At 40.6% G+C, this 60948-nt stretch overlaps 1 protein-coding gene and 1 long non-coding RNA gene across 2 annotated transcripts; both read right to left on the bottom strand.

The window, feature by feature from the left end:
* Nucleotides 1–50194: 50194 nt before the first annotated feature.
* LOC144458322 (G2/M phase-specific E3 ubiquitin-protein ligase-like) lies at nucleotides 50195–52573 on the bottom strand. The gene is made up of 5 exons (XM_078169675.1): nucleotides 52424–52573; nucleotides 52085–52092; nucleotides 51874–52005; nucleotides 51353–51567; nucleotides 50195–51248 (listed from the first exon to the last, which is right to left on the bottom strand). Exons 1-5 carry the CDS (start codon nucleotides 52571–52573, stop codon nucleotides 51013–51015), a joined length of 741 nt encoding a protein of 246 aa, XP_078025801.1. The 3' UTR covers nucleotides 50195–51012.
* A 603-nt stretch (nucleotides 52574–53176) lies between these two features.
* LOC117260809 (uncharacterized) lies at nucleotides 53177–54811 on the bottom strand. The gene is made up of 5 exons (XR_013491871.1): nucleotides 54726–54811; nucleotides 54077–54132; nucleotides 53945–53978; nucleotides 53682–53746; nucleotides 53177–53253 (listed from the first exon to the last, which is right to left on the bottom strand). It is a non-coding gene; the product is annotated as an uncharacterized LOC117260809 (long non-coding RNA).
* Nucleotides 54812–60948: the final 6137 nt, after the last annotated feature.

The raw sequence follows: 60948 nt of genomic DNA on the forward strand, positions 1-60948 counted from the left end.
ATGCCAACATCATGCCAAAACAATTAAAGATAGTTTTTCCTGATCTTTGCTGAGCAACAGTTTTGTGTGAAAGGAATTTAAAGGCCTGTCCTGGATAGATGCCTATACCAGAGTTCAGTGATTTAAGCAAATAATAGCTGGGGCTACTAATTGAAGTTTTACAGAATTTAACTTCACAGCGGTCATAGCCATTTTATTTTTCAAATTTTCTAAGGGTTCTCTCAATGCTATTCAAAATGTTCATTTTTAATCCGGAGTTGATATGTTATGGTTGAGACACACCCAATAACAACATTATTTAATGAATTTATCAAGAAATAGAAAGCTTACCAGTAGAGATGTACCGATCCGATACCAGCGTGTAAAATAAAAATGGATGGGATATGAATTGTTGTATGTCTCAGCTCCTAAAACTCTATGTAAAATATTAAGAAATAAATACATAAGAGAAGAATGAATGCCATAAAACTTTTTTTTATTATTATTATCCAGTGTTGACACAGATCAAGACACATTTTGTTTGCGTGTGTATGCATAATGACGTGAGGCATTACATGGTATCGGATTGGTCATAGGCTGTACTCGCTGATGCCTGATACCGCATTTTAGGCAGTATCAGAGGCATTTCCGATACTGGTATTGGTACAACTCTACTTACCAGTAGAGCTCCATTAGAGCAGCACCCCTGCATTTCTGGAGAACAGAAAGTGAGACATGAGTCCTTGGGATATAGCTAACTCATTTTATACCTGATTAAATGATGTTTTTGTTGAAATCTGAGGGAGTTAACAAAAGTCTGGGGCACATCTTTGAAGGGCCAACATTTTTACAAAAAAATATATTTTAAAACAAAGATGAGTGTAACAATACATCTCCTATCAGTACATACTGTTAGTTTTAGATTTTAAAGGCTTTTAACACATTTTTTTAATTGCTGTGAATAGGGATGTCCCGATCCGATATTTGGATCGGTATCAGCTGCCGATATTAGCAAAAAACGTGCATCGGATTGGACTGAATGGAAAAATGCTGATCCAAGAACTCCGATCCAGTTTTTCACGGCATCCGATTCAGGTTTTCTGACCAGCCCAGCGCGCCGCGATTCAAGCAGTTCATTCCAGTGATCCGCTCCAGCTCTTACTATCAATCCACCAGGCCAGCATGCAGACGGCAGACACACACAGGAAGGGTAGGAAGAGTAGCGGCCAACTTAGTTAACTGACTATTTGTTTTCTGCTCTGGTTTTTTGAGAGTGATATTTTTATTTGGTTTACACTCTTACTGTTTAAGTAAAGAGCACTGATGGCATTGTTTTGGGCACAAGTGACACTGGAGCCATGGATGGACTATTGCTTGTTTAAACAGTTGTACAATATTGTGTGTGTTTTTTTGTCCCCTCTGTTGGTCCCAGGAAACAGCAGCACCAGGCTGGCACTGACACTACAAAAATAACTGAAAAGGAAAGGCTGCATTGTTTGTTAATGTCAACAATGTCTTGTGGTGTTAATCTATTTTTTATTTATTAGGGGGCCAAAGCACAAATGTGTGGAGTCTTGCTGCTGTTTTAATTTCAATATTAGACATTTTAAAGATTTCTTGTGTTGATTTATTTTCTATTTATTAAGGGGCCAAAGCAGCCAGAGCAAACCAGCTATATCTTTCATTTAATGTTAATGTTCAAGTTTAAAGTTTGTGTATTTAACCCTGTTAACAATAAACGCGTCAGTTTCTCATACCAACTGTTGTGGATCATTCTAACTAACCTGATTAAGTAGTTCTTGTTAGAGTAATATCGCTTGATCAAACCTTTTCTGATATGACTGACAACAAAATAAGTGAATATGTATAATACGCGCTTGGATCGGATCGGTATCGGTATCGGCCAAAACTCAAGGCTGTAATATCGGTATTGGATCGGAAGTGGAAAAAGCTGGATCGGGACATCCCTAGCTGTGAATTCTTGTCTGGGACAGGACTGTTTTAAAGGATTTATATGTATAGAATAATTATTAATGTTTAATTTTTTTTTCTTTTTTTGGAAGGGCATATTGACCAATGCTTTTTGCCAGTATTCACTACCAGTACAAAGAGTAATACACCTTTTATGTAGCAGCACGAGAAGTAAGGGTGTGGAGGTTGGGGTGGCACACCTAACTGACATGTGGGAGACTGAATTTTAAATGTAGCCTGGGTAGCTAGCAATTGACAACATAGCAAGAGGAAAGTGACCAAACACTGTGAACCACAGTCCATGCATGACACAAATTTTAATGTAAAGTCTGCACAAATGCCACAGATTGTCCAAATGACATAAAAAACTTTGTGGTCATTTGACACAAGAACTCATCCCTTGTGAGTTTGATACAATGTCTTTATGTTAAGTCAACAATTTTTGAGTTTTGAGTTGATTTGACTAAAATTTATGAAGTCAATTTCGCCTAATTATTTTAAGGCCAATAAACAACACTATCATTGTGCATTGAACATATTGTGGTTTGTTGGGGCTAAGCAGGTTGAGTTTCCCAGCATGCCTTGAGACAATGTGTTTAAGGCCATAAGATGAAGAAAATTGTGTTTAAATGTGTTTTAAATCACTCACGTTGCTCATTACACAGTCATCAGAAGTTATGTATTTCACAATGGTCCTAATGGGTTACAGTTAATGTTGTGGTAAAGACATTTTGCACCATGAATTAAGTCATATATTAGACTGTCTAAGATAAAGTTGTGCTGAGGTGAAATAAAGACAACTTCCTGGTTCAGAATTCATCTATTTGCCATTTTCTAGCGATTGAGAAATAGTAGACATAAAGGGGAACTGTATTTTTATAGTTCATTGGCATTTTAAAAAATTGTTGGGAAATGTGTACTCAGTGTTTTTATGTTCATATGACAGAATTGAATGCTCAAATAACAACAAAAACAAATTATGTTAAAATTCCTGTCAGACACACTTTTATGTTACTATATTGTACTAAACTTAAAGTTTTGACTGCAAGCTGTCTCCAAAAAAGTTTTAAGTCCAGTGAGCGAACTGGGATTCACAGTGTAATAGGCTACAAATAAAAATGTGTAACATACCACAGATGGTTGGGGTAGTTTGTCTGCTTTGGGTTGAGATAAAAAGCTGGTGTGGAGCAGTAACAACAGGTATTTCTCTTACAAAGCGTGGGACACAGTGAGTTCCCTGGCTGCTCAAACATAAATCCCCGTAGGCTCTCTTTGTTTCTGTCACAGTATCTTAATGCTTTTTTGGGGGCATTCATTGAATTTTCACACAGTGGAAATAGTGTTTTTATTTGTTTTCTTCATATTTTTATGTTTGCTGTGTGTTATTTTATTTTGCATGATTTGATCAGTGGCTCCCAACTGGTGGGTCACGGTCCAAAAGTGGGTCGAGGGTCCATTCTGAATGGACTGGAAGTGACTCACAAATGTGTAGAGTTTGTAAAAACACACTTTATTTCTAAGTACTGTGAATTTCCGACACAGAGCATTTATGTAGGTGCGGTCTCCTGCTGTAGAGTGAGTGAGTAACAGACACCTACTTGACAGAGACAGCAAACTAGCTGGATGACACTGACAAAGGCAAGTATGACACTGAATGTATTAAACTGTGTGGACCTCGAACTAACGACCAAGGTGAAATCTGGACCCTGTGGCTGGACCAGTTAGGAGCCACTGTTTTAAATGGTTTTATTTATGTGCTTGGTTTTGTTTGCATGCTTTTAGTTTTTAAATGTATGTTGCTTGTTTGACCTCCTGCTGCTGGACACTGGGACCTGATTGCCACTAAACACCTGCACCTGCTTGAGCTCTACCTTTTTGACAGACCTTGTTTTTAACCAATTGGACACCAGGGCCCTATTTCAGGAAGCAGGATTAGTGAAAACTCTGAGTATGTTCAGCCTGAGATGAGGGAAACTTTGAGTTTTCCCTTTCACAAAGCCAGTCCAGCTGAATCAGTTACTATGGCAACAGGGGCGGAAATCCCGGGGGGGCCAGGGGGGACATGACTCCCCCTTCAGTAAAGCTGTACCCCCACCCCCCTAGAATCATTTGAGACACAAGTAATAATTTTTCAACAATGCAGTAGTATTTATTGAAAGCACAATGTAAGCGGTGCTCATTATAATTGCGCAATAATGTACTATTTAAATCTTAAAAGATTTAGTCCCCCCCTCCCATTCCTAGTAGTGGTATATCCCACACTCTTCCCAACGGGCGGGGCTGCTTGGCAGCAGTAGCAGTGTGTCGCTGGAACCACTGTCCACATCGCGCATCGCAGGGTAAGATGTTCACTCACACAGACACAGTTTAACTTACACAAGTTACAACACATCCCATTTACTGTTACAACAAGCCCCAGGCCCAGGCTGATAATATAAACTGTCTGCAACGTTTCTCCTGCATTGTTCAAAAGCCTACTCAATTATGAGTGCTGCTAAGCTAAAAGCTAATGATTAAGCTCAGAGTTTAGTGATAGAGAGGACAGGAGAGAAAGAACAGGGAGAGGACAGGACAAGAGCAGTCAGTGGCAGAGCATTGGATACCTGTCTGTAGGCTCTCCACCTGTCAGTGAGACAAACATGAATGACATGCAGTCTAACTGACAAGGAGCGGTCATTACGAGCGACTATTACGCACGGTTGTGACGGAGCGGCTCGTATCTAATGGGTACCTGTCTGTAGGCTCTCCATGTGTCAGTGAGACAAACATGAAAGACATGCAGACGAGGAGCGGTCATTATGCGCGACTATTACGCACGGTTGTGACGGAGCGTAGCTAATGGGTACCTGTCTGTAGGCTCTCCTCCTGTCAGTGAGACAAACATGAAAGACGTGCAGACGAGGAGCGGTCATTACGCGTGGTTGTGAAGTGCGCAGCAGCAGATCTCACAGCACACTGTTTATAAACCAGTTTACCAGTTTAATTGCAGGAAATGTTTAGTTTTTTTAGTTTAGTTAGTATAGACATTCACTCAGCCTGTTGGAGAGATAGAGAGAAGATTAAAGCGTCAAATTGCGGTAAAAGATGCTGTATAAAAGACAGGCTACAATTTTTTTTTTCCTTGTCCCCCCCTGGAATTATTCTCTAAAATTTTACTGTTTATTGTCCTCCCCAACCATTAAATGGGATTTTCGCCCCTGTATGGCAACATACTCTGTGAGCGGATTCTGTTCAGTGAAAACCACATAAACGGGTCTTTTCAGAGCCAGAGTCACTTTTCTTATGGCCCAACAAACCGTTGCCTTGCCGATGTGGTCAGTGTCTCTGATGTAATAAAGAAAACTGCCGCTGCCAAAGAATCAAAGAACGATACATAAAATTTTATCAGATGATTATGCAAATCCATGATGTGTAATATTTGATATATGTGGGTGGAACAGATTGTTAGATAAATAATATAGTGTGTTGTAGTAGAGTGTGAGGTGAAATGGTGTCTTTCATATAGACACTCCATAAGGAACACATCCAAACGGGGTCTAATCACCATTACCTTACAAAACAGCCCCTGAATAAATTGTGTCTCAACGTCCACAACTTTATTCACAAAAGGACATGCAATGTTTCTTCTTCCTGCTACATGCTCAACGGGCGATCAGCCTCAGGCTTAGATGAAGCAAACCTGATATTGTTAGTTTTAAAGCAGCTGTGCGGAACTTTTTACCATTAACCCTATGGGCCCTAGGTGTTTTTGGTGTATTTTTACTGCCTTTACTTTTAAGCTCATATCACAGTCATTATAAAGGCTACATACACATGCTATAACTTGTTTTTTCAGGACAATCTGAGCAGCTAACCAGATTTGCCATCATTTCATGTCCTTCTATGTGCCTGTATTTTATAATAATTTTTATATCAATGAAAAAAGCAAATCTGTGTAACTAAATTCTTACATTTTTACATGTATCTCACCATCGCAAGTTGGAAGTTGACATATTCTGCCATATATGAAGAGGGGAGACTCTCTGGAATCTGGCAATATAAGAACCATGATGGTGGGACATTCTGTCACTTCACAGCTGTCCAAAACATGTGGTTTGTGCCAGGCGGACATGATTGCCAGTATTTTTTTCATTATTGTAAGAAATTCCATTGACTCATTCACGGTCAAAAATGTGTTTTATCTGAAAGAAACATGCAATATTTACATCTAAGATCATAGAAAAATAGTCAACCAAGTGCAATGATGTCCTCCAAGATAATATTTGCCACTTTGTTTGCAGTAAACAAAGTTTGTTGTTGTTTTTCAGTTTCAGTTATATATTGGGGGGGGGGGGGGGCATTTTGGGCACTGGGGGGAACACATGTCCCCCTCAATGTATATGGTGACTACGGCCCTGTCAGCATGCATAATGGAGTGTCAGTTTGATGGAGTGTCAACTGGACAACATGGAGATATTTGCATCTTGAAAGCCAGACTACAAATGTGGATAGACAGGGAGAAACACACGCAAGCCTAAGACGTGGTAAGATACGATATTCCTCACTATATGAAGTGACTGATAACAAGGTCTGTATAATGGATTGTAAAGAAATTCGTCAGGTTTTTATTTTGTAGACAATAAATCTGGATTTATAGCATGATGGGATGACAGCACAATGATGTGTGTGGTATCACTGGAAAGCTCTGCTCCTGCGCTTTCATGTGATATGCGTGGCATTTCAGTGCGAGCCTGCATTCGCGAGTAATCCATCCAAGAGTAATGTGTGTGCAAAGCTGTATGAAAGCTCTGTTATTCATGATTTTAGTGTAAATTTTTCATTTTTTTTTTTGCTATGAAAACATTGGACTACTGACAAGTGCTTGGTCTTGTCAGAAAGCTACAATTCCGCTGTTTCACGTGATATGCGTGGCATCTCGCTATGAGGCACAGTCGCGGAGAAAATCAATAGAGAATAACAGGTGTGAATTTGGACGCACTATGCGTCGTTCGGGCCCATAGGGTTAATAAAACTGTCCCTAGTTCATATCACCCCCCCTTGAAGATCCGCATATTTATTTGAACCCAACAGCGACAAAAAAAGCCTTTCTCTATATGGCTATTTAGCGTAGCCTCGGTCGGGTCGGACGGACAGCGGAAGTCAGCAAACCAGAATACGGCACCCGGAGGCAGAAGTAAGTCTGCACGCCCAGGACCTCCACAAAGTGGAGAGATCTCAGAGTGAGGGGACTGCCCTTTGGTCAGGCGCCCCGAGCGGTTGGGGGGTTCGGTGCCTTGCTCAAGGGCACCTCCGGTTCCCAACCCAAGTCCCTATGGACTGAGCTACTGCCGAGCTAATCAACGGAAACGTAAAATTCCGCACAGCTGCTTTAAGTTGTGTTGTTAACCAAAATTCAGCTTCTTCCAAACATCTCATACCAAAATAATCTTTAATGTAGAATAATATTTAGGCGTAAGGCATGGAGAACAAAATCCGATGTCTGCAAAATGTTGTAATGTTAATGTCTACACAACGTGAAATTCTCATGGTGTCAGAAATTTAAAATATTGTCAACCCAATTTTCATTCTAACTTTACTTTAACATCTGTCCAATGTAAGAGTCCAGTGTCTTTGCAACGTCAATTAGTGCAGTGATACTGTAATGATGTATTTTACAATGGCTTTGATTGTGTGCATTTTATAATTAGACTTTTTACCAAGCACCATCTAGTGCCCATTAGAGGAACTACAACTAGTGTCCAGGACAGAAGGTAACCAACCATGTTGTAGCTAGCCAAAGTAACCTTCATTTGCTTTCCTCAGATGCAGTTCTTGGACAAAAATCCAGCCAACACAAAATAGCTGATTGAAAGGAAACAAAAGCATCACAGTGTCAGTCAATGTGAATGTGCATTATGCATTTTGGGAACTTGGACAGGGACGTGAGTGGCTGAAGACAGTGGAGATGTGTGTCCTTCCAAACAGTGTCAGTGTGTACACCATGTGTGAAAATATGCCACTCAATACAAAACTTGTGCCCAAAGATTTTCCTTCCTGTGCTTGTTGAAGGTACTCCCAGTGAAATTGGGATGGAAATTTATGCAGCAGAGTGAGGTGTGAATACATCCATATACTGAGGCTCTCGCTCCCTCCCCAGGTGTTTCCACACAGCTCTCTGACAGCAACAGGCAATTATACACATGCCAAAAAGTTGCAAACAGCTTACAAAATGTTTCCCAGAGAAACTTGTAGTTTGTCAGTTTGTGTTAAAAAGTCTGTCAAAGCAGCAAATTCTGAGAACAATCCTTAAATTGCCAGAGCGGTTCGATCACTGGTTTCTAGACGTGGATTTATTTGGTCACATTAGGCCCTTTTCAAGCATTGATTTTAGCGATTTGATCTCATTTTCTCCTCCTTTTCTGTGGAGAAGGGATTTTTTTCTCGTGTTTTGATTACAGTATTTGATATTCATAGAACTGGCCATGTTTTTCACTGTATTTTGTGTGGCAGTGTGCTGGGTTTGTTGTGCAAGCCAGTGCTGCAAGGTGGGGGGAACAAATGAGAGCGATTCTCAGAGGAAGATGGAAAAGCAGATATCAAGAATTATAATCTAAAAATTGTATGAACATCACAAACTTTTGGGGGGGCTCGCAGGAAATGACATGAAATCAGTGAGAGTAAAAAAAAGAATACTGATTAAATTCTTGTCTGGTATTTTTGTGTTTTAATATCAAATTCAACATATGACTAAGTTTCTGAGTAAAATGAATCAAAAGGAAAATATCAAACACTACAAAAATTAAACTTTCTTTTTTCTTCTGGTGGGTGGGGCTGTTTGGGTCAGTCAGTAAATGCTGAAAGCCAGGGGCTGGTTGCACAAAATACCTTCAGTCAGTGGTTCCTAAACTTTTTCTGCTGTGCCCCCCCCATCATTTCTGCCCCCACATCGTTCAGCTCGGGGCTCAGCTGTTTAGACGCCAGTGCCTCTCGGTCAAGGCTGTAGCCATGGAGTCAATGTTGGGGGGGACCAAATCTGCACTCTACCCCTGTGCGCGAGCTGAAAAATGTTGGCACTTGTTTATGAAATAAAATAACGCATAAATACAGTTTTAAGCTGTATAGTCAGATCAGATTATCTTGATGACGGGTTCTTTGAGGCACATTTCCCTGGTCACGTGGCATGCATCAATGTGTTATTTTATCAGTCAGCAGTCTCAGAAGCAGTCCTGCCAGGTATTGGCACAAACAGAGCAGGAGAGGAAGAGTCACAGGTAAGTAACAAGTAAATGTAGATATTACTGTACTAGTATATAAACAAGTGGTGACTAGCATCATCAGTGTGTAGATCTATGTAAATCTATCTAAATACATCTATGTATGGAATCTGAGGTGAGGCCGGTGGGCGGATGGATGATATTTCATGGGGAATTGCACCTATTTCACGGACTTTGAGCAGTCTAAAATGCTGTGGTGGGCCGAATACGCAGAGGACTTTCTCACTGCCATACTGCCAGGAGCAGCATAATGTAGGGCCTCGTCTACCTAGGCTCAGCTGATCGAGCCATCCCACTGGCCGATAGCCCCGGCGGCTGTGTCTGGAGGTGCGCAAGCCATCAGCTGATAACCACTGTCTTATAAAAAATATATATTTATAAAATATACAGGATCGCCACACTTTATACATTGGAAAGCGGAGGCAACAATGAACAACATAGATGAAAAACCTGGCCATCTTACTATATAATGACGAAAAACTGTCTGTGTGTGTGTGTGTGTCTGTGTGTGTGTCTGTGTGTCTGTTCCACGTATTTCTCCTCACTGACTTAATCAGTCCATGTGAAATTTGGCACAGTGGTAGAGGGTCATGGGAGGATGCGAATGAAGCAATATTACATCAATTGGCCAAAGGGGGGCGCTATAGCAACCGATTGAAATTGCAAACTTTGAATGGGCATATCTCATGCCCCGTATGTCGTAGAGACATGAAACTTTGAACAGAGATGCCTCTCCTCATGAGGAACAAATTTGCCTCAAGAACCCATAACTTCCAGTTACATAGATTTTCCGCCATTTTGAATTTTTTGAAAAACACTTCAAATCGATCTCTTCCTAGGAAGTTTGATCGATCTGCATGAAACTCGGTGAACATAATCTAGAGACCAATATCTAAAGTTCCCTCTATGAGGCAATGAATATTGCGGAGGCCGTGGCTCACCACGCAACTTTGTAGGCATATGACCACACATAATCTGAGGGGACCCCTCCATTATTGACCCCATCAAACAAAATGGGGGTGCTAGAGAGCTAATTTCTTATCTAGGCCTAACCGCCATATTGATTTTTACTAAACTTGGTAGATATGGAGAACAGGACGCCTCAAGGTGACTGGAGAAATTTAACTCTTTTTGGCAACTGGGTGGCGCTATAACAACAGAAAAATGCTTAAAAATGGCTAAAATGCGACTGATTGCTGTGGCTCCCCTTGTGGCCAAATGTTGTTGTTTTTTTCTAATTTTTGGTAAGTCATGCTAAGTCATGGTATGGTATGCTGTACATAATCATGGAAACTGTCAGTGTGTCATTCTGTCAATCAGTCATTCTGTCTGTCCCACGTTTTTCTACTCACTGATGTGGTCAATCTATGTGAAACTGCACGTAGACATTGAGGATTGGCATAGGTAGAAGGTGACAAAGCTACCAATGGGTATGGACCAGTTTTTGTTGTTTTGATTCCTCCAATCTTTTATTACCGTTTCCGATTTTGTAAAAATAACTTGATTGGCGCCGATACCTGATCCGAGGAGCTAGTTAATAACAGCACAAAAGGTTCTGTCTGGCTGCGTTACAAACTGATGCCACCTGGTGGTGTATTATACCACCGAAACGTTGCTTTTGGCGTCAGGTGTCTGACACCGAAATCACTAATAAAATGGCAGCACACAGTGGCTGTTGAAAGAATACAACTAAATGAAAGCACTCAACAGCTCCAAATGATGTCCTAATACACTCCACGCCACAGGCCTTGGCAATTACTCAAACCAGCAGAGAAAGAATGAAACCAGAGGAAGAAAGTACAACAAAGAATGATAAGTGAGCATGGTTGCTCCAACACCAATGAGATGCACAGAAAATTACATTTACAGTTTCCCTCTGGATGCTGTTGCGGTAGAGTTGGTGCCATGGGCTTAGTAAATGACCTTGGTGTTAATGCATTTGTGACACTCTTCCACTCCCTCACATCCTCATAGTATTTACTATGTCTAGTATTGACTAGTATTTTTTCCTTCACTGTGTTTTCTTATTGAACTTGAGCTTCTGTGACTCCTGAAGTCATACTTAAAGTAAGAAGAAACTTTGTGTGAGGTGAAGAAATGCTGTCAGACACTCCATGACCACAGCAGCTTTGACAGTGAATTATAGTTTGTATTTAGCCTGGAAAAGCTTTTTCTGTAATTTTGCACAGTATGATATGAATTGAATCAATGAATCATTATATCATTGTGAGAAATGTCACTATCAGGTAGCAATGAGCAATGAACAGTTTTTATTATTATTTTATCTCTAGAGGACACACAGAGGTGTTTTCCAATCTGACTCCCCTATCAGTAGGATGATATCATTTGTCTGCCCCTTCCAGAAATGTTGGTTAAGATTTGGTTAGGTTTAGTTAATGATCATCAAATAAACACGTCTACACACGAGGTATAGTGTGAGCAGCACATTGGCAGAGCTCCACTGCTCTGTCTGTTTTTACACTGTAGTGTGTGTATCAACCTGCATTTCATCAGTGCTCAGAGCCTATTTCACAATCACTGTACTTAGGTATGTAAAACAGGAAAAAAAAACCTGAAGTGCATTAGCCCGCTTATACCATGGTCACTTACCAAAGAAATGAATATTAAATCAATTAATTATGCTTTAATGTGTTTTACAGTTAAAATCATGAGTTTTTCACAAGCCACAGCTGAGCGGACTATTTAATCTCTGTAGTTCACAGGCATTGCCATGGAAACCCGCTGTGGCCGCAGCGTAGAGAGCATAGCGACTCTGATCAGTGAAGGGAAGTGAGATGATGGCTAAACGTTACGTGATAATATTCAGAAGATGATCGTTTCAGAAAGCCAGTGCACTTCTTACCGCTTGTGTGTTACAGACTCTGGTGGTCAGAGGATGATGTGCAAAAAAAAAACCTTAGATATTAGGCCTACTTTTATGATTCACTGGCGTTCATTTATAGGCCAAAGAAAATTTGTGTCAAATAATCAACATCCAAATAGTAGGCTAGTCAAAATCATTTTTAATTGCAACAAATAATTCATAAGCATATAGTAGTCGATCATATAAACACATTAACAAATTAACGATTGTTTCCTATTTAAAATTATATGCTACATTACCATTAATAGTGAAATTTGAAAGTGATATGGGTATGTCCATCATAGTGGCATTTGAAGGATGGAGATTGACAGATTGAGCACTGCTTGTTGGGACATTTGGAGACGACAAGATGTTGCTCCAGTCTTGTCTCTCCTGCGCTGACGGAGCCCAATAAGCCTGCAGGCTGCTCTCACACCGATGTCCCGTGACGGTCATGATCTGACGAGTTAGTCAGAGAGCCAACCTACAGCTGTGCTTCGGAGGCTGTGATTGGTGTAGACCCGCGACTCCTTGTGCTGTTTCTCCCTTTTCTTTTCATTCTCTATCCTCTCTTCTTCTGCATCCCTGTCATCAAAATGATCAAATTCACCAAATAAATTAAATGAAACGATAAAATCACTCATGATGCCCGTTGTAATCCATTGCCTCTGCTCTGAGTCTCTGTTGCTATGGTTACAAACTAGCAGTTGAGCCAGCGCAATAATTTAGAACCTGTCATCAGGCAATTTGACCGGAATGTCTTTTTAGCTGTCCTGTAACACCTTTTATTGGACACCCTGCAGCCAGTCAGAATTGAGTATTCACCCAGACCATGGTATGAATAAAAATAATAATTTGCTATCAACACTAATTGGACACCCACATAGAGGCCAAAAGACATCGGCGTGCATCAAAAAACACGTCCCTATTATTTGCAGTGTACGACCCCAAACTTGTGGTGGTCTCCTGGATGCGCCACCCCACGGCACTTCATGCCACTGTCTTATTTCCAGCCTTGCCACCCCCAGAATTAAATGCACTTCCCCCACTTGCACTCTGCTTGTACATACCAGTTCCTGTTTCCTGCTCCTATGGCAGCTCGACTCCTCTCCTCACCATGGATGCATAAAGAGAACTGTTGCTGTTGCTGTGTCTTGCATGTGACAAAGACTGGATGAGGAGAGACTTGTTGCAGTCGAGAAATATTCAAAGCTAAACGACTCACAGTCCCAGACATTTTAAAGACCACTGCCTAAAAGATATGGCCTGGTGAGTCACGGCTCTGGAGACTGGCACACAGGTGAGAAATAAACTTTTATTAAGGGTGTCCACATATGACTTTAAACTAACGCAGAGAGAGAAGTGGTACAGATCTTTCAGTAAAAGCAGTAATAACATTTTATGATTGTGTGTTAACAAGGTGTGGTGCGTCATGTCCGCTGTATGCTCAGTGACATGGCACTGATGTGTTTTTGGCTTAAAAAATGGCAATATTTCCCTTTAAGGTACAAGCTTCAGTGCCTTGGAGTTACATTATGGAAAGGATCCACACGAAAATAGACCTTTTTTGTTAAAGGGCCAGTGTGTAAAATGGGTTGAAAACAGTGACATCAGTGGTCAAATTCTAGATTGCAGGACTCACTCGCTCACCCCTCCCGTCGGGTAAATGACGGTGGCCTCGTAGGGACAAAAAGCCTTGCGCACAAGTTTTTCAGGAGTAGGTCTATCTAGCGACGAGGTGAATATTTATTTAGAAATCTAAACCATGTTACGATATTGTAATGAATCCCTCACGAGCAGGAGACCAGAGGAGCGTTCGGGAAAAAGGCCAGTTTATTTGAGCACTCCAAAAACTCCGGTAACATTCCAGGGGGTAAAAGACTCCGTCCCAAACTCTGACTCTTCTAGCGTAACAGACACACTTCATACACACATACTCGTTTACAGTACCTAGTGGGCACCCCCTCCCCTCTCTGCTCCACCAATCTCCAGCCCGCACACTGACTGACAGCGTAGCCGGTAAACAGAGCTCAGCTGTTTATTTAGCCTAGCAATACAGTGCCCTCCAAAAGTATTGGAACAGTGAGGCCAATTCCTTTATTTTTGTTGTAGACTGAAAATATTTGGGTTTGACATCAAAAGATGAATATGGGACAAGAGATCAACATTTCAGCTTTCATTTCCAGGTATTTACATCTGGATCTGATACACAACTTAGAAGATAGCAACTTTTGTTTGAACCCACCCATTTTTCATGAGAGCAAAAGTATTGGAACATGTGACTGACAGGTGTGTTTTGTTGCCCAGGTGTTTCCCAATTACACTGATTATTCAAACAATAAATAGCACTGAATGTCTGAGCTCAGTTTCGAATGATAGGTTTTGCCTGTGCAGACTGCATTTAGAGGTGGAACCAACATGAAAACTGAGAGCTGTCTATGGGTGAAAAAGAAGCAATTGTGAATCTGAGAGAAGATGGACAATCAATCAGAGCCATTGCACAAACATTGGCCATAGCCAGTACAACCATTTGGAATGTCCTGAAGAAGAAAAAAACCACTGGTGTACTAAGCAACAGACATCGAACAGGTAGACCAAGGAAAACATCAGCAGTTGATGACAGAAACATTGTGAGAGCTGTCAAGAAAGACCCTAAAACAACTGTTAGTGACATCAGCAACAACCTCCAGAGGGCAGGAGTGAAGGTATCACAATCTACTGTTCGCACAAAACTTCATGAACAAAAGTACAGAGGCTACACCAGAAGATGCAAACCACTCATTAGCAAGAAGGATAGGAAGGCCAGGCTGGAATTTGCCAAAAGGTACAGAGATGAGCCTCAAAAATTCTGGGAAAAAGTTTTATGGACTGATGAGACAAAGATTAACTTTTTCCAAAGTGATGGAAAGGTGAAAGTTTGGAGAAAGAAAGGATCTGCTCATGATCCCAAACATACAAGCTCATCTGTGAAACGCGGTGGAGGTAATGTCATGGCTTGGGCTTGCATGGCTTCTTCTGGGACGGACTCTTTCAGTTTCATTGATGATGTAACACATGATGGCAGCAGCAAAATGAACTCAGAAGTCTACAGAAACATTTTGTCTGCTAATTTAAAGAAAGATCCAACCAAACTGATTGGGAGATCCTTCATCATGCAGCAAGATAACGACCCAAAACACACTGCCAAAACAACAAAGGAGTTCATCAGGGGCAAGAAGTGGAAGGTTTTAGACTGGCCAAGTCAGTCTCCAGACTTAAACCCAATAGAGCATGCATTTTACCTGCTGAAGAGGAGACTGAAGGGAGTAACCCCCCAAAACAAACAACAGCTGAAAGAGACTGTGGTGAAAGCCTGGAAAAGCATCACAAAAGAAGAATGCAAAAGTTTGGTGATGTCAATGGGTCACAGGCTTGATGCAGCTTGAAGCAAAGGATTTGCAACTAAATATTAAGTCTCATTCACTTTAATCTATTTTAAGTTTATATGTTCCAATACTTTTGCTCACCTAAAAATTTTGTGTTCCATTACAAATAATGTTATCTTCTAAGTTGTGTATCAGATCCAGATGTAAATACCTGGAAATAAAAGCTGAAATGTTGATCTCTTGTCTCATATTCATCTTTTGATGTCAAACCCAAATGTTTTCAGTCTACAACAAAAGTAAACGAATTGGACTCACTGTTCCAATACTTTTGGAGGGCACTGTATCTCTGGACTATAGTAGCTGCAATGGACGACTTTGAACGCGATTTTGAAGAGTTTCTTGTAGCGGACACAGACCCAGAGCCATACCTGTTTGAGCCAGAGCATACAGATGAGGAACTCCATGTGTTTGATGCTGAGCGGGCGAGAAGAGAGGCTGAATGCACAGAATGGGATTCGGTGCTACTGCTGCCATTGTTGGGGAGATATATCATCAGGAGGAAAAGCGCCGCAGAGAGTGCATCACAAGGAGTGAAGCTGCGTCTTCTTTTCCTTCCAGATGACGGTTCTTGTTCATTCTCTCTTGTTGCGTGGTAAGTGTGGTCCGTTCGCAAACTTTATAACTAAAAAAACCTTTCACTACTCTCTATCGATGAACTACTAACACTCTCTGCTGTTTCCTCCTCCTTCTTCCTTCCTTCCGCTGTCTTCGTTGGTTTATTTAAACACTCGAAACGCGTTCTCTGGCTGGCTGGACTGTCCACTCGGTCTGCCGTACATACATGGCGGCGCAAGATGGCGACCTCTCTAAAGCAAGGCCCTTGATATATATATATATATAAAAGCATAATTATAAGGCTATGAAAACCAAACGAATTTTATTTTATAGCGATTATACACTTGTATAAACATATTAATGGGTAGAATATTCAGATTCAGATTCAGATTGACAATAAACCATGCCAAATATTACACACTGGCCCTTTAAAGAGTATGATTGTTGTTGTTTAACTAGAAACAGCCCCAAAATCGTGATGCCAAAGCCCCTGTACTGCATTTGGACTTTATTTTGTTTCTTTCGCCTCTGAATGAAAATTACTGTTTACTTAAAGCAGCTGTGCGGAACTTTTCGTTTTCCTTGATTATAGCGCCCCTTTGGTCAAAGCGGTATGACACCCACAGCCTGGTGTCATACAATCTCGACTGCAACTGGCGATTACTGCATGCTTTTTTTTTGGAGAGCGAGAGGATTAACTAACGTCAGGTCAGTCCAAGTAATTAGTGGAAACAGCAAAATGACTCAGTAAATTCTCCTGTCGTGTTTCTGTTCTGATCTACTTCTAACACAGCAAAGCTGTTACCTGCAGCCTTCGCTTGCAAAGCTAATGCTACTAACGTCAGGTCAGTCCAAGTAATTAGTGGGCACATTCTAACGTTACACGAATTAGTAGTAAAGTAAGACCTGTTCATAAATGTTCTGGTGTAGCTCTGAATTTCTTATAAACTGAGGACAACTGCCTGCTGTATATTCGTGTTCATGGTCACAGTCACAGAATTTTGTGGCGTTTGTTGTATTAGACAAAAGCGGTTCACATCAGCTACATTTAGCTTGCTTATAACTTCCATATCATCATGTATTGAAGTGAAACAACGTCTAACTAGTTGCGGTATATTCTCTAAATAAAAACAAAAATTACATACCTGTCGATTAGGAAAAGGGCCAACTCGGGATCAGTTTTAAAACCTTTCAATTCTCTCAGCTCTCTCCACTTGTTGAATGCCCGACCGAGGTTTACACGAGCCCTATCACTGTCCCGTATAGCCTTCTTCTGTTCTTTTTCTTTTTTCTTTTAGGACTGAAAATCTAACTGTGAATAACACATCAGTCAGAGAGGTGGCAGGTATGCTACCAGACATTATGTCTACATGGCCACATATTAAGAAGATTGTTATTCATGCTGGCTCATTTGACATCCTCACGAATAAATCTGGGTCTGAGACCCTAAAGAAAGACTTGTTGTTTTTATTGGAAACACTTAAAAAACTTCACTCAGGAGTGTCTTTCATCTCTGGACCTATCCCAACACTCGGCAGAGGTTGCGAGTCCTTCAGCAGACTCCTTGGCTTAAGCACATGGCTGTCATCAGCCTGCCTCGAGCAACAGGTTGGATTTATTGACAATTTTAATATTTTTTGGAACATAAAAAGCCGCTTCATGTCAGACGGGATTCACCCAAACAACCTTGGCTCCAGATATCTTGGCTGCAACATACGTCACACCATCGAGTCATCTTATCAGAACATATGTGCACTGATAAGCAGGAAGGTCAGCACACAGGGAGCAGACAGACACAAAGTTACTGCTCCAAAAACAACAACCACCTCCCATGATGATGATGTCACGGTCTGTGACTCTGTCCTCCACATTACAAGAAACCTGCAGAGATTGTGTCTGTCCCAGAAAGAATGTCAAGAAAAGAAGAGATAGGACAGTCACCATGCTGCTTTCCCCTTATGCCGGCAATGTCACTCAGCCGGCAGCATGGCGAAAATAAAAACAACTGCAGAAAATCAAGGACAGTCAACCCATCAAATTTGATATGTATCTCATGTCAAACACAGTCTGTCTCTAAACTTTTGCCAGATAACGTTTCACAACTAGCACTTCTAAATATCACGTCTCTGGCTGGCAAATCCTTCTTAATCAATGATTTTATTAACAAGCACAAACTTGATTTTATGTTTTTAACTGAAACTTGGCTAGGTCAGGAAAATAGTGCAGCAGTTTTAATTGAGACAGCCCCTCCAAATTTTTGTTTCTTTAGTGAAGCAAGAATACATAAGAGAGGAGGCGGAGTTGCCACTCTGTTCAAGGTCAGCTTCCAGTGTAAGCAAATGTTTTATGGTCAATTTGACTCCTTTGAATATGTTGCCACTCAGTTAAAATCCCCCTGTCGAGCAATTTTAGTGACCATCTACAGACCCCCCAAATATGATGCAAGGTTTTTTGATGAATTTGCCAAATTGCTGTCTATTGTGTGCATGGAATTTGACTGTGTTGTTTTAGTGGGAGATTTTCACATTCATGTTGATAATCTTACAGATGGGTGTGCTAAGGAACTGTTAAATATTCTGGATAACTTTGGGCTTTCTCAGCATGTCACAGAACCAACACATAACAGAGGACACATATTAGATCTAATTATTTCCAAAGGTCTTAATATCTCTGAGGTTGTGGTGAACGATGTCGCTTTATCTGACCATTACTGTGTTTCATTCAAAATGACCACCCTTGCTAACCCTATGAAAAGTGAAGCAGAGGTGATCAATCATCAATCAATTTTATTTATAAAGCCCAATATCACAAATCACAATTTGCCTCACAGGACTTTACAGCATACGACATCCCTCTGTCCTTATGACCCTCGCAGCGGTTAAGGAAAAACTCCCCAAAAAACCCCTTTAACAGGGAAAAAAAAATGGTAGAAACCTCAGGAAGAGCAACTGAGGAGGGATCCCTCTTCCAGGACGGACAGACGTGCAATAGATGTCGTACAGAACAGATCAGCATAATAAATTAACAGTAATCCGTATGACACAATGAGACAGAGAGAGAGACAGAGAGAGAGATGCAGGTAATAACAGTAGCTTACAACAACATTATTGAAAGTAATAATATTATAGTTATAGTTCTGGCTACTGTGGTACAATATGTTGAAAGTATGTATTAATATCTGGCAGTATACATGTGTGACAATAGTCATATGTGTATAATAACAGTAGAAGTATGACTAATGACTAATGATGGCAGCAGCAGCAGGAGGCATCTGGCAGGACCACGGCAGCAGCACAACCACACACGTCACACTGTCCAGGCACCGCTGCGATATGAGTTAATCTGAGAGACAGTGGAGCACAAAGGCTCCGGAGAAGAAGCCGAGTTAGTGACATCCAGAATGGCTGAGTTAGCAAGATGCAGTAATAGAATACGAGAGAGAGAGAGAGAGAGAGAGAGAGAGAGAGAGAGAGAAGGAGAGAAGGTGCCCTGTGTATTATAGGGGGGTCCTCCGGCAGACTAGGCCTAAGTCAGCCTAACTAGGGGCTGGTACAGGGCAAGCCTGAGCCAGCCCTAACTATAAGCTTTATCAAAGAGGAAAGTCTTAAGTCTAGTCTTAAATGTGGAGATGGTGTCTGCCTCCCGGACCGTAACAGGAAGATGATTCCACAGGAGAGGAGCCTGATAGCTGAAAGCTCTAGCTCCTGATCTACTTTTGGAGACTTTAGGGACCACGAGTAACCCTGCGTTCTCAGAGTGCAGTGTTCTGGTGGGATAATATGGCACTATGAGCTCACTAAGATATGATGGAGCTTGACCATTTAGAGCTTTATAAGTTAAAGCCAGTGCAGAGAAGCTAAAACAGGAGAAATATGATCTCGTTTCTTAGTTCCTGTTAGTACACGTGCTGCTGCATTCTGAATTAGCTGGAGAGTTTTTAAGGACTTACTAGAGCTACCTGATAATAGAGAGTTACAGTAATCCAGCCTAGAGGTAACAAAAGCGTGGACCAATTTTTCTGCATCTTTTCGGGTCAGGATAGGCCTAATTTTCGCAATATTACGCAGATGAAAAAATGCAGTCCGTGAGGTATGTTTTAAATGAGAATTAAAAGACAAATCTTGATCAAATATTACTCCGAGGTTTCTTACGGTAGTGCTACAGGCCAGAGCAATGCCATCTAGAGAAACTACGTCATCAGATAAAGAGTCTCTGAGTTGTTTGGGGCCAGGAACAATAACTTCAGTTTTGTCTGAATTTAACATCAGGAAATTGGTGCTCATCCAAGTTTTTATGTCTTTAAGGCAGTTATGGAGTTTAGTTAATTGATTACTTTCTTCTGGCTTCATCGATAAATACAACTGAGTATCATCCGCATAACAATGGAAATTTATAGAGTGATTTCTAATGATGTTACCTAAAGGAAGCATATATAGAGTAAATAGGATTGGTCCGAGCACAGAACCTTGTGGAACTCCAAAACAAACTTTGGTACGTAAGGATGAACATCAACAAACTGAAAACGATCAGATAAATAAGATTTAAACCAGCTTAGTGCAGAACCTTTTAGGCCAATTAAGTGATCCAGTCTCTGCAGTAGAATTTGATGGTCAATTGTGTCAAACGCCGCACTAAGATCTAATAAAACAAGTACAGAGACAAGTCCTTTGTCTGAAGCAATCAGAAGGTCATTTGTAATTTTAACTAGTGCTGTCTCAGTGCTATGATGCACTCTAAATCCTGACTGAAATTCCTCAAATAAATTATTATCATGGAGAAAATCACACAGCTGGTCTGCGACTACTTTCTCAAGGATCTTTGACATAAAGGGAAGATTAGATATTGGTCTATAGTTGGCTAACACCTCTGGATCCAGGGTGAGCTTTTTTAGTAGAGGTTTAATCACAGCTACCTTAAAAGACTGTGGTACATAGCCTGTTAATAAGGATATATTGATCATATCTAATATATGAGTGTTGCCTAAGGGAAAGACCTCCTTAAGTAGTCTAGTTGGGATGGGGTCTAAGAGACACGTTGATGATTTAGATGAAGAAATCACTGCTGTCAATTCTTGAAGAGAAATTGGGGAGAAGCAATCTAAATATATATTAGGTCTTACAGCTGTGTTCGAGGTTAGATAGGTACTATCTGAGGACAGGAGGTCATGAATTTTGCCTCTAATAGTTAGAATTTTGTCATTAAAAAAGCTCATAAAATCATTACTGCTAAGGGCTAAAGGAATACAAGGCTCAATAGAGCTTTGACTCTCAGTCAGCCTGGCTACAGTGCTGAAAAGAAACCTGGGGTTGTTCTTGTTTTCTTCTATTAATGCTGAGTAATAGTTTGCTCTGGCATTGCGGAGGCCCCTCTTATAAGTTTTGAGACTGTCTGTCCAGATTAAACGAGATTCTTCCAGTTTGGTCAATCGCCAATTCCTTTCAAATTTTCGCGATATTTGTTTTAACTTACGGGTTTGAGAGTTATACCAAGGAGCGAACTTTCTTTGCTTTTTTAACTTCTTTTTAAGAGGAGCTACAGAGTCAAGTGTTGTTCGCAGCGAGCCTACGGCGCTATCGACAAAATGATCAAAGTTGGTACAGGAAACCTCTGTTACTGAGGGACTTGGTATTGAATTTAACGACGGAGTAATCTTTTCCTTAAATTTTGCGACAGCACTATCTGATAAACATCTAGTATAGTAACTGTTGCTGAGTGGCGTGTAATCGGGTAAAAAGAAATCAAAAGTAATCAGATAATGATCCGATAGCGAGGGATTCTGTGGAAAGACTTTTAGGTTATCAATTTCAATTCCATACATCAGAACTAGATCGAGGGTTCTGGGTTCACGTACACCCTGACTGAAGCCAATGGAGTCTAATAATGAGATAAACGCGGATGTGAACATGAATGTTAGAATCGCCTACAATAATAACTTTATCTGATTTAAGAACTAAACTGGATAAAAACTCTGAGAATTCAGATACAAATTCAGAATATGGGCCAGGAGCACGGTACACTATAACAAATAAAAGTGGCTGCAAGGTTTTCCAGGTCGGATGTAAAAGACTAAGAACGAGGCTTTCAAATTAATTATAATCTAGTTTAGGTTTAGGGCTGATTAACAGACTAGAGTTAAAAATGGCTGCAACTCCCCCTCCTCAGCCGCTGCCTCGAGGAATGTGGGTATTATAATGACTGGGAGGAGTGGATTCATTGAGACTGACATATTCATCTTGACACAGCCAGGTTTCTGTGAGACTGAGTAAATCAATATGATTATCTGATATTAATTTGTTTACTAACACTGCTTTAGACGATAGAGACCTGATATTTAACAGTCCGCATAATTCTCCTGTTTTGTCTTTCTGTCACAGAAGAGGTTTTAATTTTTATGAGGTTGTTATGCACAACTCCTCTTTGTTTAATTTTAGATTTAAATAATTTAGGTGGTCGGGGGACAGACACCGTTTGTATAAAACTGTGAAAACTATGGGTGGGTAACTGAACTAGAAGCTCAGAGAGGCGTATAGGACTGCGTCTCCGAGTCCTGGTCTCAACTCTGGGTTGTCAGGGATTTGATTTACTAATAAAGTTTGCCAGGTTCCTAGAAATGAGAGCAGCTCCATCCAAAGTGGGATGAATGCCGTCTCTCCTAATAAGACCAGGTTTTCCCCAGAAAGTTTGCCAATTATTAACGAAACCCACATCGTTTGCTGGACACCACCTGGACAGCCAGCGATTAAATGATGACATGCGGCTAAACATGTCATCAGTGGTCAGATTTGGGAGGGGTCCAGAGAAAACTACGGAGTCCGACATCGTTTTTGCATATTCACACACCGAGGCAATATTAATTTTAGTGACCTCCGATTGGCGTAACCGGGTGTCATTGCCGCCGACGTGAATAACAATCTTACTGAATCTACGTTTAGCTTTAGCCAGCAGTTTTAAATTTGACTCAATGTCGCCCGCTCTGGCCCCAGGGATACATTTGACTATGGCCGCTGGTGTTGCTAACTTCACGTTCCTCAGAATAGAGCTGCCAATAACCAGAGTTTCATCCTCAGCGGGTGTGTCGCTGAGTGGGGAAAAGCGGTTGGAAACGTGAACAGGCTGGTGGTGAGCCGTGGGCTTCGGCTTGGAGCTGCGCCTCTCACAAACAGTTACCCAGCCTCCCGGCTGCACGGGAGTTGCCAGAGGACAGTTAGCAGAGGCTAAGGCTATGCTATGTGGCTCCGCACCGGCTACAGGGGGCTGGCTAACTACCGCAGCTACTTGTGATGAGATCCCACCAGCCACAACACCTGTTAACAGTTTGACGTTCTGACCCATGAGTACTCAGCAGTCGTTATTACATGACTGCTGAGATAATACATCACATGAGTAGTGAGTTCAAAATGGTCAGAGTACACTCATCTTCAAACGTAATTTTGATCTCAACTACACACCTCAATGTATCTGACGTAGAGCATAAATAAGCCCTTGGAGGGATTACAGTGGATCTGTGGGAATCACACACAGCTTGTAAAGAACTGCGGCTAAAATTTGGCATTTAATAACTTAATTAGAACAAATGTTTTTTCACTATTTTTTGGCAGATTTGGAAACTTTATGACGTGACATTGTTAGCATCATTGGATAAATTAAATGCTAAAAATATGAAAGATTAGCAGCTGTCAATGTATCGTGATCACCAACTACCCACTGGTCCCGTCTGGATGACAGAGAAAGAACATGGAGTGAGAGGGAGAGATATATAAATAAAAGTAGCTGCTTCAATTAAAGTAGGATCAGGAAAGCCATGTCACTCAGCTTTCCACAGGATTAGTCCAATACTCCTCTGTGACCGAGGACTCGCTATGCTGTCTCACCGTGACTTCAGATTGCTCTGTCTTTCTGTCTATCCCTCACACATACTGGTATATTACCCATTCTGAGGGAGGTTTTGTGATGACACTTAAGTTGGCAACACTGGCTGGTTTCTAAATAATTTATAAACATACACCTGGGCGGGGTGAAAATACCAAATTATATTTGGAGTATTTTTAAAAATCTGTAATTGTACTTATTCTTAAGTACCTTTTAATCACAAGTATCATACATGTGTACCACATATTACACTTTGTACTACATTTAAAGTTGCACAAAACAAAAGTCACATTAATCAGTCCTGATAAAGAGTGTGAGAATGGAACAAAAGGAAGAAGATGAAGCAGCAGCTGCAGCAGAGAAGGAGCTGCAAGTGTGTCAGTGGCCACAAGAGGGCAGATCAACAGAGAGGTGACAGTCTGCACTCAGCTCACACTCCGGAAGAGATACATAAATGTTTACAGTCACCAGCCAAGTGTCAGGCAGTGAGACAGGTGCGGAACAGTGGTCATGGCTAGCAGTAAGTGAGCACCTAAAAAATGCAAATTACAATCACATTAAAGGTTCTTTTTGAGATATTCAGAACATTATAGCAGCAAACCACTATTTGCTATGTTAAAATATAGTAGAGTAATAGTGTCTTGAGCAGAGAATGACGTCACAGTACCTCTGTGTGTGCTGTAATCTGAGCTTCTCTGTGGCTTTTTGTGGTGAGCTGGTCTATCTGCTAACTTATTACTGCCGCTCTGCACTGTGCTCATACAGCTGTTACCACTGACATCAGGAATGCAAACTCGCAGAAGCATAACGCCTACCCTCCGGTTCCTCCTGGTTAACACCATTAGCTCTGTCAGCACTGTTGCTGCTGTTTAGTACTGTATTTGAATTAGAACTGTTAGTTGCTAGCTGCTGGCTAAGACACTTCCATGTCTGTGTCCAGACATACGTTCTCACTTTTGCATAAAGCCCCTTTAAGGATGCCATTCCAGTGGGTTGTGGTTCCAGGCACTCCCCAGGATATGCCCAACTGAGAGAATCTGAGAGCACTTTGGAGGCACCATGTCTTTTTCAGCCAAGACACTTTGGTTGCGTCTGGTTGCTATGATAGACTGACCAAACGTCCTCTTTTGCCTGGACATGTCCACTTTTCACGTCCTGTCCGGGGGAGTGTTTATAAATTGATGATAATGTCTGGTTTTCCTTGTGTGTGTGTGTGTGTGTGTGTGTGTGTGTGTGTGTGTGTGTTAGAGTGCGGCACGGGCTGCATATTTCTGTCCGAACCCGACAGTCACTCTGTTTTGTTATGTCCGAAACCGAACCGAGCCCGACATTATTTAATGACTAAAGCATTGAGTTTGTGTCACACAGTTGTTATGGTTACAGGCTATTTAACAGGCTGGGTGTGCACCGTGGGTGCTCCACGGAGAGGGAGACCTCCGTGTTTGAGATGGGAGCGGGCGGCGGGAGGTCCGAGGCTTCCAGCGAGGGGAGAGGGAGAAATATAACAAAATAAGATAAAATAGGAAAAACCTGTCTCCCTCTTTTATTTTATTTTCGGCGTTTAATCAAGGTGGAGGCGAGCGGCGGAAGGTCCAAGGCTTCCAGCGAGGGGAGAGGTAGAAACAAATAGCCAATGTGTGTGTGTGAGTGTTGTGTTCAGGTGTTGTCATGTAAATAACAGTGCCCAAGCAATAAACAGAACAGACAATAGGATTTTATTTATTTTTACACTACATTTTCACTGAAAGCTGATCGAATCCAACCCGAGCCCGAATACAATTTATACATTTTTGACCGAACCTGGCCCGACCCGTCGGGTAGGCCTACCGTCGGGGCCCGTCGGGCTCGGATCGGGTAGCCACACTCTAGTGTGTGTATGTGTCCCCTATCTACAGGGGCCTATCTGAATTTCTGTCTTTGAGAGATATTATTTTGTAATATGTAATATAAATTTTCTATCCATACATATAAACTTTAAATATATTAAAATTACAAGGCATCTTTAAGTAAACTGCGAGTATCTATTAAGTAGGCTATCTTATGGCCGGCCGAGTGTCCTCTTTTTTGGAAATCAAAATATGGTTACCTTATGCTATGATATGGTATGATATCTATATATATATATATATATATATATATATATATATATATATATATATATATATTTTTTTTTTTAACTTTGGGCGCCAAGAGAGAAATGTATAACTGGCAGAGTTCAGACCGGCCAGTTCAGACTGCTGCAACTTTACTCTGCAATGTTCTAAAACGGTTGCATCTTGTCGTGAATCTTTGGTCTGAACTGGGCTTTACAAAGCACACTTCTGACTAGTCTACTGCTGGGTGCAGTCAGAGGTAAAAGAGATTTGAAACGTACAAATGTAGAGGGCAGCAAAACATTAACTCTTTAAAAACAAAGTCTTTTAAAAAAAATGTCAGACATGCACACTCAATTGGAAATAACATTTCAGTTTGATTTAATTATGTAATTTCAGCATTGGCAGACACAGACATCCATTGTGAGAGACATGGCAGGGGGAGATGGGGTAAACAAAACACTGTTTTCTTGGCCAAAGATAACTGACTAACTAAGACAGTCATTTCATGAGAAAATATGTTAAAGTGTGTAAAAACTAATGTCACTTCTTTCATTTTGAAGGAACATACTGTTCAGTATTTGTCTCTGGAACATTTCATTTCAGAGTTTGTGCCTATTTCACTGTGTTGGCTGAACACTGTGTTGCTTCATTCCAAATCACAGCCATTGTCTTCTTCCCTGCTTGGCCATGCAGCCACAGGAGCCAAGCCTCTGTGTGAAGCCCACAGCAGACATCTATATTTCATAGGCCCTCTCCATGAATAGGTGAAAGTGTGGTGTTGCCAGCAGGCCTCACCTCAGGACTAACCACAGTCTTGGCAGAGAATTTTGGATTAATAGCTAATAATACAAAAAAGAGCCTGAAGCTTGAGGCCAACAAGCTGCAAACTCAACAACATTCTCACATTCTTTTGCTTGCTTCTTTTCTCTTCCCCTCACTTTGCTGAAGCAGCAGGTTCATAGATTATGAATTCCCACTGATTAGAACAAAAAAAATACAACCCACTGTAGCAGCATGGTACATCTTAGAGACTGCGGATGTGGAGTCAGATTAGACCAGTGCATGTGATTCTGTACTGGCCTTTGATTACAATCCTATATCAGTCAGTCAGATATAATAGAGAAACATCTTTATTATATTAGAGGACAGAAATACAGTGTTTATTTATGATTAACCAGCAGAGACATTGAACCACAAGATGTTTAGAACAGCTTATACTAAAAACGCTGCCTGCTTTAATCAATGATGTTGTAATGTTCTTTAATTGCTTGTTGCCCACTGTTTTGGCCATCACTTTCTCTTTTACTTCTCTCTTGTTAATTTCATTTAGCACTTGGGGATCATTCCTATAAAAGTATCAAATAGCTGAGGTTAGCAGAATAACAGCCACGAGAAATTAAACACAGCTGCATGCTGGGATAGACTCCAACTCTTGGACAGACGGATGAAAAGAAGGTGGGGTAATCCACCTTTTTGCCAACCGTGTTGGCCTGGGAAGTAGCACCAAATTCTACGCCCTATGCATAATCATTCTCCGTGGGCCCCCTGCCCTTCCTCTCTTGGTCCATACCCCTTTCACACACCTTTTTTTTCTTTTTTTTCTACAAAGTCAGTTTGCTTTCTCTCCCTTTCTGTTCTTTCTTTCTTCTATTTTTTTGGTAGTCCAATTTCTCTATCTTGGGAAAAGGAATGCCCGTGTACGTTGGTGCTCCAGCAGGGTCAGGGCTCATTTCTAAACAACATTTGATACGAAGACGGACGGAGCCCTCTGTCCTTACTCATTCATGCATTCATTTCATCCATATTTGTGCATGTTTTCTGAATGCTTAGAGATACAGCTGGAAAGGAGCAGTACCACTGAAGATCGTGTAAGCAGTGCAGCGCAGTTCAAGCCTGATATGACCACAGGATGCAACCAGGAAATGGCGGAACGGAGCAAATCAGTAATATATAATAATATATAGTAATATACAGTGCTGATTTCATTTTCATTGACGAGATGCAACGTGACAAAAATGTTAGTGGTAGACTTCCAGACACTGAAAGCCGAGAATGGTCGTGCTTCAAGTGTTGCATGAGCAACAAGCTGGCAAAGTCCAGTAAATAGTCAGCAATAGGATGTATCTCTAGCCAGCAAAAACACTCACACCAGAGCAGCGTCAGCCGATGTTGCAAGTTATGAGCTGTAATTCAGCAGTAAAATAATCAGCCGGGTGTCTGACTGTGGATGGTGGAGCTACTGAATGGATTTGTGGAGTTTGTTAGTTACAGCAGCAGCTGTTAGCAGTTAGCTCCACGTGTTAGCCCCTTAACAACAGTGGAGCAAGCAGCCACCAACAGCCAGACTTCACATCTCTTGATCCCCGCAGGACTGCACTCAGTCCGGACTCCAGAAGGTTTATGGTTTTATGCTGTTTGACAGGCAGGTAGGAGGCTCAGTTATCTGTGAGTGTAGCTGTGCCGTAAGTAAACAGTCTGAACTCAGATCAGTTTTTCTGACAGAGATGAAAGTTTAGTTTTAATCACAAACTCTGTTAGACAACACGAGTTTAAACCTCCAGACCAACATGTTGCAGATTAAGAAAGAATTCAGACATTAATGAAGTTATTTCTCTGCTTCTTAACAGTGAGATGGATATGTCAGAGTTTACAGTGAACCTGGGTACAGTCCTTGTTGACATCAGATTCCTGTTGCCATAAAGCACAATGAACTCTTTTGAAAGGCTTCTGGACTATTCGTCAATATCCAAAAATGTGAAATGATGTTTACAATGAACCTGGGTACAAATCCTAGTTGTCTCAGATTGGTTATTTGTGGTGTCAAAGTTTTTGAGAGCATTAATAGAGAGATGTTGAGGTTTGCAAATGATGATCAGTAAAGTGCATCCTCTCTAGCTGCCAGTTAGTGTTATAGCGTGACACCAGCAGCAGGAATGTGCATCATGTACTCTGGTACATGCATGTGTGTCCTTGTGTAAGATACAAACACAACAGGGACCAACTCATAAAAACACTGTAAGTTATTTACAGTGTTTACAACTGCAATTCTTGGCATATATATATATATATATATATATATATATATATATATATATATATATATATATATATATATATATATGTATACATATACATATATATGTGTTGTTTTTTTTTTCTTTGTAGCAAATGATAATTCTTGTAACACAGTACGTATACTGTCCCCTACTATATGTGATATTTGTCTCCAGTGTGTTACATCAAAACAGCATTACAGAGTGAGGGACAGAATGCAGGAGTAAAAAATGTGTGTGTGTGCACAGATGCATTGTTGCGTTAGCTAACTGGTTATGACATTATTTTCATTGCTGTTGCTTTACTCCACTTCTATGTAAATATCATCATAACCATCATAACATGTGCTGAGCTTTATATACACACTGAGCAGTTTTTTGAGGGTTGTATTTTTTGCAAATTTTCTCTATGACCTCTTTCCCCTTTTCTCTTGACTGGGCAGCAAAAAGGTTTTTCACCTTTAACATCTTACATGACCTGCTTCTTACCCATCACCCATGGGACATGGCAGGAGAACAGATTTTACTTTTTGCACCAGGTCCTGTACCCCACACCAAATGTCTTAAAGTCCTATTTGTTAGGGAATTAAAAGAGACACACAGTAGGAGACAATGTGTGTATATATATATATATATATATATATATATATATACAGTACAGGCCAAAAGTTTGGATACACCTTCTCATTCAATGCGTTTTCTTTATTTTCATGACTATTTACATTGTAGATTCTCACTGAAGGCATCAAAACTATGAATGAACACATGTGGAGTTATGTACTTAACAAAAAAAGGTGAAATAACTGAAAACATGTTTTATATTCTAGTTTCTTCAAAATAGCCACCCTTTGCTCTGATTACTGCTTTGCACACTCTTGGCATTCTCTCCATGAGCTTCAAGAGGTAGTCACCTGAAATGGTTTTCCAACAGTCTTGAAGGAGTTCCCAGAGGTGTTTAGCACTTGTTGGCCCCTTTGCCTTCACTCTGCGGTCCAGCTCACCCCAAACCATCTCGATTGGGTTCAGGTCCGGTGACTGTGGAGGCCAGGTCATCTGTCGCAGCACTCCATCACTCTCCTTCTTGGTCAAATAGCCCTTACACAGCCTGGAGGTGTGTTTGGGGTCATTGTCCTGTTGAAAAATAAATGATCGTCCAACTACACGCAAACCGGATGGGATGGCATGTCGCTGCAGGATGCTGTGGTAGCCATGCTGGTTCAGTGTGCCTTCAATTTTGAATAAATCCCCAACAGTGTCACCAGCAAAACACCCCCACACCATCACACCTCCTCCTCCATGCTTCACAGTGGGAACCAGGCATGTGGAATCCATCCGTTCACCTTTTCTGCGTCTCACAAAGACACGGCGGTTGGAACCAAAGATCTCAAATTTGGACTCATCAGACCAAAGCACAGATTTCCACTGGTCTAATGTCCATTCCTTGTGTTTCTTGGCCCAAACAAATCTCTTCTGCTTGTTGCCTCTCCTTAGCAGTGGTTTCCTAGCAGCTATTTGACCATGAAGGCCTGATTGGCGCAGTCTCCTCTTAACAGTTGTTCTAGAGATGGGTCTGCTGCTAGAACTCTGTGTGGCATTCATCTGGTCTCTGATCTGAGCTGCTGTTAACTTGCGATTTCTGAGGCTGGTGACTTGGATGAACTTATCCTCAGAAGCAGAGGTGACTCTTGGTCTTCCTTTCCTGGGTTGGTCCTCATGTGTGCCAGTTTCGTTGTAGCGCTTGATGGTTTTTGCGACTCCACTTGGGGACACATTTAAAGTTTTTGCAATTTTCCAGACTGACTGACCTTCATTTCTTAAAGTAATGATGGCCACTCGTTTTTCTTTAGTTAGCTGATTGGTTCTTGCCATAATATGAATTTTAACAGTTGTCCAATAGGGCTGTCGGCTGTGTATTAACCTGACTTCTGCACAACACAACTGATGGTCCCAACCCCATTGATAAAGCAAGAAATTCCACTAATTAACCCTGATAAGGCACACCTGTGAAGTGGAAACCATTTCAGGTGACTACCTCTTGAAGCTCATGGAGAGAATGCCAAGAGTGTGCAAAGCAGTAATCAGAGCAAAGGGTGGCTATTTTGAAGAAACTAGAATATAAAACATGTTTTCAGTTATTTCACCTTTTTTTGTTAAGTACATAACTCCACATGTGTTCATTCATAGTTTTGATGCCTTCAGTGAGAATCTACAATGTAAATAGTCATGAAAATAAAGAAAACGCATTGAATGAGAAGGTGTGTCCAAACTTTTGGCCTGTACTGTATATATATGTATGTATGTATCCTACTGTCAGAAAACATCACACAGATTTGGCAAATTTTGCAATCTTCATTCTTCTCCTCTCCAGGATCTCCATATCCCTACCTAAATATACAATGATTCACAGCAACAAAGGTTTGTGACAGAACTGTAACTTCAGCCATTTGATTTCATGAAGATGGCGTTGAGAGATGTTGCAACAAACTGAACAAAAATTAAGCTGAGAGCGCTGTCAATTGTACCAGTAAGTGACTGAAGTGGCAGCAGACTGACGCTGTACCTGACCAGAAAGTGGTGGTGGCTTGCTCTCTAATATTATTCTCCACCTTACTACATATGGAAGTACAACCAGCCTCTCCTCCGCCTTACACTAGAACAGCTTGACTGTCTTTCTGTCTTCACCGCAAGCGACATAAAAGTCACAGACTGTGCCACTGCAACTGCCCCAGACAGAGCAAATGGGTGCTTGGATCTGCCTTGTACCCAAGTTAGGTTTAGCATTAACGTTAGAATAGCATAAGTATGTCCAGTTACTGCTGTATAACGTTGGCTAACTAATGTGGTCGACCTTTGTTTTTCAACCTCATAGAGACTGTTAAAGTACTGTAAATAAACCACTGTCTAGATTTTCAGCCTCAGCCTCTTGACTTTCTTTCGTGTTGTACAGAAGAGGGCTAATAAGGCTAGCTAATGTTAGTGAGCTAAGGCTCTACTAGCTGTGATTTGTGCCTTTAATGGTGTAATGCACAACATTACACATTAAACTAACAATTTATTACATGAATAACTGGTAAAACAAACTTAAATATATCAAATCTTGAATTACTTACATTTTTAGGACAGGTTGCAGTCACCAATCTGTCTCTTCTCTTTTTCGTTCGTCGGTACGTGACAGCAGTTATAACGTAACGTAAGGTAACGTAATGTAACATTAAAAAACTATAACATAACATGCAGAACATAAACGCCCACAGAGTACTATAAAATATATGCTCAGTATAATATGTGTTCATCAAAATATATGCATGTTGGTGTTTGTTATGGATGGACCACTAGCCCCTGTTGATATGGTATGTTTTAACTCCCCATATAGTGGGGCGGTGAGTGGTGAATGAGTAAATGATTTCAGACACTACCTAGGTGTGAAAACTCACTTTGCTTTCGTCATCTTCACCATTTCCACTGTCATTCATGATTATAACATCCAGCTAGCACGTACTTGCAAGTGGTCCAGCTTTATGTTACCACTGCACGAATTCCGAGGGTGGCTAGGGCCCTTCTGTAGAGACATCTTGATGATTCATGATCTGGGGATGGAGGGGTGAGAGTGAGAGGAGTAATGCATGTTTGTCTGGGAAGGGGGCCGCTTACAAGACATGAAAGACTCTGTGAGAGGTGACTGTGTGTCCTTGGCTTGGTCTGCCTTCTCATTCAGAATGTGTACCGGGGAGGCTGTCAAACTCAAAGTGATCCAAGTCTTTGTGTGTGTCTGCTTGTCTTTTGTTTCTCTCTCCCCTGCCTTTAAACACTTGTCCTGACAAGAGTGTTTAGCTGGAGGGGGGAGCGTATCAAATCTGCAAAGAGATTTTTCATCCCACACAGAAGGAACAAAAGACAGAAAATCCCCTTTATCTCATCCTTTTCCCCTCTCTTTCTGTTGTCGGTCACCAGCGGCGGTTGTACTGTGACAGCTCCTGTGAGCAGCTCATCCAATGACATACACATGCATGGACACACAATCTGTAAAACACTTTTGCTTTGCCATAATCATACTACCTTGTGGAGAATAATGCAGCATTAAAATGCCCTCCTTCACTTTACTGGGCAAAAAAATCCCACATCAAGTCGTGGCTGTACTAAGACAAAGTCACAGGGGCAGATTTTCTGATTTGGGACCCCAGGGCAAACTTAGGAATGGGATCTTCCCTGGGCCTTATTCTCACCTGTATCCTAACTGGGAATGTTACTGGTATTAAAGAGGGTATTGATGGTCATGGATGCAGTCAGAGACAATTGATTTATTTCTGCTTCTCTAATGCCAGGTTTGCACAACATGACATCAGCCCAATTATAGCCCGACCCGGCTGTCCTACAGTGTCTGATCGGATTGTGAATGACAATAAATCTTGTGAGCAATAATCTCTTGTTTTATCCAGTGTATTGTGTCATAGTAGATGAAAACCGATGCAGCACGTGGGACGCTTCATGACATCCAGATAGAAAGTCCAGCATGATTGATTACTTTATGTCCTTTACAACTCTTTATATCACAATTGACCTACATGGCCTTTCACAGGAGGCAACTGATGATTTTTGGGGACATAACGATCAGATGTCATTGAGAAGTAACCAAAAGGGCCTAAACTACGCATTGGAGGGATATGTTCATCATTTTATTGTTGAGAAGGTCGATGAAAAGCTTAAATTACAAGCCAAAATTTACACGTCACAGTGCACGCTTGTGAACCACATCTCGTTGCCGTCGCCATCAAAGGCAAGTTAAAGTGCCACTGAAGTTAAGGTTTTTGGCTCAGAATATGAGAAAAGGATAACGGCCTTTTTACCATCTTTACCAAGAGTGTCTCTCCGTTAGTTTGATGCTACAGTATTTACACTGAATCATTCAGCATAACGTTTGCCAACCTTTGTTATCTCTGCGATTACGGAGAAGTTAATGAAGCTAAGCTCCAGAAGTTAACGTTAGCTTAACTAGAGCCCTTTGGACAACAGCTAACAATGATGTACGATCACCAAAGTACAAAACTAGAACAAAATAGGCTAATGAACTCCCAGCAAACAAGGTGACATGATGAACAACGCAGCTAGGCGCTAACGTTAGGCTAATTTTAGCTAATGTTAGCTGAGATATTAAAGATAACTTTATATTTCTTTCCAGCAAAGTGACAATATGTTGCCTCAAACACAATGTTGTCTTACCTTAAAACAGATGTAGACATCATTGTTAATCTTATTCACGTTGAGTTGATTTTGCGGTCTAACTTTACCACACAACTTTCTCCAAAGGAGACACTTTTCTCGGTTGAGATGTGGTTTAGGAAAGGGTAAAAAATACACCCCGTGTCCCAGCCTCTCAGGATACCTTGTGTCGGAGTTGCATGTACCCCATGCACACCGTTTGACCATTTTTAAACTTCAAAGCTCGAACAAAACTGAACAAAACTGACTTTCTGTAATGCATTTCAATGAACGTCCAGGCAGAGAATGTCCGAGTGTATGGGAATGGCTATACGCACTGTGATTGGCTCATCGCATTTGAGGGCGGGGCTTAGCCATAGGTCAATTGTCACAGTTGTGACCAATAGGAACACAGAGCGGTCTGCTGCGTGGACAACTGTATGGTAACAGTACCCCAGTGTTTTTGATATTTCCTCAAGGGACTACCACCAGTAAAAAAGGAAAAGAGGCATTTCAGCAACTGTAAGTACTGCAATTAGCATCAAGCTAGCAAAGAATGTGAATTTTTCACACTGGAGAAGGATTGGGTACAAACATACCATCCTTCCATCCATCCATCCATATTCGTAACCGCTTATCCTCTTTGGGTCGCGGTGGGGGTGGAGCCTATCCCAGCTGACACTGGGCGAGAGGCAGGGTACACCCTGGACAGGTCGCCAGACTATCACAGTGCTGACACATAGAGACAGACAACCATTCACGGTCACATTCACACCTACGGCCAATTTAGAGTCACCAATTAACCTATCCCCAACCTGGATACCATAACATTCACAAATAGTGTCTGGGCTTTTACTCACCATAACTGCAGAAGGTACCAGCTTTATTCAAAACAGACCTTATTAGAAATGGGCCTTTATTTATCATTCCCTCTGTATTTTTCTGTTTAGTCTGCTCCTTTTTGCCCCAAGTTTGTGCATCATGCATTCATTCCAAACTCAACACATTCTGTATCTATTTTAAAGCTCCTCATCATTTCAGTGGAGAGAATCCCTTCATTGTCCAAAAAGGCTGTTATTGTCAACACTTGCAGGAACTTGTGGAGAATTAAGTGGCTTGTGCAATTTTCATGCAGTACTTCAAATGTAGCTCCTGCCATCTGGTGGCACTTTTCACATTACTATAATAACATGTCAGCAGGAAAATGAGCATCCTCAATGACTGAAATAATAATAATAATGATAGAACAAGAACAGATGAATAATCTGTCGACATCACGTACGTCGTAAACGATGACCAGCGATGACTGGTCATGAACCAAGGTGTAGTCCGTCATGTCTGTTGGCTAAGTCACGGCAAGATTTTATGACTCCACAATCGCCTAATTTGACATAGTGACTGTTGGAATGGATAAATGTGTTGTGTGATGTGAACCCAGCAAAACATAAACTGCTCCCTGGACCTAGTCAGACATCACCAGATCAAATTGCAAATGCAAATTCATCTGAAACCTTCTCTCTGGATGACAGGATGCCAGAAATGTAGAAAATACATGTATTAAGTCCATTTAAATAACTTATTCACATTTTTAAGAAACCTGGGGTCCGTTTCAGAAAGGAGGTTCAACAAACTCTGAGCCTAACCCTGAACTCTGAGTTGAGTAACTCTGAGATGGGAAACTCTGGGTTACGGGTTTCAGAACAGGTGATTTCAATCGGTTCAATCAACACAGAGTTTGTTCACTCTGAGTTAAGCGTGTGCACCACGACTTTAGAAAGCCGTCATCAATGGAGCCCCGATACCACGATTCACCATGGCAACAAGTGACAAGAAAAGGGCTGCATTTTTTTACTCCTGTGGAGTTTGATATTTTAATGCGCTCATACAGCGAATTTGAAGCTGTTTTCAGGAAGAAGAGTAGCATGGCTGCAGCAGCGAAGGAATGGGAGACGGCGTGGGAGAAAATTACTGCTCGAGTCAATGTGTAGCCTAAGTTTAAATTTATTTTATACATTTATGCAGTCAATAATATTAGGCTACAGATGCAAACAGGTGGAATGGTGTTAAAGCTAAAATTTAGTTCACTTAGATGCAATCCCACCAGTGAAAAAAGAACGTGGAAGCAGCTCAAGATGAAATATAAAAACATCGTTCAAACAGGTAAGACTTCAGCATAATAGTCGGGGTGCCTCTTTTTAATCATGTTTAACAGTAAATATCATCCAGCGGCTGTTTCAGTGTGCATTATCCCCAACATAATGCTGTTTTCACACACATAAATGTCCTCACCTGTATCCTGTTAAATTAGGCCTATTAAAAGCAACAATTGAAATAAGTAGAAATAACAAACTTGCTCCACTGACAGATTTTTCTAATTATTTTTCAAGTGAAAATGAGCTTGAAACAAGTGAAAATTGTCCAAAAAAGTTACTTTTAGGTGTGATTTGTTTTGACTAGAAATGAGACATTTTGACTAGAAATAAGACACATTCTTGGTATGATTTTGAGTTTTTGCAGTGTGATGCAGTCTGACATTTTGAGACAGTCAGTCAGTGAGTCAGTCTACCTGCACATTAATGCTGTGAATGGACTTCCTATTCACATAGTCTCCTTCATTTTGTGAAGGAGCAATGATGGGAATGTGGGTTCCATCAGTGCACCCTATCACACCGGGAAATCCTAAAAGAAATTAAAATGACAAATCCCAGTCTGAGGTTACAGCACCATGTCATTAACTGAATATGATTTATAATCATAAATTTTAACTGATTTCTACATCATTCACCTGCAATCCTGAGGAACTCCTCCTTGATGACCCTCACACCCCCTTTATGTCCAGGGAACACAACACCGTACCGTACTGTTCAAAAACAAAATGTTCTGGAAATGATAATACGTCACTTCTGGGCCTGTGAATAATCTCCCGACGAATGTGTAACTCCCTTCTCAGTAACACTGCCTCTTCGTCCACAGGGTCCTCCAAGAACGGACATGCCGTGGTCGAAAAAAGTAGATTTAGAACTAGAGCACACTTTAGGATCCGATTTTACCTTGAGGACAGATGATCAAACTTGCTGAAACCCGCGCGACACTAAACGAACGAATGAATGAATGAATCACACTACGTGTGTGGCGTAAGAGGGAGGAGACAGCTAGAAACTCGAGGTTCATTGAAGAAAACCTGTTCCCGACCAGGTTAGGTTCACAGAGTCAGTTGCCATAGTAACTGACACCGAGCTTCAGTTACCTCTCTTTCTGAAACGGGCTGGAGTTACTCCACGTTCTCTGGTTTAAGTTACCTCCCTTTCTGAAACGGAAAGGGAGGTAGAGTTTCCCTCATTTTAGGGTTAACAGACTCAGAGTTTTCACTAAACCTGCTTCGGACCCCTGATCTGAAGCTTTAATCTGCTAATTGCCAGCTTATTTAGCTAAATGTGTTTTCTTATCTTTTGTCATGTTTAACTAACGTGTTTCAAGTGCATCTGTGTATTGCAAACATAACAGAGTAAAAGTCAAATTAAAATTGTAATTTCTAATAAGGACAAACAATATTAATGTGCATTCCTTATTAACACAGGCACTACGAGCAGTCAGAGGCAGCTGTAGATTTTGTTAGTACCTACGAAACGATCTGAGCTACTGACATGTTGATGAATGCTGAAATACACGTACATTTCCTTCTGCGAACAGTTCACACGCAAATTCGTTCTGCTCATGTTTCATTAATGAGACCCTATATTTATATCCATTTGTGCCTCTTTTACTTTGGGGGCCCAGTCAGTTGTCTTCTTTGCCAAATGAATGAATGAATGAATAAAACTTTATTGTCATTATACAAAGCATGTACAATGAAAATGTGTTGGCTTCTCTCTATAAAATAAAAACAATGATAAAGTCCCCACCTGCAAAGTCAACCACGATAGTGATAATAAAGTGTATTTATAATGCTGTTTTCAAAGATGAATTCAATAAAAAGTTGAGGGAAAGCTGACATTGCCCTGTACAACATTAACCCAAACAAACAGATCTTCTTTGGAATCTGTTTTCATGTGATATCAGGCAGATATTGAGCTATTGTGTCAATGGTTGCGGAAAGCAGCTGTGGATGTCATCATAGCTCTCATTTCAGAGCCTTAATTACCCAGGCTGGAGATGTTTGTGCAGACTGCAGTATGTATTCCACCCATTCAATGTCTTAATGACTGCTAGGACGGATTTTGAAGGTGGTACAGAGCAGAGGTGATGTCTTTAGTACAGTGCGATTTGGGAATATGTAATTTGCACAAAAGAAAAATGAAGCTTTCATGAAGAAATGACACATGATTGATCATTAAATGATAAATGGTCAATCTGGCTTGTCACACTACATATGTGTGTTTAGTGGAATTAAATTGTGTGAGAGTCTGATTCCAGGCATTTGTGCTCCCACAGTCCCCAAAGATGCAGTGGGAGATTAGAGAGCCTGGCTGATTCCAGATTGGTTTCTGCTGCAATGGCTAAAATGTCAGTGATAGGAGAGATAAAGCATATCAAAGAAATCCTCACGTTATAATCTGAATGTACGGCACAGGGGGAAAACTGTTTACACGAACATCCATTACCCTTATCTTTGCGCCTTTTTGCAGGAGACAAACTTTGACAAAATGTATGACAAATGATTATACTGCAGCATTTTGCAAAACTCTCCAATGTTGCATCATTTTCCTGAAAATCGCTGAACACTGTATTGTGTAATAGACTCAGAACTTTATCACTGTATGGATGTCTTGGAATTTCCAGTGTGTCTTCACACAGGGATGTATGAGTTTGGCTTTGAATCGCCTCCAGTGTCCTTATCTCACCTTAGTTTGGCAAACTATATGGCCTGTTTTCATCTGAGCAACAGACCACTGCAATTCTTTGAACACATCTGCAGCTGCTGTCTGGTGGGGAGGGAGCTGATCCTTCCTGTATGTGCTTGCCCCTCAGCAGTATGCAGTATATCCTGACTTCCAGTTACATAGTTTAAGGACACAATGTTCCCACAGTCCCAAGAAAAATAGAAACCCTGGAACACTGAAGACTAATTATCCAAAAACATGTTAAACATAATTACTGCCTTGTGGTTGTATGTCTCTGCCAACCTGTCAAGTTGCAATTTTAGTTCATGTCTGTCTATTGACTGTACATAAAAATGGACAACATGGTGGCTGGCTGCAGTATAGGTCTTAAACCCTGCCCCCTCCATGTTTTCTAAAAGATGGTTTAAAAGGGGTTTTGATGTCATGACAGAGTAAATACAGAGATCTACATTGGTGGCAAATTGCACGTCAGTTTGTTTACATGCGTCAGGCTGAGGATGGCTGTCCTAAAGCCTGCTTTTGTGCTAGAAAAGTAGTAAAGAATGATTCTCAATTGCAAGAATAACATACTGGAAAAACATACTGGAATCTACCTGTAGGCATTTTTTGATCACCAAGGGACAAATACAATCAAACACTAAAACACAACACTGACATCTGTCTGCTTATCCAATACTAATGGCTAATGTGCTTGCAAACAAATGAAATATTCACTGTGCTCCTCCATAGTTTGAATCTGGAATTCTGGCATTTTAACCATGGTGAAATTACAGGATATGTTTTTTTATAGACATGGACACGGAGGTGAATTTAAGAAAAAAATTGTCAGTAGTCGGAACTCAGTCCAGGCACACAGACACAAAACACATACTGATATCATTTAGTGTGACTCACACAAACTTAATACCATTGTCAACAAAGTCCATTGTGAATAAACGTTCTTAAATCCAGAAAAAAAGGTACTTTGGAACGTTCCTGAGAATCATCAGGTTTATGAGTTTTCTTAAGTATCAAATTTATCCAATGACAGTTATATGTGCTTCCATTGGTACAATGCAAACATGAACTGTTAATAGCTAATTTAGTATTCTTTTACTTGCACTCCTTAGTTGCAGCGTTAATTTCTTCTGTTGTCATATTGGTTCCAAAACTGGCGTCTATGTTGGTTTTAGCATGTTTTATCCCATATGGATGGGTTTAAAATCACTGACCAGAGCAGGTAATGTTAAAATCACCTCACCTCTTGTCTTTGTGTCCACTAATATGTACAAAAAAACAGATTAATTCTCTTTTGAAAAACAAAATTATACAGCCAATGTATTGTTACATTGTTTCTGGACACAAAATGTGAGGAGAATGCATATTTCAGTTGAACTAGCTGTGTTATTCATTAGAGCTTTAAAGAGCTCTATCTATATGACATTCAGATGATAATGATTCAAAGTTTGGGCCTGGATAATTCATTTCTCAACATGGGGGTGGCTGAGCTGGTGGCTAACAGCTAATGGTGCAGCTGTCAGTGCTAACAGTATAAAAATTACTAACAATGGCAACGGTGCTGAAGGAGCTTACAGTGGCAACCAGCAGAGAAAACGTTTCTATCACTGGCTGTGCTCAACTACGGAATGGTGAAAACACGGGGCCCTTTGCAACTACCTTTTGCCAATGGATGATATGTAGTGATGTCCAAATGAAGCTTCAGGAACCACCAGTTGTATTTGCTGAGCCCACTAGATGGCGCTGTTGGTGTAATGAAAAAGGCTCAAGGGATCGCAATACAGTTTGGTTTCAACGCTTTGTTGAAAAAAGAGTGCCGGAGTGGACCAGAAAAATAAAGAAAATGGTTCAGGAAGCATTATTTGGCCATTGCTAATTGAAACCAAACTGCATTGGCATCCCTTGAGCCTTTTTCATTACACCAAGAGTGCCATCTAGTGGGTTCAGCAAATACAACTGGTGGTTCATGAAGCTTCATTTGGACATCACTAATGATATGACTGCTCCATAAAAGTGAGGCCAGAACATCTGGATTGCCACCTGGTGGTTGGATGCTGTATAGGTCATAAACCGCGTCCCCGCCATTGTAGCAGATGGGAAAACTCAAGGTACAGGTCAAATAAACTTTTCCCAAAGATGGTTCCTGACATTTAAGATAGTTCTTTTCACACTGCTGTATGTTCAAGATTTTGATTTTCTAAAAGGTTTGGTGATAACTACTACTACTACATTACTTTATGCTATAAAAAGGACGTTGAGTCATGATGGACAGCTGAGTGTGCCAATCACAGTTCTCACAATCAATGATGCTGCTTGCGACTGGTGGGACTGGTGTATGTGTGGGAACTTGATACCGTAGAGATCGCTCCTGCGCAGACACCAGCTCCAAATGATGTTACCAGCACAAGATGGCAGAGGCCATATCTGGGATAATTTGGCTTCATTTTCTGCAGAGAAGGAGGAAGTGGAGCCATGGCATCCATCTTTACATACAGACCATTGTCCCACACTTTTGGTCACTTGCAAGAGGAGAGAAAGGGAGAGACCCAGTGTCATGGATTGTGGTTACTCTGAGCAACATGTATGGAAATTAATTACAATATTTTTTTTATAATTTTCTGTGATGGTCTTAATGAGTTGCTAAATTTACTGCAATTGCTTCTCAGAAATAAGTTGCTAAAAGGGTCTGAAAACTTGCTAAATCTAGCGAGAAAGTAGCCAAGTTGGCAACACTGGCTGTATGAGGACAGTGCAGAGAGGCACGGTTAGCTGGCTGGTGGGATACAAAGACAGGGACTCTAATGCCAGGTTCAGACTACACAATATCAGCCCAATTATAGCCCGACACAGCGCAATACGATGTCTGCTTGGATCGTGAATGACAATGTGTCGTTAGCGATAATCCACCATTTCATGTCGTGTAGTGTGGCATAGTAGATGACTGTCTGGGACGCCTCACAACATCCTGACAGAAAGTCTAACATGTTTGACTTTCTTTTTGTCATTCACAACTTTCCCGTCACAGCCATCACTTTGACCAATAGAAACACAGAGCGGAGATCTGCAGCCGTGGACAACTGTATGACAACAACACCTCAGCCTTTTTGATATGTCCTCTGAGGATGTTACCATGACAAAAAAGGAAATATTGAAGGCGTGAAACAGCAGAGGCACTTCAGCAACCCGATGAGTATTGCCATTAGCATCAAGCTAGCAAAGAATGTTATTTCTTCAAGATGTAAAAGAATAAAATTCACTAATAGTGGCAATAACGTCCAGCTGCAGACCTCCAGTACTGGGACCCATCTCCATAGCCAGGACCTATTGTGGAAAATCATACGGCCCATAGTGGAAATCATGTTAAGTGCGCTTCCTTATCAGAAAATAACGATTATATGCCACTATAATATAATATAATATAATATAACATAATATAATATAATAATATGATATGATATGATATGATATAATATTGTGTTACATATTATTACACTGTATTATATTGCCGTGTCTCATTTTTAATAACTTATTTACCACGCTTCCTTATCAGTTAAGAGCAGTTAAGTATCACTGAATTAGATCACCCTAGTTATTGTTTGATCACAATTATCATCACTAAATAAAGCAGCCTACTGATTGGATCTTTAATACATTATATTGCGTTTTATCACCTTCATGCTCTTGTATGTGTTATAAGCTGACTAATCACATTTGGTCTCACGTTTAGGCTACTAGCTTATTGTTTGTCAGCTTATTGTTAATAAATAAGTGTATAATATGTTTAGATGCCACTGTATCACAGGCTACAGAGCAAAAAGGGTTATGTTACAGCCATAAACAGTGTATCAGTAACAAAATCCTCCAGTGACCCATTCTGGCTTAATCAGGAAGCCAGCTTTGTAGCATGCCTCACTGGAAGGAATCCATCATTACGTTGTAATCTGGTGTCTGAACTCCAGGTAACACAAGCTTGATTATTTGGTGATATTGTCAGCCCCTCCACCAATTAGGCTACAATGGTTATATGCAATAATGTACAATGCCTTATGACAGATTTTTAAATTTAAGATGTAGTACATATAAATAACCGTTGCCGATAATAATATTGCACATTGTCTATCTGTAATCTAACTCTTTTCAGCTTTCATGAACTGAAAGCTAATGTTAACGTAAAAGTTATTTACTGCTTAACATGGTTGTTACGTAACCTTATTTTGTCCCGTTATATCAATCATACCTTATATTGTTTACCTTCGTGTCACTAGTAAACTTTGTTCAGACAACCGCTTAAAAAGTGTGATGACGTTGCCCAAAAACAAGGTAAAAATGACATTTTAACACACCTCTATTGTGCGCTCCATCAAAACACCAATTTAGTTTATTTATTATATGGCAGAGTGCTGCCGAGCCATGCCATCAGTACAGTGACCCAACTGGCTGATATCTCTCCCTGTACTGCTTTTCGTAAAGCACACAATTGGCTTTTAGGGGGAAAGGGGCGGGATGGGTCCTGGCAATGGAGATGGGTCCCCACGCTGGAGGTGGGTTATGAGGCTGGAGGTCTGCAGCCAGACCCTTCTCAATAGTGGCAGGGCTTTTACTCACCACAACTGCAGATGGTACCAGCTTCATTTGAAACAGACTACATTAGAAACAGGCCATTATTTCCAGAAACAGGCCTTTACTTCTCATTCCCTCTGTATTTTTCTATTTTTACTTTTAATCTGCTCCCGTTTGCCCCGTTAAATCATTTCAAACTTAACATTTCCTGTATCTGTTTAAAAATTAAAAGCCCCCTATAATTTGGTTGAGAGAATCCCTTCATTTTCTAAAAAGACTTTTATTGTGAAACTTGCTGTGGAGGATTCAGTGACTTGCGTAGTTTGCATACTTGCTACGTTACTACAACAGTTCAGCAGGCACATGCACAGACATAGTGACTGAAATAATAGCAATAATAATATAAATTGGACAATAATTTGATGACATCATGCACACTGTGAAAGATGACCAGGGATGATTGGTTGTGGACCAACATGTAGTCTGTTATGTCTGTCAGCCAAATCATGACAAGATTTTATGACTTCACAATTGCCTAATCTGACATATTAACAGTTGGAGCAGACAAATATGTTGTGTAGTCTGAACCCAACATAAAGCTGCTTTCACATGGTAGGAAATTTGCTCTTTGCTCATTGTGAAGTGGGGACATAGTGCAGACACTTGCAGAGGCAAAGCACAGGAAATCATCAAAGCTAATTTTAGTATTGGATTGAGCTCCGTTAGTGAACTACATACCTATGCACAAACCTGGCTGCTGACATTTCACCATGTATTCCCTTTCCTGGCAAGATCTTGGTATCTTTTTAAAGTAGTGTCATAGAGTTCAGGGAAGAGGATGAGTTTTCCTTCCATCACTCTGTCTCCCCTACTTGCATGAGTTGGTTCATGCTGGAACATGATATACAGAAGAACTGCTGAAGGCCAACTTGTAGTCTTTTAAGCGGTGGCTTCACATGCTATGCTCGACAGGTTCTTATATCTTATATCTAAGATTGACCTGCTACAACAAAAATGAGCTCTAATCTCCTATTGCCTTTAAGTAGGCTACAACTCATGGCAGCTTCATTATATTCCCTACAGCCCCAGAAACCAACCAGTGGCCCTGTAAGAGAATACTACCATGCTTATGTTTGTCAGTTACATGTCCAATGTGTAGGATTTAGGTGGATATATTGGCAGAAATGGAATATAATATAATAAGCATGTTTTCTATACTGTACAATAACTTGAAAATAGGAATTGTGTTTTTGTTACCTGAGAATGAGTTGTTTATATCTACAAACAGAGCTTGTTTATGGAGATCACCATGTTGCACTGCCATGTTTCTACAGTAGCCCAGAATAGACAAACAAAACACTGGCACCTGCCATTGTAGTCAGAAGCTCATTTGCAATAAGCAGTGTCAGACTGTCACTGTTTTGTAACACGAAACCACTTCATTTAGTGTTTTTTCCCGTTTAAATCACCTGTACTGTTTTTTTTTTTAGAGAGGAGAAGATCTCTGCCAGCCCATTCTCATCCTGTGGCAAAAACCACCTTTGGCTGTGGTATGATACGCCACTGTGCGGCATTAGCTTGTAATGTGACCAGACAGAACCTTTAGCAGTGTTATGATACAATGCTGGTTAGTGGGAAAGCACCTGTCATGGCAGTATGACACACGGACAGGCGGTGTCAGTTAAAACGTGGCTGGATGGCACCTGTCGTGGTGGTATGTCATGCCACAGGTTGGCATCAGTTTGAAATGCTGCCAGTAATGATGGTATATAAGGAGCTAGAAAGTCCCTATACGTTGGGTAGGAGGGGAGAACGGGGGCCCACCGTTCGCTTTCCATATGAACGTAGATGTGTTTTTTTTTAAAACCTAACTCTGGGATTTTGTTGCCTAAACTTAATGTTTGGTGATGTCCCGGCGTTGGTAAAGGCATCCCTGAACATCAACAGCAGATGCAGGAGGATACCTAGCAATAGTATTGTGTAATAGTAATATGTAGACATGAAAGTCCACTGACAAAGATATGTGACAACTTGGGATGAGAATGTGTTTGCTCTGTGGATTATTCTTTTTCCACTGTAAACCTCTACCGTGTTGGTTAAAAAAGGTTATCAGAGAAAAAAAGATAAACACACATTAGCAAGTGGTGGGTGAGCCGATTCCACTGACATGCCAAATATCATGGGAGATACACTGATTTACAGTGAAACTGCTTTATTCAGTGTTTTTAGCAGTTTTAGTAGAGGAAGAGACCTCTGCGAATAATTCAGCTCACAGTAAAAACATCCTGAACTAAGAACACTGAAGGAATTCTAACCAGGAGAAGTTTTAGCTGGTTCCATCTGCAGTTCATTGCTCGATGCTAACAAATCCCCCTAAAAAAAAAAAAAAAAAAAAAAAAAAAAAAGCCTTGTTGTCTCATTGGTGGATGTTTCAGTGGACTTTTAGTGCCCTGTGTATGTCATCATTTATATACTCAAGTTTTTTTCCATTGCATTTTGTCACATTCTGTTTTTATAGTTACATTTACTTTTTAAGCTCAGTCAAATGTAAAACTTTCAGCAATATTTCAACTTTTTTTTTTTTTTAATATTTAGCATTTCCTCAGCTTTTTAACCCTTTGAACACTTTTAAAAAAACATTTTAACCATTTCACAAGTCTTAAGCATTTTAAACTCTTTCACAAAACTTTTATGGGACATTTTACGCTCATAGTAATGACCTATTTATAAATGAATTTCCCTTGTCCATGTGACTGTTCACAGCAAATTGAGAAGAGAATTCTTGGTGTTAAGCTAGGCATACACTAGTAGAGTTAATTATACTCTGGATAGAGTCAAATCCATTATAATTAACTCTCAGTCGATAAATAGTTGTTGTCAAAACCGAGTGTAAAAAGGAAGTGTCACTAAATCAAACCTGTAAGTGTACATTTTTTTTAAAAATTTTTTTGTATACTTTATTAATCCCTGAGGGGAAATTCAATTTTTCACTCTGTTGTCAATTACACACAGGTCCGAACACACACATGCACAAACAGGACCTATACATGCACAAAGTGGAGAGATGTCAGAGTGGGCTGCCCATGACAGGCGCTCCGAGCGGTTGGGGGGTTCTGTGCCTTGCTCAGGGGCACCTCGGCAGTGCCCAGGAGGTGAACTGGCACCTCTCCAGCTACCAGTCCACGCTCCATATTTTGGTCCGGACGGGGACTTGAACAAGCGACCCTCCGGTTCCCAACCCAAGTCCCTATTGGACTGTTTAAATATTAACTCTGAACTTCTCACTCTAAACTCTGATCCTGAATTTTACACTTAAAGTGTTGACGTCGTCCCTCCCCCACACTGTAACTTTAGCTATGAGTACGAACACCGCTCTGCTGAAGCTAGAGCTGTGTCTGGACTGCGTCTCAATCGGTCTGCTGAAGCTAAAGTAACGTCTCAACTTTTAACGGTTATACTGTTCGGTAAGTACATGAAATACTATCTGCTAATATTACATTTTATATTTATATTTCTCTTAGGGCACCTGGTCGTTTTGCAATGGTGAGCCACTGTAACTTTAATCGTCACACTGTTACTAACCACCCTAACACCTGTTTAACAAGCTAAAGTTAGAGGTTAGCATTCATGCCTAGTCTCACTGTAACATAAAAAGTGAGTGACGGCAGTAAATTCTAAGTTTGGCTTGACGTTTTGGCTGAGTGAGACGAGTGTCATGCACTTTGTAACCATAGATATATAACGTTATGAGACAATGCTCTAATGGTTAGGAACTGCTAGCTAACGTTAGCGTGCTAAAGTGGCACTAATGCTACAGGTTGACAGCTGCTAGCCAGCCCTTAAAGTCTGTTTTAAATCTTTGTCCGAACCGTGAGTAAGTAATGTTAATTTCTACATTATTATTATTTTTCCCAGTAACAGACAAATTTAGTCTGCAGGCTCAACTTGTGACTGAAGGTGTGCTCAGCTTGACTAATACATCAGATACTGAGGTTGATGAAGACACATTTGATGAGCTGATCAAGTCAGGGGTGCGAAACTTCAAGGTTGGATATCACCAGTACCCAGTAACAGGTAAGGATATGTTGTCATGATTTTTTTCATCATTCACCAGTTAATAAATTATTATTTTTTATTTAAATTGATTCCTCTCTGAACTTTTTTTTAGATATTGCTATTACTTTGGATGAATCAGAGTCATCTGTATTATCAGACCCATCACCTTCTCCAGCATCATTGCCAGACCGTCCAGCATCACCAGCTTCGACACCACACTTTGCAGCACCATCACCATCTTCTTCCATTTCATCAGATTCTACTATTATCCTCTCAACCACAAAGAACAGGAAGAGGGCCATGAAAGACCTGGATCGTGATGAAATTAGGTCAGAAATTATGGCACAGAGTACCAGATTGACTTGTTTGTATGCACTGGAACATCCCATGATGACCTACCTGCGGTGGCCGACAAGGGCCAAACGCACTGCAACGGCCAAATGCGTCTCAGTTAGAGAAAACAGCTTCAAGTACAGAAACGATTCAAATTCACAAACTCAAACACAAGTCTAAACGAGGTACAAAAAGAGGAACGTGGTGTAAATGAAAAAACGTGCTGCAAAAAACAAAGACAAATGCATCATCATCAAACGTGCTGCAAATAGAGAAACGATGCAAAGCACAAAACGATACAAACCAAGAAACCATCTTCAAAAGAAAAACGCTTCATAACCGGGAAGTGCTCCAAACCTGCAGGGGGCGCTCTCAGCGTAACAGCTCAATGGAAAGACACACGGGATGGAGAGAGAGACAGAACTGCTGACTGAACCACGGTGTTTCAACATACAGCGGGAACGGTAATGTGACTTTTATTTGATTATATTATATATTATGTTTATATCACTGTACAATGCTGCACATTACATGACGTTTATTTTATTGCATTTTACACCAGACGTCACAAGGCTGCACATTTGCATGTAGATTAGCCTGCTTAATAAGATAAGATGTTTAGAGACTGATATAAAACACCCGTTTTAATAGTACAATAAAAAGCCCTCTTATCACAGTCTTCCATAACATACAACGCTGCACATTACGTGTTATGCTTGTTAATGACAGCAGTTAACTTGTAAGCAGTTATGAATGATCTCCACTGTGTGTATATATCAAGAGGTAGTGAAGAGTATTAATACTCATCTCAATAACATTACTTATCACGTTTCTCATTTTTAGTTTTCTAGATTACACTGATCTATCATCTTTTTTCTAGGCTACTATGTTTTGCCCTTACTGTGGACAAGATCTGGGAACAATTCACATGTTCTGTGGCTCATGTGGCTCCAATGTGCAATTTTTGGCAGAGGCAGACAACAGTAAGTGGACTCATATCCAGTTTGTTAATAACATTGATGTAGTTCACACCACGTTCTTATGTAAAATGCATTATATTTGACTTTTAACAGCTTGTGTTGTGTAATAAAGTTACAGTGCTTGGTGATATAGCTAACCAAATCTTGAGGTGATCAGCTGTGTGTCGTTGAGGTGCAGATAGTGAGTATCACTGCCATAGGGTAGAAAAGTAGCATTTATGCAGGTTCTGATGTTAAAGGACTTCCACCGTCCATCAGAGGCAAAGTGTTATAATTCTAATAAAATTCAATCTCTGTCTTTATCTGACTTTATGTTTGTCAGGGTCAGCATCAGATATCCCCACAAAAGAGGATCTAATACAAAGATATTTTAATCACAGCTACAGCAATGCAGAAATTTTGGATTTTTTGGCTTCAAAACACAATGTCCATATGAGCCTTCGCTGCCTGAAGAGGAAGCTGAAAAGTTTGTCTTTATCCAGGCAAAAAGACTACTCTCCTCTTGCCACCGTTCGTGCTGCCATACAGGAAGAGTTAAAGGGTCCAGGTCAACACTATGGCTACCGTTCAATGTGGCAGACACTGCACCTAAAGTACTCTCTGACTGTTAAGAGGGATGACGTTATGGCCCTGATGAGAGAACTTGATCCACAAGGAATTCAACTTCGTGCAAGCAGAAAATTTGTAAAGAGTTTACAGTTCTGATGGACCAAACCATGTCTGGCATGTGGATGGATATGATAAGTTAAAGCTGTACGGTTTTGGAATAAGTGGCTGCATAGATGGATACTCTCGAAAAGTACTGTGGTTGAGATGTGGAGCAAGCAACAATGACCCAGTGGTCATTGCCCAGAATTATCTGAACTGTCTGTCAGAATATGGAATCATTCCAATGCGACTACGCACTGACTGTGGTACTGAAAATGGCACAATGGCGGCAATTCATTGTACCTTAAGATCATCTCACACTGACGACTATGCTGGGGCTGCCAGTCATTTGTACGGCTCTTCAACGGCAAATCAAAGGATTGAAAGCTGGTGGTCATATTTTCGCAAACAGAGGTGTCATTATTATATGTATTTTTTTCTTAGTGTTTTACAAGTTAGAAACACATTTTTAAAATGGACTTTAAAACAGACAATAGAACATTGTGGTCCTTGCATGTTTATTGCTTTTTGATGAACAACAAATTATATTTATCATTAAATTATAACATTTTAGATTGAATCACAATCCAAAAACATAACATGAAATGCATCACCCTAATTCCAGTTTGTGTCTTCAGGTCGCAATTTTGGATGGACCTTCTGAATGATCTGAGAGAGAGAAATCTCTTCAATAGTAGTCATGAGCACACATGCCTCCTGCGATTTGTGTTTATTGATGTGCTACAAAGTGACCTTGATGAATGCAGAGAAAAGTGGAACACTCATACAATCAGACCTGTTAAACAGTCTCGTTGTCCATCTGGTAAACCAGAGGTCATGTACAACCTACCTCACAGGTTAGTTTTCAGTGTTTAACTTTTTATCTTCCCTGAAATAACAGTATAAAACATAACAACAATGAACAACATCATCAAAAGATGTGAAAAATTCTTGCACTTACATAATACTAGAAAAGGTAATAGTCTTAGTCTCAGCTCGTTAGTCAAAGCAACACATAACACTAAGACTATGAATATATTTTCACTCCCAGGTTTGGTGGAACTGACTGTGGGTTTCCAGTTTCACTGGAGGAACTGCGGCCATTTGAGAGTGAGGCAACAATCCGTCCATGTGGAGATCGCCATCTCCAGTCACGCTTTGAGGATCTACAGAGACAAAGTGGTCTAATGCAGCCAATGACCTGGGAGACCTGTGTGGAACTCTATATCACATTGAAGAACATGGCTGATTTGTAACAGAACTGAAAATACAGGTAATAACTGTTGAACTTTAGACACTAAAGGTCAACCTAACAGTTTGTTATACAATAAAAAAAATTAGTACAGTCCAAAACCAGGTGAGTTTTGTATTCCAAAGTCCATGTCCTTTTGAAACTCTTCATAAGTCATTGACAGTGGAATTTCCATTGTGTTTGCACAGGTTCTGCTGCATGGGAAGCTAGACACCCTTTGAAACACCAGCTTTGGTCTTGGGTTAATCCCAGATGGGGGCAGAGAACTGAGTCCTGTGGCGAACATCAGGATGTCAGGGAGGGAAAGTCCTGTTTGTTTATCTGGAAAAAAAAAAAAAAGTTATAAAAATGTGTTTTATTAAACCTGTCATTCATAAAAGATGAGAGAAATGGGAACAATTGTATGAAATGCTACTGTAATAAACCTTCTGTATCGAGGAGATAGTCTCTCCAGAATGCTAGTACTCTGGTTTCCTCTTGGCGTCTTGTGGTGCCTTGTTCACTGAGTTGAACCTCGAAAAGGTTATCCAGTGTTGTGGATGTCAGCTGTTCCACACTTGAGCACATAAATGCCTTGAATATGGATGCATGCTGCTCCAAAGCATGAATCACATTAAGTGCTGAAAGCCCATCCTTGAACCTACAAAATATTCAGAGAGAAAAAACACTCTAAAATGCTTAGAACAATAGCAGTATCAGAGAAAACTGGGAACATTTAAGAGGTATTTCAACAGTTTGGCAAAATGGTCTACTGCTATAATCCCTATAGTCATATGAGTAGGTACATTACCTTCTATTATCAGTGCCTGTTATGGCAATAGGTCAATTTGCCAAAATGTTGAACTATTGCTTTAAGCATACTAATTACTAGATAATTGATACAATTAACTTCATGTAACGTCTTAAAAATTTGAATGAATGAATATGTGAAAATAAAGCACATTACCTTTGTATTGAGAAATGGTTGCGGTAAATGAAGTACCACTGCATGAAGTCCTGATTATCTTCTTGTCCAACACAACATTTGGGTACTGAAGACAACCAGCAGTCTGCAACAGACTTGAATGTTTGTCGATCACTGCATGCAGTTCATCCAGTGCTGCTGCACTGGATATCTGGGAGACAATTACCATACATTTAAGTGAAATGCCACCAACTTCCCATACTGAAAGATAAATATGGAAAGAAATCAAACAATTTTCATATTGTCCATGCTATAAAATAGGAAGGAGGGGCTTAATTAAGCTAATGTTCTGAGATAGTGCAAACTGGATTTTACTACAAAGGGTTGGGTTGTTAGATTACAAGTATTCACTATTCATGTTTAAAAAAAGATGGAACAAATACCTGAGAACAGATATTTGGTTTAAAAAAAGGAATTCAGGGGCAGAATTAGTCAAAATTTTGTTTTAGTGGTTGAGATAGACTATAGATAGATAGTTGAGAAAGTTGTTGTGTGATAACACTTTGTGAGCTTTGTTGATTTGACAACACACCTCAAGCAAGGAAGCTCTCATGGTATCATCTGTGATGTCCTCAATCCTTGCTTCAATATCAACGGTCGATTTTCCCATGAGGTGGTCGTAGAGCATTTCCGACAAGAATCGAGGGCCTGGACCACCATGGACTATTGATGTAGCGATCATCCTCCCAACATGAAAATATTCATCATCTCTGGCAGCTGTTGATATTTTACCATCCATTAGTGCCACTATTAAAATCAGTTTCAAGTCCACATGAAAATGCATACCAGAGATAATTTCACTGAATCCAGGTGCAGAGCTAAAACCAGATGTTGAATTTCCAGTATGAATTCCAAAATTATTTTCAGAAATGCAATGTACTTAATTTAAGTCTGAAACAATAAAATGTTTACCTGCACAGTCAAACGTGAGAAATTTCCTGTCTTCTGGACCATCAAAGATTCTCTTTGATCAAAGGCAGTCCATCAGCAGGGTGAGGAACTCCCGTTTGGGACCACCAGTGTCCACTGCATCCTCTGCTCGCCCCTCATCATCAGTGAACTTAACCAAAATTTCATGTGATGGGTCGTAAGATGATCGCTTAAAGCCTCTGTTGAACCTGCTGTATGATGTATTGGTAATCTTGGAGGCCAGTTCTGAAACAATGTTTTCAGCACTCAAGCTCAAACCCTGTGGACTGTAAGAGAATATCAGTGTACATGATTTCCAATATTGGAGCCAAAAATAACAATGAGGTACTAACTAGTAATACATCATACCTTTCCTCTGCAGGGTAGTCTGTGTGGTCATCTGAGTCAGACTCACTGTCAACAACTATAGGTGCATATACGCTGGTGTAGTTGCTGCAGGGAAAGAGTTCATAGACTCAACTGTAAAATGCACAGTTAACTGTTTTTGTTTGTTTGTTTGTTTTACAAAGAATGACAAGCCAATGATACCTGAATAAAAGGTACATTCTTACACTGCCCAGAAATTTAAAAAATGTGTTTGTTGGAGTTCTAATGTTATTTTGACTTTGGGGGTGAGTTGGGGTAGCTGTTTGAAAATGTAGAAAGACTAGTCTTTAGTAAGCTTTTTGTAATGATGCAATCTAGCAATAAAAATGAATATTAATAAAAAGAAAGTATGAAACATATAAAGGGATTGCAGGAAATAGGCTAAATGTTAGCATAACACCTTCCATTTTTTAACTATTTATTATTTTCTTCATTCAACACATATTTACACACACTAACCAAACATGTTAAGGTTGAACTGTCCACCAGCTTACCTATAGCAGGTATTCAGATTCTGTGAAGATTTTAACTGTTCCTGGGCAGGTGGTTGCTGTCCATCCTAAATAAAAATAATACATTTTTAAGTTAATCAATTAGTCACTCAGCAGTGTTACCTGCTTAGAACTAATGCACATCATAAAGGATGGATACAAAGGACTTAGGATGACTAAGTGAATTTCCAAAATTATTTACTGGTATTTCACAAATTTATAGACAATCAATACTATTGAGTATAATCTTTTTTTTTTTAACTTACTTGATGAGATTCTGGTTGTAGGCACCTGGAGGGTCTAGGAATAACACATAATGCATGAATTTCCCTGCTCCAGTACTGATTACTTGTTTTGTTTATAAAGCAAATACATCACTTGACAAAGGCAATTTTTACCCCTGCAAAATGTTCTCCATTCCTGGGGTGCTCACATTATCTGGAATGTCCCAGACCTGCATACAAAACATAATATAAACACATAACAAATTAGATTAAATGCAATTTTCTAACTTAAAGGGATAGTTCAACATTATGGCAAATTGGCCTATTGCCATATTCTCTGCAGTCACGAGTAGGTACATTACCTTCAATTATCAGTGCCTGTTGTTTTGAGACCGGGGGGCAGAGGCACAAGCTGCTTAGCGAACAAAATGGAGGTGGACAGAATGAGTCTGTCTGTCCTTCAAATCATCAAATACATAATCAAACAACTCCAAAATGCTCTCGTGGACAAGTTGTGACCTGTACATTCACCTAAAGTGCATATAGTGCAATTTATTTGCTTCATGTGTCATAATGTTACATAATTATGTATTATTATTTCATAGTGTGGTGAATATGCAGGTCACTACTTTTCCACAAGAGCATTTTGGAGTAGTTGGATTGCTTATTTGATGAGACGGACTCATACCATCCACTCCATTCTGTTCTCCAAATGGCTCACGCCCCACCCAGGATCTCAAAACTGATAGGTAAAGGTCATGTATCTAGCAATAGGCCAGTTTACCAAAATGTTGAACTATCGCTTTAACATGTATGCACTTACCACAGTGTCAGAGAGATCACTTTCCACAGATGGCAAGTTCACATGGACAACACTGTCATCTTCAGTTGAAGACTGTTCAGTACAACCTTTGAAAAAATACATTTAGACAAAAATTACTATAATGTTTTGAGTAATTGGCAGAATTTATCTTGCACAGATAAGATATAGTGATAAGATGAGATATAGATAGATATACGATAAGTGGAAAGACTCTGAAAATCAAACCATGAATGAAATATGAAATGGAACACTTACAACTGGTTTCAAAATCCTCTGCAGTGCAAATGTATAGTGTTATCTTCTGGTAGGCCTTCCCTATTGCCTCCTTGTACTTCCGGACAGTGAAAGGGTCATCTGTTCCTGGGATCTTTATCACTTGTCTGCCATCAGGGTACAACAAAACATGGACAACATCCTGCATGTCCTGGTTAAAATCCATTTGTTTTTTAACAGCAGCAGCCAATAACTGCTCTGATGACCAGTGAGGCTGAATGTCAAGAGGGAGTGACTTCCCTCTTACAGGTTTTAGGGAGTCACCTGTCAACCTCATAACTCCAACATAAATCTGCAAAATAACAAATAACATAGTAAATAAAATGGAAATTGATACAACATGACAAATCGATATGATAGGTCACTTAACAAGGTGTGGGTCTACACTGACAGCTAAATCTATGCAACAACCTATGTAATGTAAACAACAGTTCATACCTTCACTGGTTTCTGTTTCTTTTCACTCTGCACTGGTGCTAGGTTGTGGAACATCAACTTGTGCACGAGTGGCAGGTGTCTCCTCATTGACATGCTTTAAAAAAGTTATGTTTTTGCCACATGCACAGCAAAAGGCAGGGGAAGCTGTAAGTGCAGATCCACAGAATGGACAGTACATCTGCAAAAGGAAAAAAAGGACAGGGAATGTCCTTTTTATGGAAGACTATGATAAGAGGGCTTTTTAATGTACTATTAAAACGGGTGTTTTATATCAATCTCTAAACATCTTATCTTATTAAGCAGGCTAATCTACATGCAAATGTGCAGCCTTGTGACGTCTGGTGTAAAATGCAATAAAATAAACGTCATGTAATGTGCAGCATTGCACAGTGATATAAACATAATATATAAATATAATCAAATAAAAGTCATATTACCGTTCCCGCTGTATGTTGAAACACCGTGGTTCAGTCAGCTGTTCTGTCTCTCTCTCCATCCCGTGTGTCTTTCCATTGAGCTGTTACGCTGAGAGCGCCCCCTGCAGGTTTGGAGCACTTCCCGGTTATGAAGCATTTTTCTTTTGAAGATGGTTTCTTGGTTTGTATCGTTTTGTGCTTTGCATCGTTTCTCTATTTGCAGCACGTTTGATGATGATGCATTTGTCTTTGTTTTTTGCAGCACGTTTTTTCATTTACACCACGTTCCTCTTTTTGTACCTCGTTTAGACTTGTGTTTGAGTTTGTGAATTTGAATCGTTTCTGTACTTGAAGCTGTTTTCTCTAACTGAGACGCATTTGGCTGTTGCAGTGCATTTGGCCCTTGTCGGCCACCGTACCTACCTGTATTTAAGAAAATCATGAACAATGTGCTTTCATAATAGGCTGGGCTGTTGACACACTGTACTTTGATGAACACTCATGCTTACTGTATAGAGGAGCAAAGTGATGAACATACTGTGATTTTCATTGACCTGCTGACGTTTGATAAGCAATGAGAGTTTATTTTAGCAAACTTTATTTTCCAAGTAATTTTTAGGAATATATAAGAACTATATTTACACCTTTTAAGTGTTATGTTGAGGAAAAACTAAATCTGGTTGGTGTTAAGAAGTGTTAAATTTTAACTCCAAAAAAGAGTCAAAATTACACTAACTTAGTGTAAAGGTACCAACACTCAAAAGTGTTAAATTAACACTGAGGTGTGGACCCATATAGACACTTTAAAAGTGTTAAGATCAACTCTTACAGTGTTAATTTGGGTATGCAGATTTTACTGTGTTTAACTGCCTTTCATTGCCTGCCTCATTGCCATTGAATCTTATTACATAATGACGAAAACTGGTCTGTGGGTGTGTCTGTCTGTGTCTCTGTTCCACGTTTTTCTCCTGACTGACTTGGTCAATCCATGTGAAATTTGGCACAGTGGTAGAGGGTCATGGGAGGATGCGAATGAAGCAGTATTACATCAGTTGGTCAAAGGGTGGCGCTATAGCAACCGATTGAATTTGCAAACTTTGAATGGGCATATCTCATGCCCCGTATGTTGTAGAGACATGAAACTTTGCACAGAGATGAACCCATAACTTCCGGTTATATAGATTTTTCACCATTTTGAATTTTTTGAAAAACACTTAAAATCGATCCCTTCCTAGGAAGTTTGACCGATCTGCATGAAACTGAACATAATCTAGGGACCAATATCTAAAGTTCCCTCTTGGCAAAAGTTGGAAAACTTACTAAAACTGAGCTTCTATAAGGCAATGAATATTGTGGAGGGCGTGGCTCATCACATAAAGGTGTATAACATCTCAAGGGTTTCACCGATCACCACGCAACTTTGTAGGCATATGATCACACATAATCTGAGGGGACCCCTCCATTATTGACCCCATCAAACAAAATGGGGGCGCTAGAGAGCTAATTTCTTATCTAGGCCTAACCGCCATATTGATTTTTACTAAACTTGGTAGATATGTAGAACAGGACGCCTCAAGGTGACTGGAGAAATTAAATCTAATTGGCAACTGGGTGGCGCTATAACAACAGAAAAATGCTTAAAAATGGCTAAAATGCAACCGATCACTGTGGCTCCCCCTGTGGCCGAATGTTTTGGGGTTTTTTTCTAATTTTTGGTATGACTAAGTCATGCCATGGTATGCTGTACATAATCATGGAAACTGTCAGTGTGTCATTCTGTCAGTCAGTCATTCTGTCTGTTCCACGTTTTTCAAAAACTCTGTCTGAATACAATGCTCTTCTTAATGGGTTCAGTTGACTATTTAATCTGCAATTTCCTATGACCTGTATCCCAAACACACACCATGTGAAACTGTACGTGGGCAACTGTGCACTCAGTGGGTATGGACTAGTTTACACTAATGATCAGCTTTTACATGAAATCAGTCTAACACATATGCACCATACAGCTCATCATTTTCATTAATGTCTGATATTTTACAGACCAAATGATAAGTTGTTTAATTGAGAAATTATCAGTTGATGAATTGATAATGAAAGTAGTCGTTATTTGTTGCTCTAATATGATTAAAAGAACTGTGGTGAATCATTTGGAATTTTGTCTAATTACAAAACATCTTAGTCAAAGAACTATTTGTGTTTCTATTCATCATTACATCTAGTTGGCCAGTTAAACCTGCTTTTTGTACCAAAGTGTGTCACTTAAAAACCGAATCAAATGTCTTCCTGTGACAGATAGAAAATACTTCTCTTTTTCGTGGTATTAATGAGGATGGTGGTTTCATCTCTAATCTCTAAACCACAGCAGACAAGATTGCAACTGTGTACATGAGGTGGAAGGGAAAAAAAATGTAATTCTGTAAATGAGCAACGGAAATGTTTTTTGTGCTTTCTTCTTCTGTTCTTTCAAACTCCCTCACACTGATCTAGCATCCTATTAACAAAGACAGGGAAGAAGAAGACAGCTTGAAAGCAAACGTGGATGTAAACATTAGACAATAGAAGTTCAATCAGGAGACATGGGTAACTGAAGTAAAGATAATTGTTTATTACAGATCGCAAGTGTACAGATTAACAGATGATATGTGATTATCAAGACAGAAAAATTTTGGTGCTTAGTTCAGACACTGGGGTTGGTGGCGACTGGTGACTGCTGAGACTGATAGACTGATGAATCTGTGAAGACTAGACGGTAACAGGGAGGTGGAGTGTGTGCACAACAGCAGCATGAATGTACGAATGTAGCATGAACGAACAATTTGATCAGACAATAGGGTAACTAATATCTCAACTCACAGTCCCAGATGATGACAGCAAGAAATTATGAATGAGCATACATGCGAGGAGTGAATGGCAAATGGTATAAGAAATAAATTACAGGCTTAGCATGCAAAAGAACAGTCTTCCTGACTGAACTTTGACTAGCTTCATATACATCAAAAATAACTTTGCTGTTAGCACCTGTTTCCCTAAGACCTTCCCCTTGAAATGCCCAATCTGCTCTGATTGGTCTGTGCTTTCAGTCTTCTGCATTTGCACTGTCAGCGTCTCTGCAACCAACCCACTGTGACCAAGTTTAGTTGCACTTCTGCCATAAATCTCACTACATTCACACTTCTAAACCAAGTGGCAATGTCTGGGCCTGAAAAATGAAGCAAGTGACAAGTGACAAAAAATTTAAATTATTTTAAAAATCTTATTGTGCAGTAAAGACATGAAGACATATCTGTTGGTTCTTACAGCCTACAACAGAACATGTAATGTGCTTTGTTCCTGTGTTACCAGGTCTGTGATAGCAAGGAAATCACAGTGGCAGACAGCAAGGTAGATTCAGTGGGCGGGGAAGGTCAGGGACTTTATGTTGAAAAGCTATGAAAAAGTACATTTTGCATAATATTTGTCTTTGTACACATGCTGCTTTTTTTTGCACCCTCTAATCCATTGTTTTTAATGTAGTTGCACGGCAGGCACACTGAAATGCCAGAGCAATGCAGTTGCAGCACACACACGTCCCAGAGTGCCTATTTATTTGGGTGCGCCCTGAGATAAACTGAGTTCAACTTTTGGAACGCAGCGGCACACACCGCATGTCGTGACAAGGAACAACCAGTCACAGCTGACTGATATCTTTCCCTTGTTCAGTAAATATCAGTCTGATAAATAGGAAGAAGCAATTAATTAACGAACCACTTGCTCTCAGTATGTACTTTTAAACATGGACTAAGGTTTTAAGCCATCGGGCCAGCCGAACCGCATTAGCGAGGCGCCAACTTTTAAAAATCGTTTAAATGTGGGAGACCTACAACTCACCACCTGAAGCGGACTGCCCCCTTAAACTGGGGAAGGTTCCCTTGGACATTTCGGCCCCACGACCGAGGGTAAAAATTTTAACTCACCTCTGTGTGTTGATACTGTGTCCCGGGGGACGGATCTCCAGCACAGGCCGCAGGTATGTTGGCCTCTGGAGCTGCCGCTGGATAACAGGTATGACATCCTAAGCCTGCAGGACTTCCCTCCCGTGGATGCTTCGTCCAGCTTGCCTGAGGAACCTGTAGGCCTACATCCAGCTGGCCGTGGCCCTCACCAGTCCAGGAATCGGCGTCTGCTCGTCCAGCCTGACCCCTCCCCTCCATCCCGGTCAGGAGGAACCGCGGCCCGGTGCCACAAACATCGGGCTCCATCCCGTCACTGTCGTACCTCCAGGCAGTCGGAGGCGCGCACTCAGGAGCAGCGCACCTCCTCAGTGCTAGTGATCGGGACTTCCATGGTCAGGCACGTGGAAGTGCACAACGGCCGCACCTTCTGCCACCCTGGTGCCCGTGTCAGTGAGGTTGCATCCTCTGCCCTCCAGCTGACTGCACGGCACAGCTCGGCCTCCACGCTGGTCCTGGAGGCCGGTATCAACGACCTCAGGAACCAGCAGTCAGAGGTCCTCAAGCAGGACTTCATCTCCCTGGTGGACCGCCTGCTGGACACGGGGAAGCGGCTAATTATTTCCGGCCCGCTTCCCCCACCTTGTTATGGTGACGTCACCACCAGCTGCTTTCGTCAGCTGCACCTGTGGCTGAAGGGATACTGCTTGTCCAAAAGTATCCCTTTTGTGTACAATTTTATAGCTTTTTAAACAAACCCCACCTTTTTAAACGGGGCAGCCTCCACCCAAACCAGGAGGGATCACGGCTTTTATCAGTCAACATTGACCTGACCGTCCGATCCTGCACCACAGCCACCTCCTGATTCACTGCTCACCCACCTACACCCTCCTCCACTACACATTGCACCACACACACTTCTCCCTCAGTAGCACCTTCTCTGCAACCGGAAACACAGGACATTCACACCATAAAAACTATCATTACACTTACAAAGTATAAAGAGCCTCATGTCTGCCCGGGTTGGGGAAGTCTCTATGGCGGCGCTCCCTGTGGCTGTGGACCGTGGACCGTGGGCCCTCTCAGTGTGGACGGCCCCCAGAGGTGGCTTTTTCCTTGCCTCGGGTCCCGGTGCTCGGCCATGTCTCTTTAGTGATAGTGTGT

Source organism: Epinephelus lanceolatus, chromosome 7 (assembly GCF_041903045.1).
Source record: "Epinephelus lanceolatus isolate andai-2023 chromosome 7, ASM4190304v1, whole genome shotgun sequence".
In the NCBI taxonomy this organism is placed as follows: domain Eukaryota; kingdom Metazoa; phylum Chordata; class Actinopteri; order Perciformes; family Serranidae; genus Epinephelus; species Epinephelus lanceolatus.

Coding starts and splice junctions, on each gene's coding strand:
- LOC144458322 (XM_078169675.1), bottom strand. CDS start 52,573: ATGATCGCTACATCAATAGTCCATGGTGGTCCAGGCCCTCGATTCTTG. Junction 51,568..51,873: donor AACCATTTCTCAATACAAAG/GTAATGTGCTTT, acceptor AATATTTTGTAG/GTTCAAGGATGGGCTTTCAG. Junction 51,249..51,352: donor CTATCTCCTCGATACAGAAG/GTTTATTACAGT, acceptor TTTTTTTTCCAG/ATAAACAAACAGGACTTTCC.